This window comes from Typha angustifolia, chromosome 3, assembly GCF_048772165.1.
Source record: "Typha angustifolia cultivar Huaian chromosome 3, ASM4877216v1, whole genome shotgun sequence".
Taxonomy (NCBI): Eukaryota; Viridiplantae; Streptophyta; class Magnoliopsida; order Poales; family Typhaceae; genus Typha; species Typha angustifolia.
Window position 1 is genome coordinate 2016470 of NC_133241.1, and position 72089 is coordinate 2088558.

Consider the following 72089-nt stretch of genomic DNA (forward strand, 5'->3'; position numbering starts at 1 on the left):
AAAGATTTGGACTCTCTAAATTGACAAGGAATCAAGAATTGACCAGGTGAAACAATAGTAGGTATTGAATAGTTGGGAATATCCAAGTTGAGTGTTGGCCTTTTAATACTTGTGACTTCATCCTGCTTCTTTTAAAGAGAGTGGAGAAGAGAAGAAGCAATTGGAAGGAGAGTCAAAGGGGGTAAAAGTTTCTTGTGGTTAGCCAAGTGGATGCCTCAAATGGATCTTGATCTTAAGATGTGAAAGGAGGGCACTAATTTCCCTTCTGTTGAAATTATGAAGTTATCTACATCTATTTTCATAATAATAATAAATGCAAAGAAACATAAAGGGTGTTTTCAATCAATTTTCTAAAATATAATTGTGTGCTTTATCAAAAGAGAAAATTATAAATAATACCCTATATTTTGACGTTGTGATATTGAACTCATACCTTGTTGAAAGATATTAAGTCGGACCGCAGAATTATGGATTAAAGCATTAATTTCACACATATTTTCTACGAGGTTAACAAAGCAGCAGACTTCATAGCAAATTTCGCCTGAAATTTAAATATATAATACTGAGTTCATTTCTAATATGCCTTAGGAATTCAAAACTTAGGATTAAATTTAATATAAGAGATCTTTGACAAGATATAATACAAAGTAAAATATCTTTGTTCATTTCAAATGATACTTTTATATTTCATAATATAACATTTCAGATTAAATAATTATAGTTTTAGATTCATTGATCTGTGAGATTTGGTATTTAAATACAATTTAAGTGTTCTAATGCTTGATTTGGTTACATTTTAAACAAATATTCCAGTTTATTTTCAAGCTATTATATTAGTGAGAGATGTGGATCAACTGTTTGATAGAAACCAAACACAAAAACAATCAAACCCTCATCAACTCCCTGCTTTTTGAGCCTAATTAATGGTGAATAGTTGATATACAAAAGAATGATGTCTCCTTCCTCATAAAGTTGGTCCATAACACATTTCACCTTAATATATATCTATATATACTCCACTAGGTAAAAAAAAAAAAAAGAAATTTTCAAATAACATATTATATTGTTATTATTTTTTTTATTAACATGTGTTTTTGAGAATTTTGTAATCCAACATTTTTTTAATAATTTTTGCAACATTATGAGTTAATTAAACTCATAATGTTAGAATACTAAAGATAATGTATTTTTAATAAGACTTTATAATTTTAAAATACATAAATTACCCTTTGATGGGGTAATTAGGGTGTTTAGATTAAAAAAGAAGGTTTTTTATTTAGTGGAATAAGCTAGATAAGATACCGCTAGTTGTTCAAAATAATATTAGAATGTTATATGAAAATTGTAAGAGAAAAATGAGGGCCTCCTTATAAAATCTTCAAGGAATACAGATATTAATAAATATAATTGATAAAAAAAATATAGAGTATTATTTTTTTTTAAATTCTGGAAAAGATCTCCTTGAATTTTGCATGACTTAATATTCCATTAGGTTTTATGAAAAAGCTCTCTTCTATAGTAGCCTTTGAATTTTCTTTTTTGTTGTATTTTTTTAAATAAAATTTAAAATACGAGGTTCGTCAAATCCATCAAAGAGCTCGGCTTTATAGACCATAACAGATTCAAATTATACGCATATAATAGTTTATAGAAAAATCTACTAAATATTAACTCCAATGTCTTTTTGTAACATAGTTAATAGGACTCAACCACTGAGTTATAATGGTGACATATAAACCGATATGATAATAGAGATTTATCCAAGTACTTTTAGGTTTAGATTTCAGCACCACGACGTCATTGAATTTTCTTTTTTTTTTAAAAAAAAATTACCCCTCAATAACTATTATATTTGGAAGAAATATTATATTTTTTTATTAAATCTCCCTTTAATGTACAATGTTTTAATAGTCATGGGCTCCAATTAATGGGAGAGACTTATGTGTGAGGTGCGCCTACATCATGGTTACATGGATGTGGCATCAGCATCCATCGTCCAATGGAAGTTATAGGGCCAAAATCTAAATAGATCTTCTTATGCCCTATTTGTTCCACTATATATATATATTGCCCATAGAGAGGAAGGAAAGGTAATGGAATGAGATAAGTGGGAAAAATTTAAGTGGAAATTTTATCCAAAAAATAAACTTAAAATATTTAAATATATCACAGTTAAAATTACTTATAGATACAAAATAATGTTAATACTCTTGAGTAATTTTATTAAATTAAAATAAAAATAAAAGAAGACTTAGATCCTAACGTCTAATGAGTAGTAGTTTAGATATTTTAATTTTTGTTTTATTCTACCGATTTAGGAAAACTTTAATCGTTTGAATAATAAATATTTATATGGTAGAGTATGAGCGGTAATAAAGATAACGTATATGGTGTTTTTGGTAATTTCTCAAACCCATACGTCTATACTAGATCATGATGATGGGATTGAGGAGGAGTTGCTCCTCCTGCTCTATATATATATATTCTGACCTGCAATTTAGATCCTTATCAATCAAGCGAGTCATCATAGCTTGGTCTTCTTCTCTCTTTTAACCACCCAGGAACAAATACTATAACCAATCTCTTCCTCATGTCTAGCACAGTCGATGGTCATGAGATCCAAAGCTTTGAGAAGCCTAGATATGTGATCAAGAGAGTTCTTGCCAAGCCCCAGCACGAGGGTGATGGAGCCATTGTCAGGAGAAGCATTGGAGGGTACCATTGTTGTGGTTTCATTCATTTTCATGGTTTTGACTGGTTGATCTGAAATGGGTTTGTTTTGGATTTGATCTTTTCAGGTCAGAATTGAGAAATTTGGATCCTTTCCTCATGCTGGATGAGTTCTCAGGTGTGTTTGAATGTGGGTAATTTGGATCCTCTCCTCCTTTTGCCTTCTAATTCTTTGCTCATTGCAGTCTCTGCTCCTGCTGGGTTCCCTGATCATCCTCACAGAGGTTTGTTTTCACGAACATTGCCATCTCCTTTTGCTCTCCAATCCTTATTCTCATGATCTTGCTCCATTTGCAGGCTTTGAGACTGTTACGTATATGCTAGAGGTAACAAATTTGCCCCTGGAACTAAATCAGAGTTCATCTTAGAAGGAATTTAAAAAGACTGAGACTTAATTGCTTTTGATTGAATCCAGGGATCATTTACTCATCAAGATTTCGCAGGGCACAAAGGAACAATTCACGCAGGCGATTTGCAGGTGTCTTTCAGATTAATATTAATCTTTCTCCCAATTTTAAGTTTATTATACGTCACCTTAATCTATTTCTTGATCAGTGGATGACTGCTGGTAGAGGAATTATTCACTCAGAAATGCCTGCAGCTGAGGGAGTTCAGAAAGGTCTGCAGCTCTGGATAAACCTCTCCTCCAAAGACAAGATGTAGCAACCAAACCTTGGACTTAACGTTACTTCATATATACAAGTTTGCTAATTATTCTTGGCGTTGCATAGGATCGAGCCGCGGTATCAGGAGCTACAAAGCAAGGACGTAAGCAGGGTGGAGAAGGATGGAGTCGACGTCCATGTCATCGCAGGAGAAGCCTTCGGCGTCCGCTCTCCGGTCTACACCCGAACTCCGACAATGTATCTGGATTTCACATTGAGACCGGGAGCTCAACTGCACCAGAAGATGCCTGAGTCTTGGAACGCCTTCGTCTATGTCATCGAAGGGGAAGGCATCTTTGGTGACTCAATTGCATCTCCGGTATCGAGCCACTATGCGATCGTGCTCAGCTCCGGCGACGGCCTCAGCGTGTGGAACCGGTCGTCGGAGATACTAAGGTTTGTTCTTGTTGGTGGGCAGCCATTGAATGAGCCCATTGTGCAGTATGGACCATTTGTTATGAATACACAAGCTGAGATTGAGCAGACTATTGAAGATTACCACTACTGCAGGAATGGCTTTGAGAATGCCAGGCACTGGCAGTCTCAGGCATAGTAGCAGTGAAGTGGGCCAGAGTTAAAAGAGGCTTTGTCCCATAGAGAGTGAAAGCTGTCATCATCTATCAAATAACTGAAATGATATCTTCTTTCTTCATGATTGTGACCCATTACTACTGTTACTATTACCTTAAACATTATTATCTGTTCCTATTTTGTGAGATGTTGTTGGAGTCAATTTATAAAGACTTAAACTCTCTGGGAAGCAATAGATTCCTGGAGCCTGAAGAAGTTAATGAAATGGTAAATAGTCTGTTGCATCGCATCACGTCGTAGTTCGCTTCTCCTGCCATCAAAACCTTCCATTATGACACTTGAGATGATCCAAGTTAAATTTTTCTAATCAAAGATGAAAGAGATATGAATCATGACATACTAGCTAGCAGCATCTGGGTGATGTTTACCTTAGAAAGAGACAAGGTGTCTAAAATCTGTCCAATTACTAAATCAATCAATCACTGCAAGTTATGCTGTTCTTTTGATGAGGACATTCAGAATTTCATTTTACAAATGCCATAAGAAAAATGCAGTTTAGCTTGCAATTAAGCACTATGTAAGAGGGTTACACCTGTTTGTTTAATCCTTAATCAACTCCAGGTGACAGTAATTCTTTGAAAGAAAAGATGCCATGATTCTTTGACAAATTAATCTTTGGGAGCAAATTTAATAACTTGAAATTCTGCTATCCTCCACTCAAGAGATAGCCATTCTTTTCATTCAATTTCATGTTCATGCACACAAATTCTCAATTACCATCTCATGGTAGCCATGACAAGAATCAAAGAAAATGCTTCTCTAATTTGTTGGAACTCTTTAAGTTCACAATATTTCATCAATGATGCATAGTAGTAGCTTTCTTATGATATATATAATTATAACATTGAGCGAGAAAAATTAGAAGCACAAAAACTGTTATCAGAAAAACAGTAAAATAGTTGTACATCTTTCAGTACAAATTTGGTATATGCAATTATTTATTAGCCAAGAGACATAACAGTGGAAAATACTAAAGGAGAAAAACGAAACAGAGATTACCAAACCAATATAATGACACAATAGTAAAACTATTCATAATTGCGAGAAGAAATGGCTCCTTAAAGTTTCAACACTAAAGAGTACATTTAGTTGAGTAGTAGTATACAGATAACTATAGTTTCATATCAGTATTTGACTGGAAGGTACAGAGGAATAAGGCAGAATAATATTTGGGCAGATGAGTGATATCTGACAGCAGAAAATTTGGGAATTACTTTCAATACTCTTGCAAGTTTTCAGAACAACTGTATATGCCTGTAGATTGGATGAGTTGAAAATTAGTGTTTCACTTGCTCATAGTTTGTCAATGCTATTTCTTTTATATAATAGGTGTATTACTATCAAAATATTTTTGATAGCTCTCATACTTATCAAGGCACTTTGGGAATAGCTTATATTTACCTATTAACTTATTTAGTTATGAAACAAAGTTAGTGTGAGCACTGGTCATTTTCTCCTTCACACTGATAGCAATCTTAGAGAGCAAGAGCATGGAATTAAGGATGCTAATTTTTCTCCATAGTATTAGAGTTATAAGGGTTATTACAGTGACTCTGAAAATCCTATGTCCTTAAGAAGCAAGAAAGAGATATTTCAAGTTTTGTACACCAGTTCTTTATCGAATTGTTTCTATAATGGATTCGATGGGAAGCTTCAATCATCTTGGAGTAGAAAGGCTCACAATTTAAATTATCTGATAAAGACATCTTCAAAGTTAAAAGTTAGGAAAGACAATTTAAAGGAGTGAGTGACACATAAATATTGAATGGTGCAACAAGAAATGAAAAAGAAAGAAAATGATGGCTTGCTAGAAATGGCGATGCTATATATATATATATATATATTAAAAACAATTATATGTAAAGATATGTTTATTATATCTAGTGAGGCCAAAACACCCAAATATGTTAGGGACCTATTTGAGAAACTATTGGCAAAGAAAAATGAAGCCTGATTATAATTCATAGAGAATGAGTTGTCAAATATAATTTAAAGGAGAATACCTTTTGATAGTGAATAATCTATGTGCGGAGATCTTTAATTTGGATTCAGATGAACCAATTAGTGAAGCAAAGATAAAACGGATACCTTATTTAAGAGACTTAGAAAAGAGACTTAAACAAGGTTGAGCTAGATTACCAAATATAGTGAAGTTTGAAAATTTGCTTAATAATTAAAAAAAGAATTGGTGAAACAAATGATGGAGTGTTAATCTCCGACATATGATAACGAAGGGTTTTATTCACTAATCATAAGAAAGGCAATCCAAGTAGAGGCAATACAAATTAAGAGCGTGCACATGAAAATAAAAACTCCAAGCCATTTGAATAGAGATTCAAACAGAAATAATGTGAAATGCTACCGATACGATAAGATGTGACATATCAAAAAAATATTGTAGGGTTAAGTTCAAATATATAATTGTTAGCTCTAGAAAACCTCAAAGAGAGCAATGTCGGCTCTAATGCAATGGACATGGGTAATGATCTTATTTGATATTAGGTGATGCTTTGGAGGTGGATTTAAATATATTAAAGCATTGTCAATTGTTAACTATCATAATGATTGGATAGTTTACTCAACGTACTTTTATTTTAGATCGATGACAAATTCAAGTTCAATGAGTTTGTGCACTATAAAGCGAACAATGCTATTGTTACGACGGATATGCGATTCATCTAATGGTGAATAAAGGTGTTGTGAAGATAGATGAAGTCATTTTGAAGAGCGTTTTCCATGTTATTGATACAATTAAAATCTTATTTTTATTTCTCAAATAGTAGATTCTGATAATTATATTTTATTTAAGCCTCATGACGTGAAAATTATGCAGGACATTTGAAATTTTGATGCAGATATCATTCATTGTGGAAAATGGTGAAATCAATTTATATTTTTTTAGCCAAGACTTTATATGTGAGGGGACCTAATAAGAATGATAGTGATTATATATTACATGCAAGATTTGTACATATGAGGTTTGATAAAATAAAACACATGATTCTTAAAGAAGTTGGTGTATGCATGACATACCTTACATCAATGATGTTAAAGTTATTAATGCATTACAATGATATCAACTTGGAAAGTTATATCAACAACTATTTAAAGACTCAAGCTTAAGATGCAAAAAGTTATTTTATCTTATTCACATATACATCTTGGCATCAAATTGTGCACTAAGTTACTCTGAATTTAAATATATATTTTTATGTGTCGATGACTATTTCATAATTTTCTTGATTGTTATTCTTAAAGAGAAGTCAAAAGTCTTTCCCAAATTAATCTTTTTCAAATTAATGTTGGAAGACAAGTATAGAAGAATAATAAAATACTATCAAGCACTTATGGTATGGAATATCTATTTGAGTTGTATTATATAATGAAGTCTTCTCTTGCATATTTTGAAATTTTTGGTTATATTTGTTATGTGCATATAATAGCCATAAATACATCGTACTATGATTGGCTAGTTGTTTTACCAAATGAAGATCTATCAAGCCAGATTGAAGTGGATGTAGAGGAGTCATCCTATATGCTATTATTTTTTGATGTACTTAACTCATTAACTTATTTTATAATAAGAGAGATAGATAGTAAAAAACGGAACTTAGGTTTCTCGGCGAAGAGTTCAAGTCAAACACAAGTTATCGAAGAACAACTTCCAACAAAATTTATTGAGGAGCATAAGGAGAATCCAGATACAAATTTGGTGAATATTGTTTCATTCTTATTTATGGGTTATATTAATGCATACAAAACTTTATGGAGTTATATATGAGAGAATGTTATGAAAAGTAAAGGATATGGAGTTAGCTTCATACAAGTGGGTGTAGATTAATAAAAGATTGATGAATCCATGAATATATATATATATATCTATATAATTCAAATAGGCTTTTAGTATAGTAGCAAAAATGACATCTATTCAGATTATCATCTTATTGAACGGTAGCTTGGGATGTATAATATGACAACTTGTATGAATAAATCTTTAAGCTTTATTCAATGACTTCTCTAAATTATATATATAAATTGAATATGACTATCTATAGGCTCAATCGTAATCTAGAACTTGCTATGGTAAAATTGTTTAACATTTTTAATTATAACAGTATATATGTCATCATTTTATTTTACGTTGGATGACATGATTAATACCGGTAATAATGAATAAGGAGATTATTACTAAGCTTCTAATAAGCTTAAGTGTCAAAAATATTTTCATTTCTCATATATACTATGCATCAAAGCTTGGGCCGTCCCTTTTCCAAATCATACATTCTTACCTTTTCTAATATAATTAGATAATTACCTTTTACTGATAAGAAAAAACGGCACGACCGACGTTTTCTGAGCCAAAAGCTAGGTCGAACATGATTTGGCCTCATCCTGATCTCAATATGTTTGGATTTAGTCGAGATATGGTTTATATTTTCCCAGTCTAAGATCTGAAATCTGAGCATAAGCCACAGTCCGACCCCTCTCCTCCTGTCTCACCCTCTTACTATCGGGTGAGAATAATGGGCGATGTGGATTTAGCGGTGGCCGGTGGGTCGACGGAGTGGAGGTAACGACGTCGAGCAACAGAAAAAGTGAGGTGAGGTGACCTGAAAACTGTATTAAAAATCTAAAATCCTAACACTTCGATTGGTGGTATCGACTCGACCTGGTAGGTTTCCAAACCAAAGGCTCCGCCCCGAACCCAGCCCTGATTCGAGGGCTTCCAGTTTCGGCATGGCCCTGCCCACGGGCAATCTTCTTCCCAAACGTGAAACGAACGCCTCATTGTTCACAATTACCTCCATTCGGCTAAGCCGTTGACTACTCACCTCACCATTCCATACAGTACTGGCCCCCCTCCCCTTCCTATCCCCCCCTCCCTTCCCGTGCACTAGTTAAACCCTTGCCCTAGCGCCACCGCCACCGCCACCGCCACCGCGAATGTCGACAGCGGCGGCGGCGGCGGTCGAGGGCCTTTGGGCTCTCGCCGAAGAATCGGAGCTCCGGCACGACTTCGGCGGCGCAGCCCGCTGCCTCGAGGCCGTCCTGCAATCGGGTCTCTCCCTCCTCCCCCTCGCTGAGATCCGAACTCGCCTCCGCCTCTCCCGTATCCTCCTCTCCTCCTCCCACAACCTCCACCACGCCAAGGCCCACCTCGAGCGCGCCCTCCTCCTACTCTCCCCTCTCCCGTCCTCTCTCGACCTCAAGCTCCTCGCTCACTCCCTGCTCTCCCACTGCTACCACCTCGTCGGCGCCATCCCTCCCCAAAAGCACATCCTCCTCCGAGCCCTCCATCTCCTTAACAACTCCAATTCCTCTCTCCCCTCCTCCTCCGTCCTCCTCTGGTCATGCAACTTCCATTCCCAGCTCGCCTCGGCGCTCGCGATCGAGGCCGACTACCCCGGGGCCCTCTCCTCCCTCTCCTCTGGCTCCGCCGCCGCCGCCGAGCTCTACCGCCCTGAGCTCCAGCTGTTTTTTGCAGCGTCTGCCCTCCATGTCCACCTCCTACATTGGGAGGACTCCGTCGCTGTCGAATCCGCCGTTCAGAGTTGCGTTGAGCTCTGGGAGGCCGTTCCGTTTGACCAGGTTTGACATTTTTGCCGCTTTGGCCAATACCCATTTCGTACTTTTTTGTCTTGTTGATTCAATTGGTCGGATTGGTAATGCCGCAGAGACAGCATTGCGTCGGATTGTTTTTTTACACCGAATTGCTTCAGACATTCTATTTGTTGAGGATTTGTGACTATAAAAGCGCGTCTCAGCATGCTGAGAGGCTGGATGCCGCAATGAAAGGCGAGATACAGAAGGCTCGCCAGTTGAAAGACCTGAGCTCTGAGCTGGATGCAGTGGAGCAGAGCCTAAGAAAGCCTAGTCTTCAGCAAAGGGAGTGGTTTGCTTTGGTCGAGAAGCAGCAGCAGCTGCGGGGACAATTGAATGCTGCTACTGGGTTGGATGCAAATGGCGATAGGTGGGATTTTGGAGATAAATTGCTATTGGCGCCTCCGCCAGTTGATGGTGAATGGCTTCCAAGGAATGCTGTATATGCTCTGGTGGATCTCATGGTCGTCATGGTGGGGCGCCCAAAAGGGATATTTAAGGAGTGTGGAAAACGGATACAATCTGGGTTGGAATTGATCCATGGTATGCACATATTTGGTCTGTCAAACTGTAGCCCTACTATAACTTTGCCATGCTTGACAGGAAAGACTTAGTTTGGTTAAAAGATCCGTCTTAGATTTTCGTAATGTGTCTTGTACTAATTTGTGCATATGGAATGTAATGGACCTTCAGTCTTTCTTGCCTCCATTTTGCATACATGGTTATAAACTCACTATGCATGTTGGAAGCTTCCTAGGGTTCATAAATTGGAAAGGCACACTTTTTTAAGTGAAAAAAGTTGGAATTCGGTCGTGACTATTTAAGCTGAACTCTTACAAGTTGATTCTTACATTGTGTGCAGAGGAACTAGTGAAATTGGGTATCGTTGATGGCGTAACCGGTAAGGATTCTTGATTGTTTATATCATCTAATATATATTTTTTTTGACTTGTAATAGCTGGAAACTCAGTTAATTGATTGTCTTCATCCTGCTGAATTGACTTTTATGTATGATGGGCTTCTTTAGTTTTAACTGCAAAGGCTTGCACTAGACATTTCTAAACAAGCTCACATTGTTCTTGTAATTTTTTTTTTACCATTCTCTACAGCTAGATTGAGTAGACGAGAGCATATTTATAACCATTCTCTATAGCTAGATTGAATAGATGAGAGCATGTCTATAACCAAAATTTTGTAATTTTGTTTTTATCATTCTAATTTTATGTTAGAATATAAAAATATAAAAATTGCTATTTCTAACTGCCTAAGGTTTTAGAATAATTAGTAAGTTAACATAGTTTCATAATAAAGATCTTGGGTTTAAATCCTGCCAGATCTATATGTTATTTAAAAAATATAAACTATCCATTTAAGTCTACTTCTTAGGGAGTATGTGAATATAAAAAGATAAAAATTATCATTCTCTAACAACTTAAGCTTGTAGAGTAACTGTTGTGCTAACAGTCTTATTGGATGGTTGTTAGATTTGTAGAGAGCGCATAAGACAATGATACATATTTAATTTTGATAATTATTTTTCTCCTAGTAGTACAAAGAGAGCTAACATTTGAGACTATCGCCTAAGTTGATTTAGAATACATAATGTGCTTGTTGTGTCTAGCAGCATCCCACATAGGCACATACTCTGCTGATTATGTCTGAGACTCTGAGGGGTTGTCACTTGTTATATGATAGGTTATATGGTCTCATAGGATTGTTATCCACTGTGTTAACATTAGCAGTTTGGTGTCTTTTATGTTTTCTGCAAAAACACTTACCTTTTGTTGTCAAGTTGAAAGATGGATTATTGGAGCCTTATATTTTACATGAAATAGAAGTGAGAAATATAACTTCCAAGAAAATCAGAATGCTAATTGTTAGAATAAAAAGAGAACCTCTATGTTTTCAAAATATTATGTCTAAGAGAAAAGGTTTAATATAGATTCTAATATACTTACCATTGACCAGTATGATGTTGTTATTGAAAAGCAAACTTGCAGTTGAGATAATGAATGCATTGCTGAATGCTGATTATTGCAAAAAATATTGTGCTTGTGCATAGAATACCACCATGGAGATCCTTCATCTCTCAGGATCTATTACCCTGTGATTTGATTTATATGGTTGAAAAATTATGTTTCAAACTGGACCATTTGTTATTGACTTAATTCTTTTCTATGGATTCACAAAGTTGCATTGATGGCCAATAGGAGCCTTTTCCTGTGATATGAGGCTAGCAAATTTAAACCTCTATATGGTTCCTTTGTCCATTTATGGTGAAGTTGGCCATGTTTGAACATGCTCCTCGGAAGCATGAGAGGGATGCATTTGTGCTTTATTCAAAATCATTGCTTCTTGTCAGGCAGATCATAATTATTTTCCTTGATAAGTTGACACATACTGTGCAGAGGTGGATTTGCAACATTCAACCATCTGGATTGCTGGGCTGTATTTGATGCTTCTAATGCAATTTCTGGAAAACAAAGTTGCCGTAGAACTTACACGATCTGAATTTGTTGAAGCTCAAGAGGTAATTAAGATTAAAGCCTGAAATATTGGTGACTCAACAACTAGGAAACATGGATACTTTGATAGTCTTTCCGTACCGTATCAGATACCGCATTGGATACGATATTCATCCGATACTTCTGGATATGTATCAGATACTTTTTTGAAGTATCCGAATTTTTAAAAATAAAAAGTTAAGATTGGATACTTCTTAGATACTTCTTGGATACTTCTAAGATTCCTTTCAATAGAAACTAAATTGAAGGAGATTATCATCTTTCATTTCTTATCGGGACTTTGTGAGAAGATTGAGTTTGTTTATTTATTTGATCTATATTAAGAAATCATGTTACAATGGCCAACTTCTTTTATTTTGTAGATTGAATTACTTATTTTTTTTCTTTCTTAAATCTTAGTTAATAATATACTACATAATACTAGTTCTTTGTTACGAACGGTAGTTCGTTTAATAAATTAATTGAAGGTCTATATATAAACTATCATACACAAAAATAGTATATAATTCCTCTCTTGGGAAAATGAATGTACAAAACCTTACTAATTCATATAACTCATATATATATATATGAGCTACGTATCTTAGGTGTATCGTATCCTTATTTTTTAAGATTTGCTGTATCGGCATTTCCATATCCCATATCCATTCATCATAGCTCAACGGTGTTCATTTTTTTACTGTTACATGGAACAAAATATTTTGATCTCAGGGCCTGAAAGTGTTGTATTTATGGCTGAAACTTGCTGTGTTATTGTAGTACACATGGCAAAGTCTGAATTATCAGAATCTAGAGTAGGATTATCTTATTAGCATAAGGAGATAACATTTTTTTGGGCCTAGCTATTCTGTAATTATTGTATGTGTTTCTAAATAATGTTTTTAATTTTTCAAGTTTGCAGTCTGTTTATAGACTTAATTTTCCCCCCATGGAATAGGAGTCTATTTTCAGATAACTGCATTTGGCACTTGGGTCTCTCTGATCGGTTCTAATATTCCAATGGTGTTGATATTTGGATGAATAATAAAATTCAAGCAACATAGATCATAACTAACTATGTTGGAAGTCCATGAACACTTTGATATTCATTCTCATCCCCTTCTATATGGAAACATAATCTATTATAATCCTAGATAACTCAAGAGTTGTGTTTTTTGCTTCATTGTTTTCAGGCTGTGGCACAGATGAAAAATTGGTTTGTTCGTTTTCCAACAATCTTGCAAGGGTGTGAAAGCACAATTGAGATGCTTAGAGGGCAGTATGCTCATTCAGTTGGCGGCTTCCATGAAGCTGCTTTCCATTTCATTGAAGCTTCAAAGGTTTGTCTTTTCTTTTTTGGTTTCTTGATTCGTATGGAAGTTTTGTTAGCTAGATCATTGAACCAAGTAATATACTCACTTTTCTTACTATATTGTGTTTGTAATTTCAGCTGACTGAAAGTAAATCTATGCAATCCATGTGCCATGTTTATGCAGCTGTCTCCTATATATGCATGGGGGATGCAGAATCATCTTCCCAGGTGAAATGCAGTTCTTAAAAGCTTTAGTTTCTCACTTCTCATTCCAGTACCCCTGTACTTCTTTCATTTTATTTTATGTCCAGCTAATTAGTTTTTAATCCTGAAATTTCTCCTTATTCTCTGTTAACAGGCTCTAGATTTGGTTGGACCAGTTTTCAGGATCATGGATTCTTTTGTTGGCGTGCGAGAGAAGACATGCATCGTTTTTGTATATGGACTTTTGCTAATGAGGCAACATAATCTACAAGAAGCACGGTAGGCATTAGTATATCTAGGTGTAGTTTCATTGAAGTTCATCTTTTCCATACAGAAGGTCAATTATTTTATATTTCTATGCTCCACCGCCTTCTAAATTAGTCTTCAAAAGTTGGCCCTAGATTCAACAACTTAATGATTTTTCGTAGATGACTTTATTTATTGTTCTATCTTGGCAGTATTTCACCCTTATTCTTAGTGATAGATTTGACACATTTGATACTTATTACTCAAGGAAACTTGATTTCTTTGTTACGAACTAGATCTAAATAAATCCGGATGTAAGAAAATTATGAAAATTTAGGTGGTGGTAACCTCGTGAGTTAGGATTTTAATAGTTCTAGTTGCATCTAAGTTGGAGGTATATATGAAAAAATTCAGACGTAAAAAAATTACGAAAATTTAGATGGTGGTAGCCTCGTGACTTAGGGTTCTAATGATTTTGGTTTTACCTAAATCGGAGGTTTGTATGAAAAGATATAAGTAAAATAGTGGATGGAGATTAAAATAGGGCAGAACGGTGAATATCCAATGTTACGGTGACTGTCGGAGGCTGGCGGATGGCCAAGAGTGATGGTGGACATCCGTATAGTAGGGTGGTTATTAGAGGAAAGTGGTGGCTAGAGTTTAGATGCTTGGAAAGATTCTATTGATACGATCTATTTCTATGAAGATAAAGATGATCTAAAGGCTACAATAAAAACGGTATATACGATATTAAAAAAATAACTAAACTTAATTAATTCTTAATACTTGAATACTTAAATTAATAAATAAAGAAGCCCAGCCCCTCTATATATAGAGGTCGGGTATAATTAGTCCTACTTAGACTTAGCCTTAAAAACTTATACGATTCGAATTAAGACTTGCCTTAGAGGTTCACATGACTTAATTGGACTTGCCTTAAGAGCTTATATAAGTATAAATCAATTAAAAGATAAATAAACTCGACCCGACTCAACTTAACCCACATGGGGATCATAACACTCTTTCTTTTAGATATATCCTTTACTTTTTAGTTTGGTAACTGCATTTGTTTTGAGCATGTCTAAACGGCTGGAAAAAGGATGAACTAGAAGTGACTTCCAAGAATCAAATAAAAGAAACATAGGCAAGGGGCTCTCAACGTGTGGATTTTTTATTTACACCATTGATATTAAAAACCTTCCGTTGTAACGCCTAGGCTCTCGCCTTAAATATGATATAACTAGGCACTTGCCTAATGCCTAGGCGCTACATGATTCTTTGTTCGCCCGTCTATCACGTACAGTCTTTTAACACTTGCACCCGTCTAGGCGCCCGTTTAGGCACCCGCCTAGGTATTTGCCTAATGCCTTGGCGCTACATGATTCTTTGTTCGCCGGTCTATCACGTACAGTCTTTTAACACTTTGATTTACACTCATTGTAAATCTTTCTTGACTTTAGAATGTAAAGAGGCATTACCTTAAAGGTTGGCTATAAACTCTTGTCTCCCTGTGAGTTTGGAAGATAATACCAGATGACATGGTGTTTAGAAAGGCTACCAGAAATTCCTTCTTCTTCTATTGTAGTGTGGTAGATGAAACCAAGGTATGTCGGATCGGTCGATCCTGATTCGGATCAGGATTGACTAGACCCGATCTCGATCCATGGCCGATCCCAATCAAATGACTAGAATCGGCCAAGATCGGCCGGTTTTGATCAAATCGGGCCAGATCCATTATGGATTTGACCTAGAGATATCAATTATTGATGTTTCTAAGCTCTTTCCCTTTCTTTCTACTTTTTTTTTTCCACTTTCTCTTTCATTTAGCTCCAACAAACTCTGACGAACTCCAGCGATGCAAATCTCTTTCAAATGAACTCCAACGAACTATGGTTCATTAAGTATTTATTGTTTGGAACAATCACATGATCCATTTGCTGGTTATTATCTTTTTTAAGATCCTCCTCAGTATCTAACAAACACAAGATCCATATATTGATTATTATTCTCCTCAAATTCAACAAGATACATTTGATATAAATAATATAATGCAATCACTATTTGGGACAGTAGACCCTAGATATCATTATTTTTTAACTTATGGTAATTATGATGACGACTACAGAGATTTACGAGAGCCAACTCGGTATTTATCAGATTTTGACTTTTGAGTAAGTTAGTACTTTTGTTTAATTTTTAATGCTCATATGTGAATAATTATTATTTTCTTATTTTTTATCATTTTTTCTAAATTTTTAGAAATTTTTCTGTATTTGTAAATAATATTTATAATTTTATGTAATTAAAAAAATCTGATTCGATCCAGGCGATCGATACGGTCGATACGGGCGATTCAGCCGATACGTATTGTTTTTCCAGAAGGCCGATCCTGATTTTTCAAACCTTGGATGAAACCTTCTGAAGAAGAGCACACCTATTGATTTTCATATTATTTTGGGATAATTATACGCAAGTTCTATGAACTATTGCCCATTTTCATAGACCCTTTGTTTATTTTTCATGACACAATGGCTATCTTATAGAAAAGGAAATTTTATAAAAAATACTCTGCCTTTTGCTTTTATTATCATTCATACCCTACCATATTGACCCCTGTATTTTATTTTTAATATCTCAAAAACACCCTATGTTAATTTTACCCTACCACCAATTAACAGAATAGAGAATATTTTGTTACTTTTGAAAATTAAAAAATAAACAAAAGGCCCCTCATTTGAGGGTATTAAGATTTTTTGCATCTATAATTACTATAACTCATCTATATGGTAATTAACCGTTGAGAAAACTAATAACACAATGTTTTTGAGGCATGTTAAGTAGAATGCAGGAGCCGAATTATAAAATCCATATTATAGAGTGAATGATAATAAAGACAAAATGTAGGGTGTTTTTTGATCAATTTTCCTAAAAGAATAAAGAAGACCATGTGACGGATTTAATGGAACTAAGGCTGGTAATTTATGGAAGCAGTAGCAGAGGTAATAGATTCTACTACAACAAGGTGTGCAAGATCAGAGGTGGTGAGTTCTTGAGTTGGATGGCGCATGCACAGGAAGATCAGGACAGCTCTTAGAGAAGAAGAATAAGGGTAATTTTAGTAATCAAGTCAAATAAATTTTAATAAATAGAATATACTAATATTGATGGCTTTCTTTTTTTGGTTCAGTCTTTTTTAGAGAAAAGACTATTAAAAATTAAACTTGGTGAATACAAAAGTCTCCTTTAGAGTCAAAGACCAAAATTTGCTGTAGTGCAGAAGGATAACCCGTATCCCAAGTACGCCCGAAATCTAAGCTCCTATCCTTACAAGCAAAAAGCCAATCTATAGCACGGTTAGCTTGCTTAAAAATATGTGTAACTTACAATTGTTAAAATTATTAGTTAGGATTTTAATGTCATCAATGATAGTGGTAATGGACCAAGGTGGCAGCTGACCTTTGGCCAAGATATTGACCAGCACAACAAAATCTGACTCGATCCAGGCATTTGCAAAAATTCTTTGTGCAGTGCTCCTTAATGTTTCCCTAATGGCTGTAGCTTCGGCAATCAACGCCAGATTTATATGGCCCATGTCGAGAACTTGCAATAATTAGGCTATTGTTAGTCTGTCGGACTATGAAGCCTGCCTTTCTCTTTTCATTCCTATTGACAAAGGAGCCATCACGATTGACCTTAACCCACCTAGGTGCCTAGGTGGGTTGCCGGTAACTAGGAGTGGGGGTTGGGGTGGGCTTCAGAGATCCGACAAACCTTATAATCATTAATATAATTATTTGTTAAGGAGATAATACGAAGCCAAACCTTATCAAGATCTTCTCGTACATTTGTAAAGTGAACTCAATTACGATACTTCCAAATCTGCCAAAGCATGGCAGCAATGCACGCCTGATAGCCTTGTCTGTTTTGGTTCAAAATTCAAACATAGGGTTTGTTAATTTGTTTTATAAATAAGGAAAACATAGGGTCTGAACCATGATCCAACCTGTCTTTTCTTGAATATCTGTCTAGTCTCTAGTCTATGGATCTAACCATCCTTTTGCTAGATGATTGTTAAGGTTTTGGTATTTTGCTACAGCCTTCCATCTATACCTTTTATTTCTCATTCTTTTGTTTCGATCCTATGTGACGTACTGTTACTAGGTGATAACAATAGCTGTGTCGTGTCATTCAAAGCCTATATACTTCCCATATGCTAACTTATAGAAACATTCCTTGTATTGTTTTTCCTAGTCCAACATTTTCTTATTATGCAGGATTCGCCTTGCGAGTGGCTTAAAAATTGCACATCAACAACTGGGTAACATCCAACTTGTTTCTCAGTACCTGACAATATTAGGTACATTAGCTCTTCAACTGCATGATACTGGACAAGCTAGAGAGATATTGAAGTCATCCTTGACATTAGCAAAGACACTTTATGACATTCCAACACAAATCTGGGTGCTATCTATTTTAACGGGTGAGTATCATATAACTGTGAAATTTCACTGCTAAGCAATGCTTATATTTGTACAGTTTTCTTCTTTTGTGCTGCGTCCTAGTTCTGATTTAAATACCGATCAAGTTGTTCATCTTATTTCTTTCAACTTTTTTACATCTCCAACTTTAGATGCTAGGATGAAGAATTACATCAAATATTGGAGTTAAAACTTTGGGAAAATCTGCAAAAAACCCCCTATTTTATAGGTTTATTTTGGTTTAGACCCTAATTTTATTTCTGAAAAACCCCTGTCTTCTATAAGAAATATTCATTTAACACCTTGGGTTAATTTTAACTCATGTTACTTAACATATAATAACCTATAAATACATATCCAATCTTATTTAAGATGATATTTTAAAAATTTCTAAGTTAGCCTCATCAATCTCTATAATGAGCTTATATGCAATGGTTTTACTCTCATACTTATATAGTTTTTGTTTCAATTCTTCCTCTCTAATTTTTATATTTTCAATTTCAAATTATTTCTATGTTAATGGGTATTCAAGCCTTTCTCTTAGCAATGATCTTTTGATAATTCCAGATGTATGGTTGCATAATTTTTTTGGAAAATTACAGTTTACCCCTTGTGGTTAGGCCTAAATTTACTTTACCCTTCTATAGTTTCATTTGTGTTATTTTATCCATCTTATGGTTATATCTAAATTGAAACTATTATTTTTTTGATTATATTTAACCAACTGACAAACTAAATTTGAATATCCTCATTAGATATAATGTTGTAAAAAATTGGATAAGCTTTCCAATGCATCTAAAATATCCGGTTGGATTTCAAATGACAAAGATATAATAAAAACATATATTTGTTCAATATATTTATTGTATCTTTATTATTTGAAATCCATTTGGTATTATTTTAGATGTATTGAAAAGTTGATCAAATCCTTTATAATTTTGTATGTAACGAGAATATTCAAATTTGACCTCTAATTTGATCAAATATGTTGGAAAAATAAGAGTTGCACTTTAGTGTAAATTACGAAGGGATAAAGTGACATTAATAAAACTTTGGGAGGAAGGGGTTGAAGTAAATTTAGGCCTAACTATAAGTGACTAAAATGTAATTTTCCCTAATTTTATATATGATAACAACAGGTGCTATGCCGGTAACAATGGGGTTTTAATTGGATATTTTTTTTTTTACAGAAGACAGTTTTTTTTAGAAAAAACTGTGGGGTAGGGTTCGAACCATAAAAAGTTAAAAATGTACACTGGTTTTTTGAAAAATTCCTTAAACTTTTGGTTTCTGAGTAAATGTAGATCCCCAGTAGTAGGAATAAAGCGTGAACTAATTTATTTCTTCCAGCTCTGTATCGAGAAATGGGGGAGAGGGGGAATGAAATGGAGAACTCTGAGTATGAAAGAAAGAAAGAAGATGATTTGCAGAGGAGACTCTCAGAAGCTCATTCTCGTACCCATCATTTTGAGCTGGTATGTGAAAGAATAAGTATATCTGAACTAGAAAGTATTTACTGTGACTTCAATTTATAATACCTTCCATCAGAAAGCCATAACCTGTACATTTCTTTGACTTCTACAAGTTAATTGGTATGGAAACATGAAGTCCCAAAATCTGCAAATTCTTGTTACAGTCTCTTTTGTTGCCATCCTTACTTCTTTGTCTAGACACTATCCATGTCCGGAGGAAGGTTTTGAGGTTTGTTTCTAGGTTGCATGAACTTAAAACTATTTCCAGAATTATGTAGGTAGCTTTATCAGCCAACTGGCTCTTTTCGTTTCACTGCAAGCTTGTATGTTGCTGGCATTTGCTTTGCTAGAAGTTTGGGACCAGATTCTGGAGTGTTGATGTCAGTTCCACAGCCAGATACAGCTTATCAATTTTTCTTTTGAGCCTATCAGTTGTGACCTGTGTGCGCGCGTGTGCTCTAGGGCCATATTTCCATGAAACGGCTCTAAGGATTTTTTTTTTTTGTTTTTGTTTTTTCTGTTGAAAAAGCATCTCCTGCACAGTTTCATTAGAAAGTTAAAACTTAAACAGTAACCACCCTACATCCCAAAAACAAAATCAAAGTGCAGCCTTCCGAAACATAATATCCTACATTACAATCACATCCACCTATTACATCCTATATCAAAACAGCATTCTAAACAACAAAACCAACACACCACAACTATTATATCACAGTACCTTTTGACCCAGAACCCATATTAACCCACCTCTATTACTATACTATCCCCAGGTCCAAAGTAATTTCTTTACATACAACCATTACAGGGTACAAAATCTGAAAAACCACAACCACGAGCAAAAGATTACAAAATAAAAAAAAAATGCCCTCATACACTCATATGTCTACAAATAGATAGCAGAGAAGTATAAAGCCAAACAAGTAGACATGTGTGTGTATCTAATTCTGTATTATAAAGTCATAATATCTTGTGAAGGAAACTATTCGCAGTTAGTCACATATAATTTGATTATGATACCTCTGTATAGCTATTTATGTGTGGATGCTTACATGGAAGCCTTTGTTTAAATCTCAATTTGGGGAGCCAAGACACCAGGGCCCAACTTTGGGTATCCTAAACCCTAAAATTTACATATCCTTGGAATCTTTCACTATGTCTCCAAAATCCGAATCTTTTTCAAAACTCCCATAAATTATTATTGAATTTTGATGAACTACTGCTTATGACATTGAACACAAAAAGATACCAACTTAACCCATGAAATTTAAATGGCAAGGCATCAAAGTTCCTTTCTGCAAATCATTTATGATTACTACAGTTCAGCAGGGCTACACAGACAATCATAACAATCCCTGAGATTGAGTTTTCTTGAATCATATTGACCATTAGATTATGTATCAGGTCTTTAGATAATCATCAGATTTTAAAATTTTAAGTATGAAAATGCTTTCAAGTGGAGTTATGTTGTTTGCTAAGCTTGGTTAAGGACAGAGTTTAGAAGAACTCTGAAATCACTTCCTTCGTACATCAGTGGGCTAAATTTAAGCTGGTACCCTTTTAATAATTTATCAGTCAGACATGCAATAAAAACCGCTTAGGTTTTTCTTGATGCATTTTTGAAGAAATAAGCACTTAATCTTGTCAATGTTTTCCTCTTTCTTGTTGCTAGCTCCTTGTGACAGTTATCCTCTTTCATGATTATGCTTATGCTTGCCACTTTTATTGTTTATGAGAACAATACAAAATTTAAAGGTCAGACTAGTCACAAATGTGATATGAAGAATTATAACATTAGTTGATCAACCACTTCAGAAGTTAGTCAAAGTTAGGGTTTTGCCAATTCTATAAATATATGACAGACTTTAGTAATTTCTCTTTTAATTTATTGGCTTGGATAAAGAAAGCAGATGTCCTATTCAGCAATACCACCAGGATAAATTCATTTTAAATTAGTTGGAGGCTCGAAGCAGATTGATCTGTCACATGAGATCAGTTCCACTTGGTACAATATGCTTGCAGCAGAAAACTACTGTCTATTTCTTGTGAAGGTTTGACAGATGCAAACAACTCTACCTCAAGTAAATAAAGTTCTCAGGCATTTTGTTGAATCGAAGACTCTCTCTGTCTCTCCTCTTTTTTTTATTTATTGCAATTTGATGACTCATTATAGGAAATTGGTCATCTAGGAAGCATGGATACTCCAAGTAACATGGCTTGTCCGTGTCCGACACTGGCACTCATCAGTCACTCGTTAGACACATGTCAAAACTTCACAGAAGTATCCAAAATTTAGAAAAGTAAAAAAGAACTTGCAGACTTGTTGGACACGAGATTTAGTATAAATGGGTCACTGGGCTGGGTTTGGAGGACATATTGGACACATTTTGATACAAGATTTTGCATATGCTGCAGAAATGTATAGCAGAAATCATTTTTTGCAGGATTTGTTTTCACATATGCTGTAGATATGTACTGCAGAAATTATATATTAGTGCACTCAAGGATAATAATGTTAGTGCAGATATCACTGGTTTACCTCTTTCATGCACTGTGGTAGTAAACTGCAATCTTATAACCTGGTAACATAATCTGCATAGAGACAAATAATTTTATTTATTTATTCTCATAAATTTAATTGTACTTTTACATTTTATATATATGTGCACGCTTTGATTGTCACCCATGAATAGAATATGCATGCGACATGCTTGTGTATTTATGTTATAAATCAGCAAAACTCTTTTTTTATCAATAAAATAATATATAAAATGCTTTTCTATGTATTTTATTTTGTTGTTTCCTATTTTTTTCAAGATGTATCACCATGCCCGCAACATTTGTACCTGAGTCCCCATGTCTAGGGTTGTCAAAGTAATCGAGTAATCTTGAGCTCGGCTAGCTAAAGGCTTAATTAAACTCTGCTCACTAAGAGCTCTATTAAGTTCAGCTTGTTATAGAAACTAGTATTACTCTTCATTCAAATTTTAATCTCGAGATTAATTTTGAGACGAGCTTGATCATAGCCTGTCTAGATCAAGCTTGGTTCAGTAAGGCTTGACATAATAAATTATATGTATATGATACATTAGATATAGATCCAATGACTAGTCTCATTCTCTAAGAAGACTAGACTTCAGAGAATGAGTTCTCTTTCCATCAATTTAATTGGATGTGATCAAACTTAAATGAGCAAGTTTATTTGATTTGATTAAGGTTGAAACCATTAAATAATTCAAACTTTATTCAAGCTTATTCGATCAAGCTTTATTCAAACTTGAATCTGGTTTTAACTAGACTTGGTTTGAAATAGGCTTGTTTAGTACTAACTAGCGGCCTGTTTAAGCTTGAGCTCAGCTTGACTTGAAGTAGGTCTGAAATCAGGCTCCACTCAAAATTGAATGAGCTGAGCTTGATGAGCTTAGGCTCAAAAATAATTTTGAACCGAACTTGATCAGTCAAACTTAGCTTCTTGGTAACCCTGTAGTCTGCGTCAGTGATCGGTGCTTCTTGGTTGGTCGCATGAAAATGAATATGCTGTAGTTCTCTTATTTGAGGCATATAGAATTAACACTGTAATATTACTGGGTATGACAATTGGATGTTTTCTTCTATCTGCTTACAGTTTTTTGATCTGTCAAGGACCTTTTACTATGGACCTGTATATCTAATCTATTCTAGAGTGCAAACTGTTTGAGCAATTAAGTATTGGAAACTGACAAATTGCAGATAGAGAAGGATAGGATCAAAGTTCGGCCACTTCATGAAATTGCCATTAAGAGAGCAAGTGCTGGGCCATCTACAAAGGTTGATCTTGATATCCCTGAATCCATTGGCCTGCCCACTCCTCAACCCGTGGGTTTATCTTCTAGATTACGTGAAATTGATTCAGCAAGGCGTGGTAAAAAGAAAATCTAGCAAAAATCATGGATGCAAATGGCTCGAAGGATCCCTTCTTCAATGAGAAGTATTGACCCTCAAAATATATTATGGCTTGACATTCTGTAGCAACCAAAAGTTTATTGTCTGGTTAGATAGGAGGCAGAAATCTGTTTTGTACTGAACAACTGATGTCCCGAAGTATGGATTGGCAGGGAGAGTGGCTTCCTCATTCAGTTGTACAGTGTATAGGCATGAAAGAGTGGAGCTATTCAAGGTGGCAGTTTTGGTGGTATTGTTTGTAACAAAGTTTTAGCACTAGTATCAGAGATTAGCTTCTTTTATGAATGTACAAGCAGAAGTAGAAGTTTACAATGATTAGTGTCTTCTGTATTGGATATCTACTTTATAGAAATTTAACTTAGTGTTGGGTTGCTTCGCAAGTGGATTTTTTATGTTCATTATCTGTAGTTAGTTATCTATTTGTTTCCATCAAAGTTTTTTCTTGGAGGTTTTTTCCCATTAGGTTGTGTGTTTATTTGCGATTTACACCTCTCTTTTCACCATATATCATTGGACCATGCTGTTTAGTCACTATATCGTAGAAAGCATCCCATATGGGGTGATCTGCGAAATAAAAAATAAAATAAAAACCATGAGAAAGACAATGTAGGGTGATGACTGATGAGGAAATCTCTTTGTTTCTTTGTTTATTCTTTTGTTTGTGTTTGAGATTTGAGAAACAATCATTGAAAGGTGTTGAAGACTTAAATTTCCTTCCTCCATACTTCAATTTCTTGAGAGCTACAAAGCCGAAGTTCTTCAATCATCTGCAAGTGAAGTTCTTGAGTTCTCTCTCCTAAAAAAGAGTGAAGTTCGTAGGACATCGCCAACATCACCATGACATATTCCAGATTTTGTTTGAAGCAAAAGAACTTGTGCTTGATCAATGTTCTGTAATATTGTTAACAAGGTGAAGTATAGATCATAAGCCAAACTGGACGCAACCGAGTGATCAATCAACAGCTACTCCATTCTAACAGGGTTTTGTTTGGATGTGGAAGGTGGTTCAGAAGAATGATAATTGACAACATGTGGTTAATCTGCTATATTGCCTTCTGTAATAATTGATATATCAACTCAAAGGTGTAACAATGTATCCAGCAACTTCAAATATATAAAAATGAGGAAACTAATTATTTACTTGAACAAATATAAGGAGTGGTAGTATCACCACTGCATTAAAGAAAAATCAGAAAAATATAATGATAATCAATAAGCATTTAGAATCAAAAGTGAAATCCTAGTACATTATTATTTATAAAGTACACATTTTGGTTGATACAGCTGAAATTTCAGCTGTGACAACTTCTGAAGCAAGTAAACTCATTCTCTATATAGAATCAACTAATCAACATACAGAAAGCTCTTCACCACACTTACCTTGTTGTTTTTACACATGATTTCAACAGCAAGAGAACTTGCTTGAAGTTTTCTTTGATTCATCATCTGTGTTGCTAGTCAGACTTACCCTGTTGACAGACAATTGTGCTTTATAGGAATCAGAATTCAAGACTTTCCTGCTGACGTTGTCGTATATCTCCCTGATGACAATCTCAAAGGCCTTCTTCACATTTGTAGAATCTAGTGCAGAAGTCTCGATGAAAAATAACCCTTCAGCTTCTGCGAGGTTTTTGCCTTCCTCCACGGACACATCTCTGATATTTTCCAAGTCACATTTGTTACCGACCAACATCCTTGCAATGGTTGTCTCAGAATGAGCTGCCAACATGTTTCCAATCATGAATACTATAATAAAAATACCAGATTTGCAATAGATATAACGTAGTAAGGTAATAAGGTCTCAATAGATATAAAGTCCCAATAGGTATAATACAATGAAACCATCTTAGGATCTAGCAGGCTAAAATGTAGAGTCAGTTTTATAGACCAGGCACTAAAATTACTGTCTCCTCTATCACACTGATAACAGAAGTGATTCTTTCATTTTGGAGACTAAGAAAACTTTCATGAGATAGATTAGTTCATTGCAAGAGTAGTGCTAGTTCCAGAAGCAGTATCCAGTCCTCAATGCTAAAATCAACATATGTGCTTGTCGCTTGCCCAACTTCCCTAGAAGTTATTTGACTCTCCACCACTGTTATACACCATTGCTAGTTGATGTGATGATAAAAATGAGGCTCAATTTGTCTAAACTAGCTAGTACTAGACAGCATATAAGGGACTATCTGTAAATGAAATATCACATCCAAGCATACCAGAGATGATTTATCAAACTTGACATGCATGTGAGCACGTCGATTACAAAGGATCAAACAATTTCTGAGAATAATGTGATGAGACTAGTTGAAAATGCCTCCTGCAACATGGGCAAGTTGTATTTAATATTTATTATCTAAAAAATAATTTAAAAAAACCTATGAAAAATTGTAGCCTTAATAACTTATATTGATGGAGAGGAGGAAACTAATATTGCCAATGCTACACTTGGATTCTTCAAATGAAGATAGACCTCAGTTCTTCTATATCCTCCAACTAATAATATAAGGAAGTGTTGTGGTAGAAAGTAGGGAGTGCCCCTTCTCTTTTATCCAAAAACTCCTTTAGATAAATTTTCAATTTTGTGGTAAAAAGCTATGGCTTTGATTCTTTAGTTTCTTTCTGTATAAAAATTAAAGAGTTATGATAGATAAGTAGGGTTTTCAAAATATTTAACATAAAGTTTTGCAGTCTAACCCATGTATAAACAATTGATGTCCAATTATATGCAGGGATGAATGTCACTAAGAAGAACTATCGAAGGTTGGGTTCAGTTTGGTCAGGTCGGTTGAATTTCAATAGGGATAATATTGGGCTGGGGCTAGGTTTGGCTTCAATCCTTTGCAACCAGCTGTAGGCCGAACTGAGAAAGCTAAACTCTGAGCCAACTGAAATTTTAATTGTTCTAACCTAGCCCAGTTCCACATTCTGTTCAACTTAGGCATAACACCAAGTTTAATCCCTAAGAAGGAGGCTTGCATTACAACTTGGTGCTCTTTAGCCTTTACTAATGTACATTCATCTAAGAAGCCTCTGAAGATGTTCATCTAGATTATCAAAATTCTTAGGGAGATGATCTATCCCACATTGAAACAACAATAATGATACATAATTTCCTAGGTTCTTATAATGATATAAATTGAAAACACTTATAATATTCGGTTCTAAATAGAGAAAGCACAAATGTTAGAGAGATGAACTAGTTTTCCACCTTAATACACGATTCTTCATGGCCTACCTTGTTGGAAACCATAATTTCATTAAATCATTAGACCTACATTTGCATCAAACAATAGTATTCCATGTCCTTCATCATGGGTTTGTCCAACCCACTGCTCTGACAACAGAGATTACCTTGTTAACCAGTCCATCTAGTAGTGACAGTGTTGTTCCTAATACTGTTCCTTTTTCCAATTTTTAGTTCCAATAACATTATCCTTTTCATATTAGGAAGCAGTTAATTTACCCTGAGGTATCATCAATTCCACTTCCATATTCCAACCTCCCCTCCCTCCTCCCCCCCAAAACAAAGAATCATCTTTTTTTACCTTATCGAGCAATGACCATGAAACGTATGACAAAATTCACCAACCAAAAAACACAAGCAGAAGATGTAACAAACAGATCAAACCCATCAAATCACATCCAATCTCCTATTTCCTAGTTCCCATCCTCCTCCATCATCTAGATCTAGCACGATACAAACAGAATAAGGAAGAACAGGTAGCAAAAGTAGAGTAAAGATGGGATCTTTATCTTACTACTGAGCTCCTGGAGCCACCGCGAGACGCTATCGAAGGTGGTCCGTCGAGATATATCGTAGACGACGAGAGCCCCAACGGCGCCGCGGTAGTACGCGGAGGTGACAGCCCGGAAGCGCTCTTGGCCGGCGGTGTCCCAGATCTGGGCCTTCACCTCCTTGCCGTCGATCTCCATGCTCTGGGTCTGGAACTCCACCCCAATGGTGGCCTTTGAGTGTAGGTTGAACTCGTTCCGCGCGTAGCGGGAGAGGAGATTAGATTTCCCCACCGCCGAGTCGCCGATGATGACCACCTTGAAGAGGTACTCTTCTCCGTCGTCGCCTTCCTCCATTGGCTTTTGCGATCTACTCCTACTTCGCTTCCTTGTTCTCCTCGGCTCTTGACGAGGGAGAGGAGAGTGAGATGGCAGGGTTGACTTGGGGGAGTGGTGTTTGTCTAAGTGTAGGGCTAATAGTGACAGCGGTCAAACTTCCGTGGAAAATTTCTTTCCTCTTCACTAGATTAGCGGAAGGGAAAATTATATTTCACACCCTCTTCTTTTCTATATATATATATTGTGATATAAGGCTATTTTTACTTTAAAATGTGTGCAAAAATATTGTATAGATATCTTATAACATCCTTATACATTAAATTGGCTACCCATCTACAACTTGAACAGGTTAAACATATGAGTTCTTTTCCTTTTTCTTTTTAAAAAAATAAAATAAAAATTCCTCTAGTTAAACCATATGACTTTTGTTATCGCATTGGCTGAATATAAATATGACTTAGAGTTAAACACACGCATAACCAAATTACCTATTCTTTTTTAAAGTTATTGATAAATATTTGTCACTTAATTATTTCAATTTAAAAATAAAATAAAATGGGGGTGTAGATAAAAAAGAATGAGTGCCACTTGGGAGAACATGCGCATGTTGCGCCTGTGATCTAGCAAATCATATCCGCATGTTAAACAAGTTCATTATTGCAAAGGTGACATAGATAGGGAATCTTTCTATTATGTTTATTATGTTTTATTATTTTATTTATTTTAGAGTTCAGAGGGACTTCAACTAGAATTCTCAAGTGAGCTCAATTGAGTTGTAGTCCCCCACACCTTTTTGCAAACAGGGGCCTCCAATGCATAGGTTTTTTATTTTTTTTAAATAAATAATTTATGGGGTTATTTGCATCAAAAATTACTTGGTTTTCGATTTGGCAGCTCAGAGATATTTTTAGTTTTCCTTGCACTTAAGGTTGATAAGAAACTATAAGAGAGAAAAAAAGGAATGACTTGTACTCATTTTCTTCTTCATCTTCTTCATCTTCTACTTCATATGCTATTGGTAATTACTATTTTTCTTTTTTCTCTTTTTCTTCTTCTTCTTCTTCATCTTCGTTATCTTTTTTTACTATTTATTTTTTTAATCTCTTAATCTTTTTTTTATACAAGTCTCTAGTCGCTCTCTAATATCTAATCTTCTTCTTATACAAGTTTCTAATCATTTTTTCTACTTTACCACTGAAGTTGTTAAAAAACAACAAAATGTGTATGGAAAAAAAAGTTAAAGTTGTTAAAAGACAACGAAATATGTATGAAAAAAAAAATTAAAGTTATTAAAAGACAATGAAATAAAAATTTCACCACGATCTCTAATTAATCTTTTACTTTATTAATTAAAGAGCGATTATAGAGACTTGTTTATAAAAAAAAGAAAATGATTAATAGATGCTTATATAGAAAGTGTATAAAAAAAACAACGAAAGTTGTTATTATATTTGTAAAAGTTGTTATTACATTTACAAAAGTTGTTAATATGTTTTTTCTTCTTATTTTCTGTTGTTTTTATTTCTTCTTAATCTAATTCACCATTGAAGTTGTTAAAAGACAACGGAATATGTATAGAAAAAAAAAATTAAAGTTGTTAAAAGATAATAAAATATAAATTCTTACCACTATCTCTAATTAATCTTACTTTATTAGTTAAAGAGCGATTATAGAACTTGTATAAAAAAAAGGAATGATTAATATAGACTTGTATAGAAAAAAATAACAAAAGTTGTTATTATATTTGCGAAAGTTGTTATTATATTTACGAAAGTTGTTATTATATTTATAAAAGTTGTTAATATGTTTTTTCTTCTTCTTATTTTTAATTGCTGTATTTTCTTCTTAATCTACTTCACCACTGAAGTTGTTAAAAGATGATGAAATGTGTATGGAAGAAAAAAAATGAAAGTTATTAAAAGACAACGAAATATAAATTTTCACCATTATCTCTGATTAATCTCTTACTTTATTAATTAAAGAATGATTAGAAAGACTTGTATATAAAAGATAAGAATATTAAGGCATAGAAGAGAAGAAACAGAAGAAGAAGAAATAGAAGAAGCAATAGCAGAAAAAAAATAGTAGAAGAAGAAAATTATATATTAACAATTTTCATATATATAATAACAACTTTCATTAATTTTTAACAACTTTCATTATTTTTTTCTATACATTGCAGAATTTACATATTTCACCGTTATAATTTACATAGAAACAAATAATAATAATCATATAGAGTTATGCAAACCCTAATCTCAACTATAAAACCTTTAATTAGTAAACTTGACAATGAATAAAGAAAAAGTAAGCAACGCTAACACACACAATTTACATGGAAAACCCTAAACTAGGGTAAAAACTATGGATCCTTCATGCTAAGACCAAATCAACTACTAATCAAGAGCAAGTACAAGAACTGCTTATAGATTACTTGCTAAAACCCATAGCTATATCTGAAGATCCCTTGTTCACTAGATCTCACGATGAGTTGCTTCTAATTGTTGATGGCTCTAATCTCTTTTACCTCTGAGATCAAACTGAATCTTGTCTTAGTAACTCTCAAGACAAGTTGCACAACGGTGCAATGATCAAGAACAATCTTTCAACGCTCAAAACCTGTAGCTTCTTGATTAATAAAGAACTATCACTCTAATCTTTTGCTTCAATTCACGTTCTCCAAAAAAACTTTTTTATCTTCTAAGCTCTTAAGACTTATATAAGTTTTCAAGGATAGATGAGAGATCTAGTTTAAGTCAGCCCATAATAGATCAACTTCGTAAGTGCCTTGAAACGCAAGAAGAGCTGTTCGAATGCACATAACATGAATAGTCCAAATAGCCAAGACCATTTGAAGCCTGATAGGCGCATTCAAATGCCAATTAAATTCCACTTCCCTTGGGAACACACGTTCGAATGCTTCTCACGCTGTTCGAATGCCTGTTAAATGCCATTGCTCTTAGGAAAATCCATTTGAATGCTAATTGAATGCCACTACTCTTAGGAAAACCCGTTCAAACGCTTCTAGGGCCATTCGAACCCCAGTTGGATGCCACTGCTCTCGAGAAAACCCATTCGAATGCTTCTGGGGCCGTTCGAACACTTGCTGAACTACTACTCTCGAGATATTGCATTCGAACACCTCCAAAGGCCGTTCGAATGCTAGATGCTGGAACACTGTCATGTGACTGGAACGCTATGACTATGACTTTTAAACCATTATATTTATTATGCTCTTTACAAAAATCTATCGATACAAATAAAATGGGATTTTGTTCACTTAATTGCCAATAAAATAAAGTTACACTTAGATTATCTTTAAGTGGTGAAAAAGATAGTCTTCGACATGAGCAATCTGAAGAGCAAAAAAATAAATAACGAATGGTACTACATTTCTTTTGTAAAGTGACACTTTATTTGTGGAACGATAATAAAGATAAAATAAATATAGATTGTTAATTTTTAGTACTGTTTTATTTCAACGTAGTAATTATACTTGTTCATCAGAGTTTATCCCTTATATTAAAAATCTTCAATATATTTACAAATATAATTATGGATTGAGTGTTTATGAGTTCATCTTTCATTCTCTCTAATTAACAATTGAGAAGGTTAACTCCATGAAGGCGACGGAGAGTAACAAATGAAGTGTATATGAGTGGATGTCCTATTGTATTACGATAATCATACTTATGTCGATGATTATAAGTTTTTTATTTTAGATTTTTATAACTATTTTTACTCTTCTCATAATAGATTTGGTTCCTAGAGCATTGCTAAATTTTGAAACCCAAGTTTCTTTACATGACTCCTAGAATATTTCAATGAGTTGGTATTATGAAATTTCGAAAAGACACTCTAGCGATTCTTATATATTGATTTAGTGCTAAGAAGATAGGTCTAATTATAAAATTATTTATTATAGAGTTATTTGATTATGTGCATAACATGCTTATGTAGACTTTATCTTTTATAGATCTTCCCTTTCATTCAGTTTACTCAAGGAAAAAAACAAATGATTAAAGAATTAGATTATGACTCAGGTGAAATTCAACTAAGAATAAAATCTATACGCATTGAGAAAAAAAAGAGTTATTCAGATATAAATTGAGTTGTACACTAAATTATTTGTATTAGATTATCAATAAGTTTATTTATATACAAAATTTATTTTCTTTATAGTGAATCCAAGTTAGGACTTCCTAGTGAGCAAAAATTATTCATCTACGTGAGCAAAATAAAACAAGAATCATCAATCTATAATTTATTTGAAGTTAAGGATGATTTAAAATGATGGATGAGCCAAATGGAATAAGAAAATTTTGAATCAAAGATTGAAAACGTCTAATTCAAGAGACGTTTGAAAGATAGAAAATGAGAAGATAGATGGGACTATTGAGTGGACTGGTTCAACTAGTGGGGCGTTTATGGTAGACCTAAAGAAGATGTTCAAACTTGAAAAGTCCTTACATGCTTCGTAGTAGATGCACCATTATTAAGCTGCTTGATAATCATTTTATGTTGGCGGAAGAAGGAAGAGAAGAAAGAGAATGAAGATGAAGAGAAAGAAGATCACGAGAAGGAAGAGAAGAAGGAAGATAAGGAAGGGGAAGGGGAAGGGGAAGAGGAGAAGAAGGAAGATCATGACGACTCACATAGAATAAAACAGAAAAAGCAAGAGGACGTATATGGAATAACTATAATAAACCCACGAACTCACTCATAAGGAAACTCGTCAGTCTCTCAAGCCTTTCCTTTTGTCACAAATCTGATAAGGTGGGCTATTTTCCTTATGTCTTCTTTCTGGCTATCGTAATCAACATACTCGACTGAATTAGCTACTGTAGCAATAGCGTAAGAAACTCGTGCTGGAGGATCTAAAAGAGGATCTACAGTTAGCTAGCTGTCTTTCTTGCTTCTAGTCCTTGCTTTAAGCCTGGTTGCCAGTCTAAAAGCGGCGTTGAAGGCTACTAGTTTGAAGGAAGCATTGAACGGTTTTTTCCTGCCTTCTTCTGGAAATTGTCTTTTCCTCACCTAGCTAATGGCGAAGCAAGAAGAGCTGCGGAGGTGGGGGAATCAGATTGATGATTATCGGAAAGTGTTGAATGAATATTGAGTTAAGTTACGTTAAATTTATTTACCTTGCATTTACTATTTTATCGTAACCATTAAATCGTCTTTATCTTCATAGAAGTAGATCATAACCATAGAACTCTTTCACGCATCCAAACCTTAGCCACCACCTTCCTCCAGTAGCGATCATACTTTATGGCCGTCCACCATCACCCTTAGCCATCCACCACCCTACGATGACTACGACAACATCGATTAATTACTATCTGCCCTATTTCGATCTTACTCAACTATTTTTACCATAACATTACATCCGGATCTCTGATTGACTTTATTCTAAATCCATTAGATTCAAAACTTCCGAGATAACTACCCTTCAAAATTTTAGGATCACCTTACGGACAGATCGTTCCAGATCTGGTTCGTAACAATCTTTTTCTTTAAGTTTACGGAGGTAGGCTTGTAACCACTTTAAGATTTCTTATAGTTGCCATAGATCTCTTCTATTGACTTCTATTTAGTGTGATTAACTTTAGGGTAATCTACTAAAACACTAAATTTTTTTTGCATATAAACTTAAATAATCTTCGATGTGTATACTTTAATACTTTTTAGCAGTTGCTCACACATTTCATCACATATAAATAAACTTGTACATTACTTATGATCTCTTCTAGATATACCCTTGTTGTATACGTATTGTTCAATAAGATACTTTATTGTAAATGTATTAACACCTGATATCTTTATAGCCTTTATCTTCCATGGACATTTCTCTGAACTACATTGGGCAATAATCTTTTTAGGGTTAGTTTTAAAAAGCTTTAATTTAAATCTACGCTTGACAACAAATAATTCAATACTTTTGCAAACCCTAGTTTGTTAATAAGATTTTACATAATCAATAGTATTATTACTTTGCAAAGCAACTTCGTGTACCCTATTATTTGACATAGGCATATTTATATGTGGATTACTTAAAATCTATTCATTATCACCATAAGATTGGATGCACAAGTTTGCTAGCACATTACCTTCATCTGTTAGAGATGGATTAATAGAATCAGATGTAGAAAATTTTTCTTGAAGATTTGGATATGTTTTGTCACTTAAAGACGGATCAATACAATCAAAGATAAAAATTTTTATACCAAGATTGTCATTACTGTCATGAGAATTAATAACATTTGTTGTGATAATGTTACGAGGATTCCTAGAGAAGAATCAATCTCACTATTAGGTAAATAATGTCCATTTATGTCAAAGGGCTGATCAGTAAGATGATTGAGATGAGATAACTCTCCTACTGCTAAATTATCAAGTTAATATTATAAAGATTTGGAACATTTGAAATAATAGGTTGCTCATTAATCGAATTTTGCATTTAGATTGTCTTAAAATAAAAATAATAACTTATCAAATATTAAGGATTTTTGCCTTTATGATAATAGTAGTTAAATTATGACTATCATCATTAAAGAAGACATACGTTAATCAGTAATGTCTTTTATGTTCAATGTTATCACTCAAGTAAGTTAGCAAATTAATTTTGCTGTATATGTTCAATATAATTATAGATATAAAATGTTAACTCACCCTAATAAATCTCTCTTTTTTGTTCCAAACATTTGTATAACTCAACAGAATAATGAAGATAGATAATACATTTCTACAATATCACAATCTTTGAAGATATTGGCAAATATATCATGGTTGCCCGAAAGGAATATGATACGAACTGGGTTAGATTGGATCACATCAAGGAGAGATTGGACTCAATAGATTGAGTTTATTATCTTTTTTGCTTATTTGGTTTAGTTAGAAGGTTAAGATTTTATTTAATTACCTAAATCTAGCTCTGTGTAGTTTCAGAAAAATATTCACAGAATATCTATAGACGTTCAAAAAAAAATCACAGAATATTGTACAGACGTCCAAATAATATTAAACGAGTTGGATAAAATCGTCAACCTCTAGATCTGCAACTTTGGTATTCATAATCTCTCCAGATTTAGAGTCTATCTGTAGCGAAATGAAAGATTAATTTGAGAAAGATAAGGAAGACTGATTTAGTTAGTTAGCTAGCTAGCTTTATCTCATTGTTTGAATTTTAAATAAATCGAATAATCCGCATATGGATCCAATCCGCTAAGAATTTTTACTCCTATAAATAGGAGTGGTCATGTATTAATAATAATCATTGAATTGAATGGAATGAATCTAAGTTTAGTTAAGTTATTATTTTCGTCCTTATCTTTTGTCCAGCTTTTAGATTGCTTTATCTTTCTAGGAGTAGATCATAGCTGTATAAACATCCCAACCTTCAAAACCCTAGCCACCTCTTACCTCCAGCAACCACCCTACAATGCGGCCATCCACCACCGGCCAAGCAAATATTTATCATTTTGTCCTCTTTGATCTATTTCCATTATTTTATTTTTAACTTTTCATAATGACCTCCGATTTAGGTGAAACTAGAGTTATTAGAATCCTATCTCATGAGGCTATTACCATCTAAATTTTCATAATTTTTTTTATAAATGAATCATTCCAGATCTGATTTGTAACAGAATAGATATTTCAAATCGACTTCAAACTCATTTGAAGAGATTCACATTACTTTATAGAACTTTGACTTTAAATATAACAAACTACGTTGTCTACTTATACTTCTGTGAATTCTACTACTGCCCTTGTAGTGCAAAAATCTCATTTTGTGATCCAAAATAATATCACCATTATAGTGAAACGGGATCCTCACGTTACGATTGGATAGATGTTTCATACTTACAAAATATAATAATGAACAAGGGCGAGTCACATCTCTGTATTCTTATATTGTCCCATTGAATTTAATGAGCACCGGTGGTAGAAGAATAAACTTGGAAGAAAAAGAGGGAAAATATATTATTTGCAAAGAAAACTGAAAATGCGTCTGACTCACAAAAACGAAAACTAAGTTTTTGATGCAAATAGCCCTATGAGTTTGCCTCATTTGCTTTGAGATTTAGGGGGAAAAAAAATCTAGAATTTTACTTCTAATTTAGAGTAGGGTAATGATATTTACTTGTAATTTAGAATAGTTGGAATAATTATAATTTTTAGGATTAAATATATTTTACTCCTTATACTTATGCATAAAATTACTTTACCCCTTATACTTTAGAAAGTCTTAAACCAGTCCCTATACTTATAACAAAAGTAACACCGATAGATTTTCTATTAAATTTAATCGAGTACCATAACTATTTTAATAATTTTGCTGCATTATATCAAAATTTGCTTGTCTTTTCTAACAAACATAATAGGGGCATTTTAGTTATTTTGATATCATTTAGTTAAGTTTAACTAAAAAATTAATGGTTTCACTTTAGTCAGTTTGAGCCTTTTTAAAATACAGGGAGTAAAATAATTTTTGGCATAAAGACAAGGGGGGTAAAATACATATAACCTGATTTTTAATATGATATAAAGTTGAGATAGAGTACAATGAGAAATAAAAATTGGCTCAAATGCCTTTGACTTCATATGTAAATATTCTTATTTATTGGAGGTAGTATGCAATATATACTGTTAAATGTAACGAGATAGATGGGAAAATTTGGCAGAAAAATTGAGTGCAAATTTTTAAAATAATTTTAATTGTGAAATGAGATAGGTTGATAATAGGAAAGAGGATTGAAGATTTTTAAAATAATTTTAAACAAATTAAAAGTAAAATTATAATTGGGCTTACATGTGTAATAATTTGAATAATTTTTTTAATTTATAATAAAAATAATTTGATGTTCATTTTCTAATCTAGAATACTGTTCCTTAATTAGAATAGGAAAGAAATAATCCTGATGCGAACGGATGGGATCTAGCTTTTTCTCAAGCTTTGTTTCCTTATTTTCAAATTTGTCTTGATTTCGAGCATATTTTATCCAAGAACACTAGCTATGCTTACAATATTTTTTAATAAACATTCTACAAGAAGTAATGATATACTATCTTATCATGATTTCTTTTATAATCATAAGCAATGGATATGATGATGGTGCATCATAAAGTGTTTGTGGTAAGATTTTATTTTTTTTAATCAATTTACCATCCTCTTGGAATTCCTCTTGTGCTCTTATTTTATTTATTTTTTATTTCATTTGGATTAGATTATAGCACTTCAGATGTAGAAAATAAGATTCTGAGTGTAATATACTTACAAGGAGAGATGAATAATCCAGCACAGTGGAAGATTTCTAATCTGTATACTATAAATATATCTCTATATTCTGATATGTAGAATCATCTGTTCTTATCATTTCTTTACATTCCACAAAGCTAGAACAAATCCAACACTTATCTATATCTATAACTTGGCTTGGGCATTGATCACATTAAGCCCTTGTTAACACTGCTAGCATCATTGTAATTAATAAGAAGTCATGAAAAGATTGCCAGTGGTAGTTTCTTTGCCATGAAAGGACTATTTTGAACTCAATGTATAGGCTTTTGACACCCTTTTCATTTCCCATAAATGATATGCATAATATAGTATACATACAAGCATGGCGGCCACGCTGAACTTTTATATTTACATTAACATTCTTGAGAATGGAGTCACATCCACTGGCAATTTATCCTGAGATTATAACTGTAGGTAATTTTTGGAGCTTCAATCTTTACGTTAATCGGATTTCTCTAGCATCGGGCATCACCTCTGGTTCTAGGAAATGGAATCACATCCCTGATATCATCAATGCCAGTGACAAACATAATCAACTTCTCGAACTTGACATTGAAACCTGCGTGTTCAACGGTGCCATGTCTGTGAATGTCCAGGTACCAGTCAAGCTGCTCCCGTGGCAAGCCTAGCTCTTGAATCCTGGAATAGGATTAAGAGAGTGTTGTTAGAAAAATCATAACATCGTAACTCTTTGGCAAATATGTCAGACGACAAAAATCGTTCATTTAGGGCAATCCATGTACAGCAAGCATCATGGGTTACTAACAACACTGAAGAGCGAAAATTGAGAAAAGAACTGGAGTTGCATTTGGTCAATTTGTACAAATATTCTATATTTTTTTAATCATGATGACATATAAAGTTGTGGTTGCTAAACTTGAAATAAAATTCATCAGGAAATCATGTCATTTATGAGATAGCATGGAACTATTCGCTAATGCAATGAACAAATTTATTAGAAAAAGATAATGTGCAGAAACATTACCTCAAATCTAACATATCAATCCTCTCCTCCTTTTGGCTTCCACTAGCTATAACTCCAGCCTGTGAATGAAATTTATCACTTCATATCAGTAAAAGAATGGGTTATCATTCAACCTATCAAGAGCTTGACTTTAAAATATGACTTGTATTCTTTGTTGAATTGGGAACAGAGCAAGCCCTCCAAAGCATTATATTACCTTTGGAACAATGATGTCAAATGCAGAAACCGTTCTACTATCATCTCTTATGCGTGCATAAAATGGCTTGAGTTCCTTTGGGTATTCATATATGATGAGTGGTCGTTTGAAATATTCATCAGCCAAATAACTGTCACCATTGTAGTTCATACAAAAGAGTTAGAAATGTTGCAAGCTTAATTTAGTTGCCAGATTATTAAAAAGCTCAATGACCGAGCATCAACAAATAACTGACTCATGCAACTAAGGCTCCTGATTAACATTTCAGGTGGATACCTTTGATGTTCAGTTGACAGATCCATGCCCCACTCAACTTTGTCAGTGACCTGATGATGATTATTAATTGCATTATCTTTCTAATGGCGATTGAACAACACTGGAATAACTTAGTTTGCAAATTACCTTTTTAAGAACCTCCAATGCTTCTGTGTAGCTGATCCTTGCAAAAGGGTGTGACTCCACGGACTTGATGCGATCAATACATCTCTTGTGTTTTCGACTTGATAAGAACTTAACATCAGCAGAACAATCTTCCTGGATTGAGCGACAAAGGGATTTTAAACAATCTTCTGCACAGTTCATTACATCCTGGAACCACAATTCAAATAGTTATTATCAAGAGATAGAAATATAGAAAATCAACATATGAGGAAGTTGGGAAAAGAAAAGATGGTAAAAATTTCTTTTACAACGATTGAACATTGTTAAGTGGCTAATCCGTCTTCACTTATTTTTAACAGGCATCATTTAAACAGGCATAGCACTACTAGGATTACTGATGATGTTTCACCAATTCACAAATCACAATGAAGGCAAATTAATTGCTTGCTATATGTAAGAATTCAAAGGAGGCTCAATTTCTATCCTGCCTAGGTTGAGACCGAAATTTCTTCATGATATGTCTTCAAGTTTATATGTCAAATAACTTGAAGTGGATTACTGAAGTGAAGATCACTTGCTTGTATCGAGAAAGAAATGATATCATAGCATATTCTAGTTTATCTTCAAAGTATGCATATTCTATTCATGAGAGACAATCAAAGTGCGCGCAAAACCACAAAAATATCATAGCATCACAGATGATAATGCTAACACTTGATGATATGATTCAACATCATGAAATGAATAAGTAACAGTATTTTTATTTTTGCATATCACATTTTTCAGGTTGTGAGATTGTGAAAGCCCCATGGTTGCTCGTGATGTTGTTATTAAACAGGAGCACATATAGCTAATTGAAGGGTAGTTGCAGTGTAAGTAATTCTAAGAATGGAAACAAAGTACAAATTTAAGGGGACGGTTGAGTATTACCACACATTCAAAAATTAAAATTAAAAACTTTTGATAAAAGTATACAAGACTTATACGAGGGCTCTGTTTGAAAAAGTAGAATAAGAAAACAGACCCTCAGTTTGATATTTAAGTTGGTTAGTAGGAGAACTACTGGAGCCAAAGTGGAACTTGACCAATTAGCACTTTAAGGATATCATTAAGAAATGGGACTTGGCATGTCGTATGGCTGAACCAAAATAGGAATTCTTTTCCATTAAACGAGAAACCTTTGAACCTTGTTTTAATCTACTTAACCACATATATGGCTGCCTAAATGAAGTAAACTCTACAAGTTCAAAGAAATCTCAAGAAAGAATAAATAGAGAAAGAGCAGAACAAAAATACAGAAATGAGATAAATAAACATTACCTCTAGCATGGCAAAAGCTAGTTCAACTTCAAGCATCCACATTTCTGCCAAATGTGTCATTGGCTTAGAATCTTCCGCTTGAAATATTGGACTGAATGTGTAAACACAGCTAAGAGCACAAGCATGGCTTTCAAGGTGAAGCCCAGCATAAGATGTTAGATAAGCTGGACGGCAAAAGAAATCCTCAGAAAAATCCACCTTTCTGGCATTCATTGATTCTGATTTCTCTTGGTTTTCTAACTGTGATGTTAGCTCATATGCCATTTTAAGATCATTTAGTGAAGCAATCAGTGCTTCCTTATTGCTATCAGTTCTCTTCAAATCGTCAATTCGCCTACTTTTATCTTTGATAGCAGCCCTCAATACTTCCAAATTAATTTCCTCTGGACTCTTCATCGCACTTTTCATTGCATTGTCATCTGATTTACTAAAAAGATTTGTAACGTAAAAGTTCTTTTTATGATCTTCCGTAGTGGTTGTTGTGATAATGGGCGTATGCACAAAGTGGAATCCATTTTGTTGGAAAAACATATGGATAGCACAAGTTAAGGTACTGCGGATACGGACAACCGATGCTACCTGCAAGATGAACAACCAAAAGGTCCAACAGAAGAGCAAACTTTAATACCAACAATTACCACAGATCACCATAACCATATAATAGATAATTTCCATTTTTGCAGGTTCTTGTGGAAAACAGATCCTGAAGCTGATATAGTAAACATGACAGAACTAATTTATAAAATGAAGGATGAATAACACCATAAGTTACCAAAGGATTTGCAGATAAGCCAGGAAAGCCGATAGAACTATTGACACTATCATTATTATTCATTGGCTATTGTTATTATTATTCAAACCAACAACTAAGCACTTCTAGAACTTTAATTACAAGATGTGGATAAACCTCCTTATTGATACTTTCAGTGATGTTAAGTAACATAATAGGATTGAAATTGTAAACTAGTACTGGAAATTTGAATTTACCATAGTTGTACGTTGACGGAGGTGTGGATAAGCCCTGATCATGTCCAAAGATAACCTTGTCTTAGACAGAGGATAATTCTCATGATCAACAAGTCCGACATGTAAAATTTTCTCCACTTTAAGCTCCACAATATAATTGCCTCGTGCCTCAACCTTCTCTATCACACCTTCCACTACAACTGAGCTCCCAATGGTTGTAACTTGCTCAAGTGGACATATGGAGGAGTCCACCACTACCTGAAAGATGCTAAGCATTATAAATTCAGATAGATATGAACAAACTAACTCCCTAAGTAAGACCGATTTATGCCTATAACATGTTTGTAGAAAGGTCTGATTCAAATAAACCAGAACCTGGAGCTTGGCAACACAGGACCCATCATTAATTCTCAGCTGCACAATGGAGGACGCGGTGTTAGCCACCACTACGTCGGGCTTCTCGTCCGCCACAGTTTCAGTCGCACCGGCAAATGCCTTGGCGATACGTCGGAGGAGGGGAATTTTCGACATGAGAAGTTCCGAGCACGTCACATCCTTCACCACCGGCATGGCGGCTGGCTTCTTAGATGCAACTGGCTTCGTCTTCACATTACCCCATTTCACCCAACCACCTACCACAACCCTCTCGCCCACCAACCCGAGGCCGCAGTCTGCCCGACCGACAATCGATTTCAGCACCACCCTATTGGAGTACTTGAAACTCTTAACTGGCTTATCATCTTTCTGGGCAATGTTTTGGGCTTCCATTTGCGTTTGATGAAGAGATTTGAGATGGTGGGTCGTTCAAGAAGGTAATGTTTGTTAAGGTAAGAGGATGGGGAGAGACGTGGGTGGGCTTAAGAAGGGTGGCAGAGGAGATGGGAGACATGCTTGGGGAGGTGGAGAAGGAGAATGATGTTCTTTACTTTGGAAGCTTTGCGGGGTAAGAGAAGGGAAGGGAAGAAAGGGAAGAAGAGTTTCTTGTACGATGGGTTTTACGCGGGAACAAGGGGATTGATCACCGCAAGGTAGTTTGCAGTTATAAGTTTCCTTTTTTTAAAGTAAATTACAGTTTACCCCTAATATACCACACAATTTCAACTTTAACACTTTTATATTTCAAATTTGAGCACTTAACCCGTCTCCAAACGAAGTTGCAACCGATACATTTTCCAACCAAAAGTAATTATAAATTATTATTATTGGCTAAGAAGGAAAATTAGTATTACTTAAAGGTTATTATAGTAGGCGTTAGTGACATCCATGACCCAAAAACATAACAGTGGTTCAAAGCAAGCCCCTTCCCAAGTACAGAGATATCCCCTGTTCTTATCTGAGTCTATTAGCCAATCAGTTAATTTGTTAGCTTCACAATAGAAAAGTACGGTCTTCGATAAGATAAGTCATAGTTAAGGGAGCTGGGGATAATTAAGTCTTTTATGTCCTAGTTAGCATTTAACAGTTTCAACGTGGTTTGAACCCCAAAGGATACTTAAGTATTTAAGTTTGAAGTACAAGGATACCTAAATCCCACCAATGTAGCGACATTCGTAAAATAGGTATAGTTGTTTCAGCATGCAAGCCACAGAGTGCACAATCCATAATAGGTCCCAGATGTAACCTACAGAAGAAATCGTGTGTAGACAAACTATTCTAGAAGAGATTTCAGCATAACATTAGCATTCTTGGAGCTACCAGAAGCTTCCAAGGCTTGTGCCACCCTTCCCATTGCCCACATAACGGTGGCAGTATGAAAGTGTACATAATCTTTATTGCAGGCTCACCTGATGGGTGTGGCTTCCATATCCACGAGTCCTCCATGGCTGGATTATCTATCTGGCTGAGATAGTGTTGAAGACTAAGTCCCACCCACCATGGCTAATGATCCTATCCATACTCTAAGTTTGGACATCCTTGATATCCGTCATTTTAGGCACTTATCCAGCATTTAAGCATGAATGATTCTCAGTTGCCTACTCCACGAAATGGACGGCGGCCAAGGTTTAGACGCCACTTTAATGGTCCAATTGGTCCCTACAAACTTGTGACAACCTGCCTTCAACTTGGTTGCTACATTCTTGATAGCACACCATATCCAAGAGGCTAAGGGTGGAGTATACCTATCCCACGGGTCAAGGCACCTATATTTGGCAAGTAGAGTTATTACTTAAGGTACCTTAGTATTATTAAGTACTTTGAACAACAGCTTGTCGTGGGGAGTGCTCCTAACTTCTCTAAGCCTTCTAACTGCCAAGCCACCCTCCTCATGCCTGCTAGTTACCATGTCCCAGCTAATCAAGTGGATAACTCGACTACTAGTTTTGTCTCAGAGGAACAATCTAGCATAGAGTCCAAAAGCCAGGTACTACCGAGTCAATACGAGAGAATAGCCATCAATGTAGAATTCACCAACGATTTTTAGCCTGTCATGGAAAGAGGGCTCCTCTTCCACCTAGCTAGTTTGTAGTTGACCTAATCTACCAGCTGTTGATGTTGTCTCACCTTGACTCACTGGCTAGAGATTAGGACAGCAAGATAGGTGAATGACATAGTAGTAATCCTCATCCCAATCACATTACTTAGCTGTCTAACCTTGATCTGCTAGTTAGAGATTATGTCACCAAGATACGTGAATGGCATAATAGCAATTCTCAGTCTAATCACATTACTTAGCTGTCTCACCTTAATCCGCTGGTCAAAGATTAGAACACCAATATAGGTGCATGGCATAGTAGCAATCCTCAGTCCAATCGCATTACTTAGCTGCTTTAGCTGGTCAGCCCTGATATGCCGAGGAAGGTCTAGTAAAAGTTGACTTTTTGATTAATGATGGCTGAGTACTAGCTAAGATAAATCTTAATTTATTCAATATTGGCTTGGGTTGCCTGCACCGTGAGGAGCAAGTCATCCACATATAATAGGTGGGTTAGATAGTTTCATCGGCTTGAAACCCTTGGAGTTTGCCGAAGAGCATCTTTGAATTTAGGAGACTTGAGAGAACATGTGAGACTAAAATAAAGAGGTAGGGGGATATTGGGTTCTTTTGTAGATGGATCCAGTCCGTTGGTGTACCATTTAACAATATAGCAAAGTGTGGAGAAGAAATGTCGGCGATGATCCATCTCCTCCATTACTAGGGAACTCCATGCGGAGAAAATTACCCTTAACCGCTTCCCAGCTAACATGGCCGTACGCCTTTTCTATGTCCAGTTTCACCATCATCACTGATGCGGCATACTTGGCAGACATCATTAAGTGAGCCACTTCTTGCATTGCCAAGATATTGTCTGAGATGTGTTGTCCATGGACGAATGCCGCCTACTCTAAACCAACAAGTTTTGGAAGTAGGCAATGACCTTGTATGCCACATTGCATAGGACAATTGGTTAATAGTCCTTCACTTGTGTAGGGTGGTCTTTTTTCGGCACAAGAGTGAGATACGTCTGCCCAAATCTACAGGTAAGCAAGGCTGAGATGATGAAGTGTTTCACATTCTGGCAAAGGCTTTCCACCATGTAGGACTAGAAGTGTATGCAAACTTCAACGTGGATCCTATCTAGGCCCAGCACGTTGCTTCTTAGCAGGCTCTACAATGCCTCCTTGATCTCCGCTTCAATCACAACACATTGGCTTCTTGCTAGAGATGGAGAGGACGGCTAGCCACTCGAGTTGGCTTGAGCTATCCAACTCCAAGGGGCCCTAGAGTTTATTATAGAAATCAGAAAGCACTTTCTTAATCTAAGAGGGTTTTGCACACATTAACCATCATCTATGAAAACACCCAGAATATAATTTCGTTGGCGGTGAATGATGGCAGTGAAGTGAAAAACTTTGGAGTTGGGATCTCCTCCTTGACCCACTTCAAACGTGAACGTTGTAATCATTTGAGATTAAGCTGGCAGTTACGAGCAATCTTATGATTATAGAGTGCTCTTACTATTAAGAGATCTTCATCCTGAAGAAGCTTAGAGCATCGTTCTTTTCCAAATCAAGAATCGCCTCATCAACTTTGCAGAGGTTGGCATCAAGGTTGTCGAGTTCCTCTATACTCCACTTGTGCAAGGCATATTACATGGTACATATATGATAATAGAATCCATGCAGTGGCTACCATATTGATACGATCTCTCCTTAGGCTAAGGTTCGATCTCTTCCAATTCTCTGATCTGGACTAGATCTGGCAATAGAACTTTGTAATAAGATCTCAAAAGATGTTACTATCAGATCGATGTGAAATTTGGATATGATGTTGTAGCCCCAGAAAAGATCTTTCCAACAAATTAAGTTTCAGACGAATTGGATGTAAGAATCTCGAGATATCGTCCGATTAGTGGATAAACGTCAGAGGGTTAGATCAGGATCCGTGGATGGAGGCACGAGATCCTAGATGATGGTGGTTGGAGGCAGACCGACGTTAATGGGGGTGGTATCGTGAAAAGTGGTGGTGGAAGGGTTATGGTTGATGGAAGGATTAAGGCAAATGTAGGATAGATTGGAAGAAGGGGGAGGAGAGGGCCACTCCTAAGGGTCTAGGGTGATTGGCCAGTCGAGGGAGGTTAGAAGCGGCGTTGTCGAGGATTGAGAGAACGAGAGCGAAGAAGACGAAGGAGGCAAGGCAAAACTCAATTCTTCAACAATGACTCTCTGGTTGCCATCCACATCCTTTAGAGGCTAACCAAACAATTCAAAATTAACCCTAAACAGTATATTTTCGTCGATCGCGTTCGAACGCACCGAGTTTGCTCTTCTTTGGATTTGCAAACGCGATGCAGGCATTCGAACGCACTCTACCTTCGTTCGAATGCGACTTACAGAAAACTTATTTTCTTGGAAATTAAACATTAAAACAAGAAACAAAGACACTCCTAAAGTGTATCCATGTTCGAGACAATATCGGTGAAGTCCGAATCGTATCAATCCACCACGCTTCTGCAACCTTGTCCTCAGGTTTGAAATTTGGGAAGTGCTCCATGATATTTGAGTCTAGCTCCCATGTAGACTCGTCAATAGGTTTGCCCAGCCACTCGATCAGCACTTCAGTTTCCAATCTGGATCCATGGCATCTTCTCCTACGGCCTAAGACTCGGACCGGTTCAGTGGGGCCATCTTCCTCTGTTGGTTAGGGTAAGGCCGAACCAACCACATGGTTAGGCCTGATCTAGGCCTTCAATGCCGATACATGACCGGATGTATCTTGGTTCCTTCAAGTAGGTCCAACAGGTAAGCTATTTGACTGATTTGTTGTAGCACTCGGTACGGAGCATAGTACTTATAACGCAACTTTTGATTCAAAATTGGCCTCAATGTGGATTGTCGGTACGGTTGAGCTCGAACGAACACCCATTGAACCACATCAAATTCTCGCTCACGCCAGCCTTTGTCACGAGTTTGCTTCATACGGTTTTGGGCTGTTGCTAGGTGAATCTTGAGCCGTCTCAATATTTCATCTCGATCGGTAAGTTTCAAGTCGAGCTCGGGTCTATCTCCCGCCGCGAGTCTATCGTAAGTAAGCAAGACCGAGGGAGTGCGCCCATAAACTACCTCAAAGGGGGTCATGCCGATGCTAGAGTGATGAGCGGTATTGTATGACCACTCGGCCTATGGAAGGAGTTTGACCCAATCCTTTGGTCGATCCACCACAAAGCATTGCAAGTATTGTTCCAGTTTGCGATTTACCACCTCGGTTTGTCCATTCGTCTCGGGGTGTTAAGCTGAACTAAGGTTGATTCGAGTCCCTTGCAATCTGAAGAACTCGGACCAAAACTTGCTGATGAAGATGCGATCCCAGTCTGACACGATCGTCCTAGGCATCCCATGCAAGCGCACCACTTCCCGAACAAAAATTTCAGCAACCTTTTTCACTGAAAACAGGTGAGACAATGCTATGAAATGAGCATATTTGCTCAGCCTATCCACCACAACAAACACCACCGATTGTCCTCAGACCTCCGGCAGTCCTTCGATGAAGTCCATGGCGATGTCCTCCCAAATATGCTCCGGTATAGGCAGTGAATGCAACAGTCCGTTGGGTTTGAGCGTCTCCGATTAGATTCGTTGGCAGGTTTGGCATTCACACACATATTTCTTCACGTCCGACTTCATCGTTGTCCATATACAATTTTGGGCCAGCCGCTTGTAGGTACGTAAGACCCCTTCATGGCCTGCTATAGGGGTATCATGGAAGTGGGCCATCAATAATCTCCGTAGCTCCTTGTCCGCGGGTACCTTGATCCGCCCGCGCTCGAGTACCAACCCACCGCGCTCCTCGTGCTCAGGGTGGCTTGATGGGTTCTCTCTCAACTCCTCCATGAGTCGGACCAGTTCACTACCCCCTGCGCTGGCTCTCTGCAACTGAGAAAAAAAAGGAAAGGTGGGTGCTGAGAAAGAGACTAGCTCACTTGCATCCCCTACGCTTGGAAGTTCATTCAGCTGTTGATTTCCATCCAGCAGCACTCTCTGGTCATTTCTCCAAAATATCATGGAGAGGTTTGTAAAGATAAATGTCATGGGCCCCAAACTTCGAAGCCATTGGGTCCCCAAAATAATATCGGCACCTCGCAAGGCCAACGGATAAAGATCCAATGTGAAAGTTTGGTCTTGCACCTTCAATTTCACACCTCCACAAATAAAATCTACTCGCAATGTGGTGCCATCTCCAATCGTCACATCGAGCCCTTCCGTGAGTTCCGACTCGAGCCCAATCTTTCTAAGGAGCCTCTTGTCAATAAAGTTGTGGGTGGACCCGGTGTCAATTAAGATTCTCACTGTGGTTCTTTTGACAACTCCGTTCACCAGCAAAGTCTTTGGCGTGGTTGTCCATGAATAGGCGTGGAGAGAGATTTCGATTATCATGTTCTCCATGGGTTGCTCCTTAGCTACTTCTCCTTAATGTCTAGCCACACCTTCATCTTCATCTACCATCTCGTCCTCACTCTCCTCAATCCGTCGATTAGCATCACCGATCCCATCGGTTTAGCGCAGCGATGCCTGGGCACAAACTTCTCATCACAACGAAAGCATATGTCTTTGGTTCTTCATTCATCCACTTGAGTAGGTGTGAGTGCTCGTCCCGGACCTCTAGGTGCGTACTTCACATCTTGGGATGGCTTCAAGAGTGCTCAAAGAGGAACCATCATAGCAGCGGTTCTTGGTACTCTAGTAATATTTTTCGCCGCTATGGTTGGTTGAGCTTGATTGCGGCTTTCTTGGCTCGTCCAACTCTGTTTCAGGTGTAACTTCATGGACTTATGTTTGTCTTCCATAAACACCGCATCTTCGAAGGCCTCCTTTAAAATTCTAGGCCTTAAAGCCCTCACATCGGCTTGTATGTCTCCCCGCAGCTTAGAGATGAAGGTGCTGCAAAGTTGCCGGTCCATCCATGGGGATGACATCTGCTACTTATTCTCTTAAATTCTTCTTAGTATGCCCTAACCGTGGTTTTTTACACCGTCTTTGAGAGGAGAGCATCGAAGTCTTCATACCCCGACGCTCCAAATCGCCGCGTGATATCAGCACAAAATTCAGCCCAAATTTTGATAGCCTCATTGGCATTGGCTGCTCGGAACCAATGAAGCGTTGCATCCTCAAGGTGGAAGCTCGCAAGCGTCACCTTGTATTCTTCTGCGTTACCTTGGTATGCGAAGAATTGCTCCGCCCTATACAACCAATCGATCGAATCACCACCTTTAAACTTGGGGAATTCGAGACGCACAATTTGTTCACGGATGCTGTTATCTCGTTCCGGATCATGTCCAAGTCCTTGTCTAATCGGAGGATAATGCACCATGAATGGTTGATGATCCCTCCTTCGGTTTTGATTAACTCGTCGTGGTTTCGGATTGTATTGACTCGCCCACGGATCTTAATCTCTAAGGTGATCTTCATAGTGGCTCGTCGGATGGGTTCACCTGCAACTGGGCCTGGTATAACCACCATTGCTTGCCTCTGCCCATAGGGTGGTGACAGTAGCGGCTCTTGTGGTTGCAAATTCTGAACCGGCGGCGGTGGGTTCATAGAAGTGGACTCGTGTCGTGGGGTCGATGGTACGTTCCCGTTCGCCATGGCTTCCCTTGTTGCCCGTAATTCTCGCATCATCTCCATCATCATCTGGTTGTTGATGGCCATTTGTTTGGAAAGAGACCCCAACACGGCTTGAACACTAGGTTCTTCCGTATTCCGATTAGACCGGGCGGTACCACGGGTGAAAGTCCCCACAACCGTTTCCCCCTCCTCTATTGGGAAAATCTCTTCTTCCTCATCTCATCGTGCAGCCATAGCTTTGGTTGTCGTCATAGGAAGCGCGTGTCCGAGGAACGGTGGCTCTGATACCAGATTGATACGATCTCCCCTTAGGCCATAGTTTGATCTCTTCCAATTATCTGATCTGGACTAGATCTGACACAAAATTTTGTAATAAGATTCTGAAAGATGCCACCATCTGATGAATGTGAAATTTGGATATTTTGTAGCCCCAGAAAAGAGCTTTCCAATAAATAAGTTTCAGACGAATCGGATGTGGAGATCTCGATATATCATCCGATTAGTGGATGAACATCAGGGGGTTTGATCAGAATCCGTGGACGGAGGCACGAGATCCTAGATGATGGTGGTTGGAGGTGGATCGACGTTAATAGGGTGACATCGGTGAAAAGTGGTGGTGGAAGGGTTATGGTTGATGGAAAGGTTAGGGCAAGTGTTGGATAGATTAGAAGAAGGGGGAGGAGAGGGCCGCCTCTAAGAATCTAGGGTGATGGGCCGGTCAAGGGAGGTTAGATGTGGCGTCGTCAGGGATTGAGAGAACGAGAGCGAAGAAGACAAAGGAGGCAAGGCAAAACTCAATTCTTCAATAATGACTCTCTGGTTGCCATCCACATCCTTTAGAGGCTAACCAAACAATTCAAAATTAACCCTAAACAATACATTTTTACCGACCGCGTTTGAACGCGCCTGACCGCGTTCGCTCTTCTCTGGATTTGTGAACGTGATGCAGGCGTTCGAACGCGCCTGTTTCCCACTTCTCTGGATTTGCGAACATGATGCAGGCGTTCACAGTGCATTCGAACGCACAATGCACACTCTCACAACCACGTTCACAACCGTGTTCGAACGCACTCCATCTGCGTTCGAACGTGACTTACAGAAAACTTACTTTCTTGAAAATTAAATATTAAAACAACAAAGATACTCCTAAAGTGTATCCATACTCGAGACGACATCGGTGAAGTCCGAATCATATCACATATATATGGTTCTGTCATGCTTCACTAACTAACCATTTACAGTTCTCATAATCGAGCCAATAAAGCGAAATAATTTGGCAAGTTGTTAGTCGGGGAAGGAATGGTGAAGAGAAAGGGGAGGTGATTTGACATAGCCCGATCAAAGTGCCACACCTCACTGAGAGGGTGCATCCCTAGCCATGCTGCATTGCCCAAAACTCTATCCAATCCAACCTAGATGCGGTTATCTTCATGCTGCTTGCTCCACACTTCAAGATTCTATCGTACCACTACTACGGTTCTCATGGATGGATAAGAAGGCATTAAAGTCTCCAACAATTATCCAAAACTCACATTGGGTATTGAGATGATTGGCTAGGTTCACCACATAGCTCAGACTTCAAGCCTACTTCTGGTGTATTTAGTTCCCTTATTACTAGTATTACGTGGTTGGCTGGACGTAGGCTAGGTCTCCACCGTCTTCCCTTTCTTATTGTCTGTTTTGAATTGTTGGGGGGCCCCTTTGTTGGTACCCTTCTTAGGAAGAAGTGAAGAAAGGGCATTAGGAAGGGGAGAGAGAAGGAAAAAAAAAGAAAAAAAGATGGTAAAGAAAATAAAAGCCATATAAGAAAGAGGAAAATGTCGAAAAGAGAAAGAGGGAAGACGGTCCAAAATTATAAATTTTCTGAAAGTTTTATTAAATTACTAAGAGATACAATATTAAAAAATTAAAATATTTTGACTTACATTCTAGTACATTACAACTAGGTTAACATCTACACATACCCATAGAAAGATTTAACAATTCTCATCACAAGGAAATGGGCACATCCAAACTGAGCCTAGACCTATTCATATATTTACTATTTACAAAATTCCTTCTTAATATAAAAAAAAAATCAAAAATTTACTTTAAAATAGTACATCATTTAAATTGTTTGCACACTTTAAATATGGGACAGTGGTGGAATAAGTTGTAGAGTTTCATCCCTAACTTTAGTGGGATTCAGTCTTGTTAATAATAAGTTCACATGTGCTAAATGTTAACCGAGAAGCTATAGTAGATATATCAACAATTAAAATAACATAAGTGAGATAGAAAGAATATGAAATATGCTAGTATGGTTTTCCAACCATTCCAATATAATTAATTAATTTCTCTTTGTATCAATTAAATGAAATACTTATAGAATAATTGTAGCTCACATATTAAAGGAGTAGAATAAGATGATGACAAAGGACTCTACCAATTTCCATAAGCCTCTAAGACTTGGTGATAAAAAGTTAAACAATATTAAAAATATAAATTAGAGCTATTATGAGAGTGTGGCGAGTAAGTACAGAATATTCAATTGTTGTATTAGCATTTTTTTTTCAAAAGTCTTTTAAATTTTTAGTATTTTCCATTATATTTGAGACATAATCTAGCAAAATCAAAAGAGACATCAATTTTGTGCAACTTTATAATAGATAGTTAAAAATAACATATAGTAGGTCGTGTTCAATCTATATATATCAAAATACATTTTTTTTATCTCTTAGGTTACATTTTGATTATACATGTAGGAAAGCTCTATATCCCTTTTCAGAGGCAACAATATGACCAATAATACTCTTATTTTCTTAATTACTACTTTTCTATCTTCAAGCCTACCTTAGATGATACTATATGAAACATGACAAGTATATCTATTCATAAAAATAATAACCTTTAATTCTTGGATAACAATATATTATTTGTTGTGCTGTGTTAACTCTCAAAATATGCTTTTGCATCACTCATTTTTTTATTAAAAAATATTTATTTTTATTTCTCTTTTTTTGTTTACAAAATTACATTGCCTATTTGATAGAAAATAGCTTAAAAGTCAGATTAATACTCTCTTCTAGCATATCTTCAAAATGGATGTCATGGACTAAAACAAAATGGCATTGATCAACAAGCCATTGAACAATATCAATATGCTTCTTTACAAATAGAAATTACCAAGGATTGACTAAGAATAGACTCTTGATCTTTTCAAATATGTGTTCTATAATATCTGTAAATGTGATTACTACAATGTCTAGGTGGTGCAGAAAAAAATTTGATTAACAAATGCTACAAGTATTTTAACATGTACTAATATACCTTATTTATCATAAGACTTTCGTTTAGCGAAATGCTCTGATATCGCAGAGGTCTTTCTTTTGCTAGACAAGAATTTTTCGTGTGCAATTGTCTTTCAAGAAATTTCGGAGAGAAGGAGAATTCAAGATATTTCACTACTGTCATGTATGAACTCTATCTCTATCGGATTATAAAAACCTTTAATGAAAAATAAAGAATTTTTTTATATATTTTATAGAAAAATATGAATCCTAGAGTTATTGATATATCATCCGAAACTATCCTACCCGTCTTTTAAATGGTAATTCAATAAGATATTTTAATCATAAATTATAATTTTACCCATCAAGCTAGTCATTTTTATTGTTCGGAATGGGAAAAATTACAAGATAGACTTAAAGTCACATTAGAAATAAAATAAGAAGTTCGTAGAACCCAATTTGCAAATTTTGCACCTCTGTGTTGTTAAAAAAAAAAATCATGATCTAATGGTCAATAGCTTATCCTTAATTGAATCATTTAACTTGCTCAATTGAGCTTCAGATGCCCTTGATTTTAGCTAATTTAATTGATGTCTAGGTTGACTTTTAGTCCAATTTTATTAGGTTGGATATAATGGGCATTCTAAGTCTTTGGGTTTTTGGAGCAACCTTATTATAAGGTTCATGTAAGGATTCGAAACATTAGGCTATAGTGGTTCACCTGCTTATCTTTATTTTTTATTTTATAATAAACTATTGTTTAACATTGGATTAAGCTAGAACTAGTGCCTATAATGCTATAGGTTGGTCATTTATAGTTTCTCATTATTTGGCAAAGAAAAGTTGTGATTTGTAACATCTTGATGATAGAGGAGGTTTGCTGAGATTGCATCTTTTGGGCTTCTCTCCTTCCATATTGTTTTCATTGTCTTAATTCATAGATTCACATATATGGTTGAAAGAGAGAGGAAGATGAATGGAATGAGACAGACATCTTATAACCTCTTTGATCTCCTAATGGGAAGTGAATGATATGGAGGAATAAAGAAAGGGAAGCTTAGATGCCCAATTCTTAAGATATATATGGTTTTATTTGGATATATAGGCTAGGTTGGAAATTAGGAATGGAATAAACAATGCAATTAAAAATGACTTTCATGTGCAGCCCTTGTTGTAAGAGGGTATGTGGGGGGTGTGTGGCAGGTTAGTCTTACAATTAGGATTCCTATTTCCTCTAAAATTTTAATTGTTACCAAAGTATACTAAAGGACTCATGAATTCTTAAAACTAATTGATATAGGTGATTGGACGCTCACATAATAATTTAAGATTTTGGATAGATATATGTTTTAAATTCTATAAAAATTCTAATGGTGACCTTACCTAAGAGCTTGTCATTTGGTAGGTCGAGATGTGTGACGGCAGAATATTTCAAGCCCAATTAAGTTGTCTCAATATGAGTTATACCGCCCATTACGGTAGGAAATGGACAGGAGTAATAAAAAGAAGATAAAGAAGACGCTCCTCTTTTCCTTTTCATATCTCCTCTCTTCTCCTTCATCTCTCTTCTCTGCATTTTATTTAGGTACCTTACGTGAGTATATATGTAGAGGATAATTATTCTTTTTTTTTCTTTTTTTGCTAAGGATGACTCAATCCTTTTGAAGATACATGTAGGTCCCAACTCCTAATAGAATTTTGTTTGGCTGAGGGTTTTAATCATTTGGTGACATTTATAGAGTGAATATCATTGTATAAAGAGCATAAAAATAGATCAAGTATCTCGTAAGATATTCGGTGTATCCCTATATAGAGCATGGGCAAACAATGCCAATGTTATAATCACCCTCAAGGAAGATGATTCTGATTTGAGATGCAGCTTTGGATAGAACTAAACATGAAATTTTTGAAGATCATATTGATCAAGTTAACCATTGATACGATCTAATATTCGGATATGTTGTTCCTTTGAGAGTCAAGAATCCAATAAAAATAAAATCTCACTAATTGGATAGGTACCGAAAGTTATGATAGGTACAATAACCAAGGGTCAACGATGGCAGGATGGACTTGGATGGTGGATAATGGTGATATGGCTAAGGTTAAGGTTATGGAAGTGGAAAATGGCTTTGGTGGATGTATATAGTGCCTTGAGCAAGTTGAGAGAGGAGAAGGCGAATTCTAGATGGAGCTAGTTGTAGGGCTTGAGGAGGGAGAGGTGTTGAAGCGAGGCTCGGCCGAGTTGAGCTCGACATGGGGCAACCGAGAGGGAGAGAGGAGAGGATTGGTGCTAGACCAACTTCAATTCCAATTACTCCAAAAGATAACTCACTAGGGAATGCCATAATAAATTTATAGGTGGCTCCTAATGTGGTGCGGCTAAACCAATATCGACCAACGCCAATTAAGCCGATTAACTCGACATAAGGACTTCAAAGCAAATAACAGAACTATAGGGACTAAAATGACATACATAAACAAATAAATGAAATAAGCCACACCTGATCTGACCCAAGTACGTTGGCCTCTTTTGATTTGATTCAGCAATAGGTTAAACCAAAAAAATCTACTACGCTTTCCTCACCTTATCCTCAAGGTGCAAAGTGAGGAAACAGTCCATCAAGTTGTCACCCAACTCCTACGTGTCTCATCCGTGGGCTACCCTAGCCACTTCACAAGAATCTCTATCTCCAAGCTCCCATCATGTTGACATCCTCACTTGGCTAGGACTTGTATAGGCTCATTTGTCTCACACTCCTCAGTAGGCTCCTGTAAATAAGTTCCTATAGCTAGATTGGGTCTAATCGTAGCTTTCAAAATTGAGATATGAAAGATCTAATGCATTTGGGTCCCCTCACCCTCTTCAGTAGGTTCTAGTAAGTCAGTTCCTATGAATAGATTGGGTCCAAGCTTTCAAAACTAAGACATGGAAGATCTGATGCACTTGCATTCCCTCTGGCAGCTCCAAATGTTAGGCCATTGATCCAACCCCCTCCAACACGCTATAGGGCCCAAAGAATCAATAGGACAACTTTTAATTTTGTATGAGTCGTAAGGTCATCTGATGATATGGCTACACCTCCACAAAGACTAAATCACCTACTACAAACTCGTGTTCATAATGTCCCTGATCATAGACATGTCTCATCTAACTTTGAGCTGCAGCGATATGCTCACGAAGTTGTCTTAATGTCTCATTTCGGTCCATCAGCTTCAAGTCCACCTCCAACCTCTCTGCGGTTGCCAACCAATCATAGTTATGAAGAATAGGGGTTCTTCGTCCATATGCCACTTCAATGGAGTCATCTGAATGCTATGGTGCTAGGTATTATAGGATCACTCCGCCCAAGGCAAATACCGCAACCACTCTCTTAGTCGATCCATCACAAAGTATCTCAAATACTATTCAATGCCTCCGTTGACTACCTCAATTTGGCCGTCTATTTGTGGATAGTAGATCGAACTAAGTGTCAACCATGTCCCCTACAATGTGAAGAACTTCGCGTAGAAGTCACTAATTAAGATGCAGTCCCTGTCAGAGATGATCATCCTCAGCATCCCATGAAGATTCACTACATCTCTCATAAAAACTTTAGGAATTGCCTTTGTCGAAAATGGATATACTAGAGCCGAAAAGTAAACATATTTGCATCCTATTATTAACAATCACTAAAACCACTAAGTGCCCAAAGACCTCAGGTAACCCCTCCATGAAATCCATAGATATGCTCTTGATACGATCTCCCTTAGGCTAAGGTTCGATCTCTTCCAATTCTCTGATTTGGACTAGATCTGGCATGAAACTTTGAAATAACATCCTAAAAGATGCCGCCGTCAGATCAACTGAAATTCTGATATGTTGTAGCCCCGGAAAAGAGCTTTCTAACAAATCTAGTTTCAAGCGAATCAAATGTGGGGATCTCGAGATATTGTCCAATTAGTGGATGAAGGTCAGGGTGGTCTATTTAGGATCCGTGGATGGAGGTACGAGATCCTAGGTAATGGTGGTTGGTGGAGGACCGGCATTAATGGGGTGGCACCGGTGAAAAGTGATGGTGGAGGGGTTATGGTCAATGGAAGGGTTAGGGCAAGTGTTGGATAGATTGGAAGAAAGGGGAAGAGAGGGCCACCCTTAAGGGTCTAAGGTGATTGGCCGGTCGAGGGGGGTTAGAAGCGGCGTCGCCGGGGATTGAGAGAATGGGAGCGAAGAAGACGAAGAAGGCAAGGTAAACCTCAATTCTCAATAATCAATTATGACCTTTGGTTGCCATCCACATCCTTTTAGAGGCTAATCAACTTCTCAAAATTAACCCTAAATAATACAATTTCGTCGACTGCGTTCGAATAAGCCCGATTGCGTTTGAACGCACCGAGTTCGCTCTTCTCTGGATTTGCGAACGCGATGCAGGTGTTCGAACGCGCCTGTTTCCCAGTCTCTGGATTTGCGAACGCGATGCAAGCGTTCACAGTGCGTTCGAATGGGGCATTCGAACACATAATGCACACTCTTCACCCACGTTCGCAACCTCATTCATGACCGTGTTTGAATTCACTCCACCTACGTTCGAACGTGATTCACATAAAACTTATTTTTCTTGAAAATTAAACACTAAAGCAAGTAACAAAGACACTCCTAAAGTGAATCCATGCTCGAGACGACGTCGGTTAAGTCCGAATCGTATCAACTCTCTCATATCTACTCTGAAATAGGTAACGGTTGGAGCAGTCTAACTGGCTTAGGAGACTTCGTCTTCTTTTGTTGGTAGATTTGATACCACTTAACGTAGCACTTTACATCGACCCTTATTCCTATCCAAGTATAGCTTTGAGCCAGCCGCTTATAAGTCCTCAACACCCCTTCGTAGCCTACTATTAGAGTGTCATAGAAGTGCTCTAACAACTAGCAATGCATCTCCAAGTTCATGGGCACGTGGATGCACCCATGGTCCAAGATCAGTCCATCATGTGTTTGAAGCTTCGAATGTTGCGTTGGGTCAGCTATGAACTCATGTAAAGCTCAAAATAACTCGAGTCGATTGTACCTACATGCCATAGTTCCTTAAAGAAGGGAAAAGTGGGAGTGGAGAAGGCCACACGATCGGTGATGGGTTGCACAATTAAGCATTGGTAGCTTGATTTTCAATCCCCTTCTTATACGCCAAATCATAGTCTTATTCCATCAACTTGGCTACCCATATAAAAATTTGCTATATGGTAATATGTATTTGTTGCCCTAAGAAATAAGAAAGGCTCCACTGGTCCGTACGAATCACAGAGCATCATCTAATAAGGTAAGGACACTACTTGGTGATCATGTGAAGTATCACCAATATCTCCCACTCATAGGTGGACAACTGTATTGATTTCTCTAACAATGTTTTCCTAAAATATGCCACTGGTCTTCCTTTTTGAATTAGCACCACTCCTGTACTAGCTCTCGACGCATCACACTCGATGATGAATTGCTTGGAGAAGTTCTTAAGGCAGGAGGATGCAAGGAGAACCTTTTGGTCCTTAACCATTCCTTGAAAGATAAAGAATGGTTCGGCATGGGACAACCAATCAACCGAATCTCTACCTCAGAAAATCTAAAACTCCAACCAAACGGTACACCTGAGGACAAGGTCAAATCTTGGCCCAACTTTGACCGAAGGTGGATGTTCCTCTGGCGATGCATGGTTCCTTCAATGTCCTATATTAACTCCTTGATCATCTTGCAAAATCATATAACCTATAGGTTGGCATCAACGTCGTCTTCAAACCTATCGACGAAGCTTGCTTAACCTCAACTCAGGTGTGGCTTCTCTTTCCAAACCTTGGCTGACTAGTGGGATCATCAAGGGCCTTTTTCAGGTGGTCTTTTAGCCTCTATATGTGGTGGTTCAAGCATAGGAGTATGGCATTGCTCTGGCCCTAGGTTTGGACCTTCTCAGATCGCCCGCAATAACCCGACATTTTATTGCATGATCATTTGGCTCAAGGATTTGATAATTTAGGCTAGGATGGTGGAGAAGGTCTAACCCAAAGTCTCACTGAACCTCAACAACATCTCAATATTTGGATCCACACCAAGGTTAGAAGGTGATAGCGCGGAAAAAAAGCCAACCACCTTACTTGGGAGCGCTCGCAGATAGAGGGGAAGATGATCTTTCTTCCGCGCATGTGGAAGGTGCTCCTTCTTCTTCTCTCTTTCTTGCTACCATGGATCTAGTTGGAGTTGTCATGGTGGGAGCACGCCAAGGAAAGCTAGCTCTAATACCAACCCAACTTGTTGTAATCACCCTCGAGGAAGATGATTCCAATCTAAGATGCAGCTTTGGATAAATTTGAACATGAAACTTTTGAAGGTAATGATGATCAATCTAAGCCATTGAAATGATCTGAGATTTAAGAATGTTGTTTCCTAGAAGTCAGGAATCCAATGCAATTAGAATTTCAATCGATTGGATGTGTAAATCGAAAGTTATGATAGTTACAATGACCAAGAGTCAGTAATGGTGGGATTGACGTGGACGACGAAAATGATGATATGGCTAGGGTTAGGGTTATGGAAGTGAAAAAAAGGTTGTGGTGGATGGGATAGTGCATTGAGCAAGTCGAGAGGGGAGAAGGGGGCTTCTAGGTGGAGTTGGTCGCCAGACTGTGGAGGGAGAGGCAGTAGAGCAAGGCTCGGCCGGGTTGAGTTCGGCTTAGGGAACCAAGGGAGAGAGAGGAGGGAGAGGATTAGTGCTAAACTAGGTTCAATTCCAAGTTCTCTAAAAGATGATTCACTAGGGTACACCACAACTAATTTATAGGTGGCTCCTAATGTGGCGGCTAAACCAACATCGACCAACACCAATTAAGTTGACTAACTCGACTTAAGGACTCCAAAGCAAATAAAATACATAAGTAATTAAAATAAGCTATCACACCCCTCAATTGATGTGCCCAAATCGGCTCAAGTACGTTGACCGACTTGGCTAGGTCAAAATGTAACAGTTGAGATAGAAGAGAAATCCCCTTCCTAGGTTGGCTAACTAACTAATCTATCCGTCACCTCTTTGAATTTTATCCTATCTGATGGAAAGAGTTGATGGTGATGAGGAAAAATAGGGAGAGGGGGCAGTTTAGAAATGACTTAGTTTGTGTATAGGCAAGAGTGGACCCCACTAGAAATGTGTGAGAGAGGTCCTTCTTTTCACATATGATGGAGTAATAGTCTCCTATTAGAATGAAAGCTAAAGTTGAAAATGATTGATAGAGGCTACCTCACCTAATGGAGATCACACATTCACAAACCTTAACCAACAATTTCTATTTCCCATGTCCAATCCTGTATCATTTCATTAAGATCTCTCATCTCCCTAATATATAATTTCAGAGTTGTTGATAATTTGAAGATAGATCTTGCACAAAAACATTGTTAACAAGATCATACTGGAGATGAAGTAATTAATATGGAACTCATATAATGATTCGGCCTAAGTGAGGATCGAGAGCAAATCAGTCCAAGACAGCAAATAAGACCCTTACTATATGACTAAAAGCAATTTGTACTAAATCTAGGGTTTATATGTGATAAATGATAGATGAATTAGGACTAGAGTTGATGTATATGTTGATAAAACATAGGTAATGACTCTAGTAGGATTGCTCCCACCGAGTAAGGGTATCATCGCGGTATTCGCGGTGAAAGAGAAAGCCACTAAGAGGAGAAGGCAGTAAGGGAAGAGAATGATTTTCTAAATGATACAAAGAAAGCTAGAGAGAGGAGAGGAGATTGAGAAAGATAAATTCATCCAATAAGCATGCTAAAGATACAAGCCATAAGACCTTATTTATAGAAAATGAAATAAAAAAATTTAAATCAAATAAATAATAAATAATACCTATTTAAACTATCATCAACTATTCCTTGGATTGTAACTCTATTCGGTCTCAAATAGAGGTGGTGGCGGCAATAAGACAAAACGAAAAAGATATAGTAGATTCTTAGATTTGGGTGGCAAAACAATGTGCGGACGATCCACAAAGAAACTCGATTGCTTAGCAATGCTAGCCAAAAAGATGGCTTTCTGAATTTGATGAAAGTTTGAAAGCCGTCAAGCATGACATCATCGATCTAATTCATCTTTCATATTAATTGTGCATAGCATAAATTTTTTTATAAATGTTTTCTTTTCTGTAACTCACATATTTAATCTAATTTCATTCTCGGAAGAGAAAAGTATTTAACTATCATCTAATAGTATAATATTAGCAGAATGGTTAAGATGAAAATGATTGACATAGGCAATTATCCTCACATAATGGCTTAATATATTGGAGGACATCATTAAATATTCAGGTAGGAGTTAGGGATAGAGTGATAAATGCAGTTATCAAGAGTGTTATTATCAACAAAAAAAGAAGATAGAAAGAGTGGACCACTAGAATAGTCTTTATCTTTCACATGTGATGCAATGGTCTCCTCTTGAACAAAAGCTAAAGTTGAAAATGACTGATAGAGGGGACCTCACTCAATAATTCTTTTCTTTTTGTTGGATAGAAACTATTGTATTTCTTCCCAACCATCTTTTATCAATGCCAATAATTTAACAATATTGGACTACTCTTTAAAACAATTTTGCTGTACCAATTCTATATTCTAAATTATAAATAATATTCATCAGAATTATACCTTATACCATACACTAATTCGATTACTAATTTAACTTTGATATATATCAGATTAATCTAGTTTATACCGAATCAAAAGTATCTATCACAATTTTATAAAAAATAAGATATATTTTTTTTTTCATTTTTTCTTTTACTTTATACCTTATTTTAAAAATTATTATTATGCTTTTATTTTTAAAATACATTAAAATAATTATTTCTATAATCAAATCCTAATTTTAAGATAATAAATATTATTATTATTATTCTAAAATTATATTCCTTATTTACCACTTAGAATGGCTTATTATTATAAGTATGAACAAATTCTTAAGGGATAATTTTATTTTGACCCTCTAAACGTTCACCGTTATTCTGTCACAATTCTTTTATCATTATTTAGAATTATTTCATAGATAACATCAGATATAAGCTTGGTAATTTAGCAAAGCTTAGCGATGACACAGAACCAAAAATAATTTTGTCTTTCATACAAATTCGCCCAAAATTATCGGTATAACAGAAATTTGTATTTAACATCCAATCTTTTCACGTATTTATAATTTATGGTTTATATTTTAATATTTATAAACTGCCCCCTATGTTATATAAAATATTTGCATAACACTTAGATCCATTAACTAAATTAAATCAAACTCCTGTACTATAAAAATGACTAAATATACACTTATCTAACCTATACCCATCTTCATACCAAGAAACCTATCTCATCTAAGGCCTAAACCATAATACCTATTAATTATTGTCAAATAAATAAAACCTAAGAGGAATTTAATAAATTCAAATTAAGAAATAAATATATAGTTTTTATGAATTTCGAACGAGATGTAGTTCTCTAATAAAAATGAAAGAGAAGAAATGATCGTAAGAGGAACATTCAAACCTATCCTGCTACCTTTCATCCTCTTCTAGATATAACTTTTATGGCCATAAAACTATAAATACGTGAAAATATAAGGTATAAAATGCAAGTTTGTAGTGCATGTTCTAAGTCGTTCGGTTGCTATTCTTTCAAATTAATTAAATTAAATTATTGAATTAGTAAATAATTTTTTTATAATATTATTTAGGATCGAAGTTAAATGGTCGGGGAGAAATACCTGCCAACTCGCTGAGTGATATCATTAACCTGAATTCAATTGTGCAACACGCGTGGCGACCAAATTCGCCGCAAGATTCTAAGAGTCGTGCAATCCCAACTCCCGAAGCAATTTGTTCTCCTAATCGCAAGCAATCTTGATTAAAATACAAAACCATAGATGGGTATTATTAATTTATTATTACTTTTCTACCAAGTCGAGAGGAATTAAGAAGTAGAACCAGAACCCCACACCGGGTGACCGGCGATACCCGATTCTTTTCCCCCCATTATTCCATTACCAAATAAAGAAAGCAAGAACCTACCCAACTTGCTACGGCAAAAAGCTCCACTCTCTCTCCTTCTCTCTCTCTCTCTCTCTCTGCCGGTCTGCGCGCACCTCTTCCATTACTCTGCGTTCCTCTCAGATCTTTATTCCCTTTCGGGAAAGAGCAAAAAGGAGCGAGCTTAAACACTCTATTCGTCTATTTTATTCCCTTCTTCGCTGTCTCTTTGGTTTCATACCTCCATCCCATAGGACGAATACAAAAGAAAGCTAGAGGAGTGGGGGGGCAGACGTGTATGCAAAACGACACAGTAGACTTGGAGAGAGAGAGAGAGAGAGATAAGGGAATAACCATGGCCGAACGAGAGAGCGTTACCCTTGATGATCTCAAGAAGAAGATGGCGGACTTCGCAAAGGAGAGAGACTGGGAGCAGTTCCATAGCCCCAGGAACCTCCTCCTTGCCCTGGTACCCTCAGAACCGTATCGGACTTGCGTTTCCCCAAGTGGGTCTTTGTTTTCAATCGATTTGAAGCGATACCCATTAATGGGTTTTGGGTTTGTTCTTGTGTTCTTAGATAAAGTTGTCTTCTTGGCGTGCTTCTTTGTTGTCTTTCTCTTCGTGTAGCATTTTCGTTGGTGGGTTTTTGTTTTTGATCGATTTTGAGCTATACCCACTAATGGCTTTAGGGTTTTTGCTTTCCTTCATGAATAAAGTTGCATCCTTGCTGTAGTTTTTGCATGTTGTGGTGAGAGGAGAGAGATGGGTCCCTTTAACATGCCCCGACAAAGCAAACGGGGGTAGCCTAAATTTTCAATGCTTAGCTCATTCCCTTTTATTGCTGGTTTATTTGTTTCATCCTTTTCCTCATCTTTTTCTGAGTTACTTTCTCCTTTTCCTTTTTGTGTATGCGAACTCCCGTTGGTTGTAGGTGGGAGAAGTAGGGGAGTTGTCAGAGATCTTTCAATGGAAGGGAGAGGTGCCCAAGGGGCTTCCTGGATGGGAGGAGGAGGAGAAGGAGCACTTGGGGGAGGAGCTCTCTGATGTGCTGCTATACCTGGTGAGGCTTTCAGACATTTGTGGTGTGGATCTAGGGAAGGCTGCTCTCAGGAAGATAGAGCTCAATGCTCAAAAGTATCCAGTTCACCAATGCATGGGCTCTTCAAGGAAGCATACCAACTACTCCAATGCTAACACTAATACCAATACCAACACCGATACCAATTCCAACAACACTAATAACCATAACACTTGTGAGGAATCCAGTAATGGATCTCCTGATGGGATCTGACCTTTTAGGCTTTTGGGTTGCTTTATGTGCTTAGAATGTGGCTTTTTGTATAGGTGAGCTAAATGGTCATCTTTTTTTATTGCACAAGCACCATCTTGGGTGGTAAGACTGCTAAAGATGCAAGCAAAACATAGATAATAGAATTGCTGAACTGTTTCTCCTTCTTTCCTATGTGTTGGATGCCTTTACTTTTCTGATCTCTTCCTGTAGAGAGATGTGCAGTGCATAGACTCACTACTACATTTGGTATATTTATTGTACATCCTATCATGAATGTGGGAATGGAAGTGCCACAGGGCTCTTTCTTCCACTTGGAAGTCAGGTTGGGGACCTTGATATTTTTAATCTTGTCATCTTATTGGGAAGCCTGTTTGTCAAGGGTTCTATTCTAGTGTGTGATCTGATCTGAGGGTCCATGCCTTTGCTTCCTTGTGCAATCTGCTAGCAAAGGACACTCTAGGCAACTTTACTTTGACCTGGGTCTCTTCCTGCATGGCTGTACAAGCCCCCATCTGGATGCCAGTTGTAATAGATAAGTGTGGTCCACATTCCTTAGCTTGGTTTACAATTTAGGATGAATCTTCCTAGTCATATATCTTTCGTAACTTCAGATTGTATTTGAGTTTACATGCATTGAATTTAGTTTCTTGTTTGGACTGGACACTAGATTAGAATCAGATCTAGTAAAGCCTTATATATTCTTTTCAATCTGCAATATGTCATTGCCCATTTAATCTTTTTATTATTTGACAGACAATATCCTGGTCGTCTCTTTCTTGTTATAATCTTGCATTTGATCTGAACACTGCATGAAAGAGAAGTTGACCAAATCATTGCTCTTAAATAACAGTACCAACTCATTGCCCATTTAATAGTGCCTTCATGTAGAAAAGAAGGCCTATCCTACTGATGATATACTCACTGCATGAAATAGAGAAGTTGTCTCAATCATTGCTCTTAAATAACAGTGCCAATTTGCACATGCTTAGTACTGGCTTCATGTAGAAAAGAAGACTTACTGATGATATATCACTGAGCATAAGACTGATAAACATTGTTGATAATGTCATTTATCTTCATCAGGTCATTCACAAAGGTTTGCCTTTGGTAGGCCATCATATTCATTATTTACAATTAGCATTTGCCAACAGTAGCAAGGTTTCATCATTTTTCCTGCATGAACATTGAGAAGATTGTCATGGCACCTGATCTGTTGCAGTAGTTAAAGCATCTGCATTGTATTAAATTGGTTGTTAGCTACTGTTCTTCCAGGTCAAGTGAGAGCTCATTTCTAATGAGTTCTTAGGAACTGTTGTAATTGCATATAGGTGGTGTACATGAAATAGTGTACGAAGATATGTAAACCTTTATGAAGCACAGGCTTTCATATGATTGGTACAACATTGGAAATGGTTGGTGAAGGCACTGAAGATAAGCCTGTGGAATAAAGGTGGGAAACCAAATGGGCTGTTACCATTTGCAATCAAAGTCCCTTAGGAAGAAGATGGTTGGTTGTTGGAAATTATTAGAGCTTTGTATGCTTGTAGAGAAGTTATTTCATTCTCTATTTTCAGAGCAGTAGATGGTAATGGTATTAGGTAGAGAATTGGTTAAAATTGTTGATGCTTCTTAGAATCTCAGGTAGGGGTGAAAATGGATTTGATGGTGGTTGGATAGCTGAATGCATCAAACTTGAGATGAGTTTTTAAGCAATCAGCTATTCTTACCCTAACTTGTTACCATTCTATTATAGTTTTTAAATTGTTTATCAAACTACTAAGATTTTTAATTAGTATACATACAGTCACGTAGATTATTTTTTTAAGGAAAATAAAATGATTATCTTTTAAGATAATATTATACCAATCATTTCAGAAATTGATCTACTAAATTGTTTCCAGGGACAGCAATTGACGTAGCAATTTTTTTTATATATAAATTGGAATCAAGAAGCCCAAAAGATTATATTTTTACACAAAATAGAAATGAACTCAAAGAGGATTTGTGCCATCCCACAAAGATTTAGTTGAAAAATTATAGTGTTTGATGTCATCAAGAAGGTTTTTCAAGTTCCTACGTACCTCCATTTTTGTAAGAATGTGGACTAAGAATTGAGAATGGATTTTAATATGTATACTAGGACTCCTCAAGTCAGTCGACCAACCCAAAAGGAGTTTTTGACCAAAATAACCCTACTTATTTGTATCCAAATAGACTACTTTTCAAGCTTACTAAGAAATATGATCTTATTTACTGTAGTTATAATAAAAATACTAATCAGCCCTTTATTTCTAAGTAAAAATATTATTCAGTTTAGTATTTTTATTTGGTTTTAAAATGTTAAACTGATTAGCATTTTATGTATATAAATTTTATGACTTTAACTTTTTTATAGTTAAGAAAAAATTGTTTGGTGAAAAAATGTTGAACTGATTAGCATTTTTAGAAATGCTAATTAGTTTAGTATTTTTGTTAGGATCATAGTAAATTAAACCCCATAAGTTTGATAGATAGTCTATTTCAATAAAAAAAAATTAAAAAAAAATTAATTTAATCAAAAACTCAACAAAAAGTTCATTTCTACAGTTGACAAGTGAGACTTTACTAATAAAATATTTGAGTCAGCATGACTGCATCATTGGTATCTAAGTACAATTGATTTTAACCCCATTAGAGGTTGGTTTTCCATGGATTTATGATTAAGATTAGGTTGAATGTAATCCACTGCCATTAAACTCATGTTTCTCCACCAAACATAGGTAGATAACTTGGTAGTATTAAACTTGCACTTGTTTTTGGGCTTTGCAATTATGTTAAGGATCAAGTTTTTCTTTTCACTGAGATAACTATCTCCCTCTTTTGAGTCGTCCTATCGCAGCTAGTTGTCATTAAACGGATGAAAACCAAACACACATGTTTAAATCCCATAATTGTTTAGTAATCTCACAGTCTAGTAATAAATGCTCAAGAGTCTTAATGTTTGTTTTACATATGTCACAATTAGGTCAAATAAGTAGTCTATGGTTGAAAAGCCTATCTTTAGTAGACAACTAATTCCAAGTCAGTTTCCATAAAAAAAAAAAGGGTGATAATGCTAATAACTATAGGCAACCTCAACTAATGATTCCATTTTAGGTCACTAGTAGTGCCTAACGGAAAAGAATCAAATAGGAATTTATAAGCACATAGCCTAGCATCTTGTGCTTACGAAGGTGGTACTCGACAAAAGAGTTACTAAGATATCTTACTTGAAAGAGCTACGATCTAGAGGCGACAAGGAGGTCAACGAGCCCAAGACTATGGCATGCGAATGTGTTCTTGTGAAGGATGTAATCAACGAGCAAGTTACGATGGAGACGTCTTGGTTTCTACAAACCAAAGTTGATGAGCTCAAAATGAGGGCTACTCTTTTTGAGTTGGTTGCGGTGCATGGGGTTGTGCTCATGAAGAGGCATTTGATAAAGGAGCTGTTAAGCCAATTAGCTTAGTAAAACAAGGTCTAAAGTTTACAAAATCGACAATCTCAAACTAACAACTACTCTTCTTTAGGAGCTTTCATTGCATAGGGATGTTCTTGCAAAGAAGGTACTCGACAAGTGAGTTATGGCCGAGGCAACTTGCTTGGAGGTGATGAACCATGTCGTTAGATGGAGTACGGTGTGCAACCTAGAGAGATGATGTTCCACCAAACAACAATTCTAGAGTTCGAGGAGCTACTAAAGACATGTCAGGCGTTGCTGGATGAAGGCATCACACAGCCATCAAAGGAGTCACATTAGGCAACGATGCGACGCAAAAAAATTATCCAAACTTATCACGAAGAGCAAAACTAAATATATTTGGATTAGCAATGGGATGATCTATACAAATGGCCCTTGACCATTCATTCCTAAGAGAGATGACTTATGAAGAATCCTCTTGAATGGCTACCATGATGCTAAGAGGCTGGGACATCGATGACAAACAGACAAACGTGTTGTTGGAAATGACAAACTAACGATGTAGTGGATCAATGCACTACAATTTATCTAAATGAGGATTGGGGTGACAACTGCTTATGCCCCATATCCTTGAGGCTAGAGGGTCATGTAGTATTGCATGGTTTGTCTTACTAGAAGCGACATTGCAAAGGTGCTCTTTGAGGGCATCTTAACCACAAGGGCATGGTTGAGACGTCTAGACATTAGGAAGATCATACCTTATCAAAATGCCAAGAGTGTTTAAGGGCCTAAGCGATGTCGTCGCAAAGGTAAACTTGAGGAACACTATAGTAAATAGATAAGACTAATATTTATTGGTTATTGTATTATTAAAGGGATAAATGACAGCTATTTTTGTGGACTTTAAGGAAAACTAAAACTACACTTAAAGAAAATATTAAGGAGCATTGGTCATATCTCTATTCTCTTAAATATTTAGAGAAAATATTTAGGAAACTTGGTAGCTAAGTTTTTATTTGTCTCTATATAAAGACTTAAGCACTCTATTTGTATAAAATCTAAAAATATTGTATTAAAATAGAAGTGAGAATTCTACAAAGTCAAATTGTCTTCTCTAAATTGTTGCAATATCTTTCTCTTTTCTTGCATTTATGTTACTTTTACTTTGAGATTTACTTTACGTTGTGAAGAAGATGGAGTGCCGCATAGACTAGCAAACCAATCGAAAATGTTAAGTCTGCGACAATGCACTATGGTGATAATTAAAGAAGTCAAATGGGTTGTTAAACTTAAGCCTTGAAGAAGTCATCGATAGGAGGCTCGATGGATTTTTCTCAATAATAATGGGATTTGGCTCTATTATGTGGCCTTTCAAGTTAGCATTAGCTTTGGGGTTAACCTAAACTGATTGTGCCCCAATCCTTTAGATTGTGTGCAAACCATATCATTAGATTTGGATTGAATTAAATATCTAAAAATTGGCTCAATCAGCTTGGTTGTAGATCTAGCCATCTTTACCCCAAGGGCCACCAGTAGCCTGCTCGCAAATACCATGCCTATCTCAGTCGCCCTTAGCTAAGCTCAGATTGACCATTATCCAAGGCTCATGAGCTTGGCTCCCATCAATAGCACTAATAGCCTTGGGGTTGAGTTAAGTTATATCGTTGATCAAAAGTGAAACCTTCAATAGTAGTGGTGTCTTCCTCCACGAAGGGCAAAGAGTTTGAAACCTCCATATGAGCACTACTCTCTTAATGACTAGAGGGCTCAAAAGGCGTGAGAGTTACTATAACAGTCACCTTGTGCACAAGATATTCCATTAGTCTATGGCCAATAATACCACAAATGAATCAAGCAAAGTAAAGATTTTCATATGCAACAACTTGGTAGACTTATTAGGAGGACTGAGGAGAAATACATGTTTAATAGCGTTAGTAAGATATAATTTTACATAAATTCTAACATAACTATCCTTACAAACTATCGTGGTATCAATGCACAAAGGTCTACCACTATTGTAGCAATATTAACTATAATGTGTAATTTTCAATATTCATCAATAAGATTTATAAAACTAAGCCAACACATGATCATTAAAGATCCTTGTATCCCTAGGATAGTAATTAGGTTTGTGTTTAATAAGGTTGAGGATCAGTCCTCTAACCAGCCAAGGTTCTTCAGTGAGGATAGTAATCATGTCTTTGTCACTACTAAAGTAGAATAGAAAATAACACCCCCCGTAGGTTCTCCAAGCCCCCATTATTTAGCGAGCTCCGTCTAATAATATGCAAGAGAGGAGTCTTTCTAAGGAACTTACTGAATAAGACATTCTTCTATTCTACTTGGAGTTTGGCTAGTAACTCATCAAAGTATGATGCTTGCCCAAGAAACTCTCGCCGAGGTGCCCTTTGCCACCCTCACCCATAAACAAATTAGATTTGGGTAGCTTGTTGAGAAGGAAGAGAATCAGTTGGAGGAGATTTAGAACATGAAGGATGATCTACATGAGAGAGATCAAGGTTGAGAGAGGACCTCAATGGGCCAGCCTTGTCCTCAGCCATCATTAGAGAAATCGCCTTAGAATTTCTAGTCTAAGAAGCTCTATCTAATTATCGGCTTCACTGCATTTATTATAAAATCAACTACACATTACACTCTCATCACCTTCCTATCTAGTAATGCAGTATTTACATGCCAACAACTATAGTACCTTAGTAAATAGTTCAAAAAATATACCAAAAGATTTTTCTCTTCTTTTTATATAGATAATATATAGGTAAAAAAACTCACACATGAAATTACTCAATCGGTGCCTCACTTATACCCCCCTTGGAAAAGAAAAGGACCACATTAAGACCTAAGATATGATCATAATCGCTAATCTCTACTAGGGTTAAGTAGTTAGGGGTGTAAATGAGCCGAGCTTGATCGAGCCTGGCTCTAATCAAGCTTGGATTGAAATTAATTTTGAGCCTGTCTTTGTGATCAAGCTTGAATTGAAATACTTTCAATCCGAGCCAATTTCGAGCTTAAACGAGCTGCTCAATTAGCAATTTCAAGCCTTATCAATTTTAAACTATTTTCGAGCCTGAGCAAGCTTGAATTAATTTAGGCTTAAATAAGCTTGGAATAAATATTACCAAATATAAATTACAAGCAATAAAGATAAATAGGTTAGAAAACTACAAACAACTAAAATATAAATTATAAGTAACAAAAATAATTGTGTCAAAAAACTACAAGCAACCAAAATATATATTACAAACAATAAAAATAATTGTGTCAGAAAATAATGGTTAAAATTCTAATGGGTAAAAGGGTTTTGATCTGAGAGTTCATATTAATTTGATATTACTCATATTATATATATATTCAAGCCTTATCGAGCCGACTCGATCCAGCCGGCTCAGGATCAAGCTTGGCTCAAATTTAATTTCGAGCCTAGCTTTAATGATCAACCTCGGCTCAGCCTATTTTCGATCCGAGCTTGATCGAGCATTATCGAGCCGAGCTCGAGCCGGCTCGATTATTTTGACAGCCCTATAAGTAGTCATTAAAAAATAATTTTACAAAAACTGCCCTCTATTATAGATATTTGGACTATAGGGGTAGGACTGTAGGACCCAATCTATTATAGTTAACTTATATGGCCTGCAGGACTTGGGCCTGGCCAAATTCAACCTTTAACCCAAGCCTGTTACTATAGCTCAAGCCCAAGATAGAGTCTCAAGCTTGGATGCATCATTTTGGCCTGCACTCAACTCATTATATTAATAGTAGTCTGGCTGCCAAAAATTAGAAATAAAATGTTTAAAAGGACTTTTGCTAATGGTAGGCCCTATCCATTTTAGCATTTGTTTTCACTATTATCTTATGAAAAACAATAATAACCCTAATCCAATCCTCTTCTTTGCATTGTTAGAATACTGAGATTTGTAAGTGAGATATTTATAAATGTAAATTTGTGGATATCAAAAGCTAGTATTTATCTTCCATAATTTAGGTGCAAAACTATCTCTTCTTCTTCTTCTCTCTTCTTTCTCATTCTCCTTTCTTTCTCAGCTGGCAGTAGTGCTGAGCTTAGCTCAACATTATGGCACTATAGTAGTGGATTTCTCTATTTTATTTTTCTTTCTTTTACATTTTTACTTTTATTTTCTTTAGTTAATTTAAATTAGATTTTTTAGATAGTTAATTATTGCAATAATATATACCTATTAATACGGTCCTTAACTACGTGTGAATATTATGATTATTAATTAATTAGTTATAATTATAATCATTTGACTGCGGGATATTAACCTAAACATTGTTCGGTACTCATATATATGGATTCTGAACAACATATATGAGGAATTCAATATATATATATATAATCTAAAAATAAAATTATGAAATTTTTAGCCCATTTTCATGCTTGTAATATTACCTTGTGGCTCCTCGAGTTCGGATGTTTGTGTGACAACTTACTTGAAACAAATTGTCAACCAAACATAACCTTTCCATCTGCCCTAAATGCTACATATGCAAATTGGACATTGAAACTGCCGAACACCTATTTTTAGACTGTTAGCCGGCTAGGCAATTCTGGGACATTAATATGTTAATTTTTCATTTTTATTATGATTTTGGCGATAATTAGCTTAAGAGAGGTTGGCTTAGTGAAGGAGCAAACCTCCCTAAAGACAAAAATGACCTCATGTATATTTTTAGGGACTTTTAATCTAGGAAAATTTGCATATAACACTCTTCGTTTTAACGAAATTATAATTTACATCTTATATTTTTATTATTTACAAATCGAGCTCTACTATTTAGTGAATATGTACAGAAAATATCCTACTGTTAGATCTGTTAGTTAAACTTAACTAAACATCCGGCTTAAGTTAACTATACTATAAAAACTATAAAAATACTTTCAACCAAGACATACTAAATGTATTTTAGTAATTTTAAAAATAAGACATTTTAGTCATTTTATAAATAAAATATTTTTACTTAACGGAATATTCTTACGATGTTAATTCAAATCTAACTCAGCGTGTTTTCTACGTATATTC

General features: G+C 36.1%; 5 protein-coding genes across 5 annotated transcripts; 3 read left to right on the forward strand and 2 right to left on the reverse strand.

Annotated features, from left to right (window-relative positions):
- The first annotated feature begins 2526 nt into the window (after nucleotides 1-2526).
- Nucleotides 2527-4187, forward strand: LOC140758176 (pirin-like protein). The gene is made up of 7 exons (XM_073094262.1): nucleotides 2527-2715; nucleotides 2799-2848; nucleotides 2916-2954; nucleotides 3028-3056; nucleotides 3146-3208; nucleotides 3286-3389; nucleotides 3462-4187. The coding sequence occupies exons 1-7, from the start codon at nucleotides 2591-2593 to the stop codon at nucleotides 3946-3948; spliced, it is 897 nt and encodes a 298-aa protein (XP_072950363.1). The 5' UTR covers nucleotides 2527-2590; the 3' UTR covers nucleotides 3949-4187.
- A 4256-nt stretch (nucleotides 4188-8443) lies between these two features.
- LOC140778375 (sister chromatid cohesion protein SCC4) lies at nucleotides 8444-24125 on the forward strand. Its single transcript, XM_073123057.1, has 10 exons — nucleotides 8444-9575; nucleotides 9662-10130; nucleotides 10450-10488; nucleotides 11996-12117; nucleotides 13285-13431; nucleotides 13542-13631; nucleotides 13762-13886; nucleotides 18128-18333; nucleotides 19682-19806; nucleotides 23533-24125. The coding sequence occupies exons 1-10, from the start codon at nucleotides 8931-8933 to the stop codon at nucleotides 23719-23721; spliced, it is 2157 nt and encodes a 718-aa protein (XP_072979158.1). The 5' UTR covers nucleotides 8444-8930; the 3' UTR covers nucleotides 23722-24125.
- Nucleotides 24126-24937: 812 nt separating this feature from the next.
- On the reverse strand, nucleotides 24938-27954 carry LOC140778384 (ras-related protein RABA5e-like). The gene is made up of 2 exons (XM_073123070.1): nucleotides 27504-27954; nucleotides 24938-25464 (listed from the first exon to the last, which is right to left on the reverse strand). The coding sequence occupies exons 1-2, from the start codon at nucleotides 27832-27834 to the stop codon at nucleotides 25148-25150; spliced, it is 648 nt and encodes a 215-aa protein (XP_072979171.1). The 5' UTR covers nucleotides 27835-27954; the 3' UTR covers nucleotides 24938-25147.
- A 9384-nt stretch (nucleotides 27955-37338) lies between these two features.
- Nucleotides 37339-41877, reverse strand: LOC140758206 (asparagine--tRNA ligase, cytoplasmic 2). The gene is made up of 8 exons (XM_073094294.1): nucleotides 41338-41877; nucleotides 40984-41220; nucleotides 39997-40575; nucleotides 38698-38883; nucleotides 38572-38621; nucleotides 38296-38425; nucleotides 38100-38158; nucleotides 37339-37753 (listed from the first exon to the last, which is right to left on the reverse strand). Exons 1-8 carry the CDS (start codon nucleotides 41728-41730, stop codon nucleotides 37570-37572), a joined length of 1818 nt encoding a protein of 605 aa, XP_072950395.1. The 5' UTR covers nucleotides 41731-41877; the 3' UTR covers nucleotides 37339-37569.
- Nucleotides 41878-62314: 20437 nt separating this feature from the next.
- On the forward strand, nucleotides 62315-63753 carry LOC140758348 (uncharacterized). The gene is made up of 2 exons (XM_073094477.1): nucleotides 62315-62766; nucleotides 63230-63753. The coding sequence occupies exons 1-2, from the start codon at nucleotides 62596-62598 to the stop codon at nucleotides 63587-63589; spliced, it is 531 nt and encodes a 176-aa protein (XP_072950578.1). The 5' UTR covers nucleotides 62315-62595; the 3' UTR covers nucleotides 63590-63753.
- The last annotated feature ends 8336 nt before the right edge of the window (nucleotides 63754-72089 follow it).

Excerpts from the sequence above, each read along its gene's own strand:
- LOC140758176 (XM_073094262.1), top strand. The coding sequence starts at position 2,591 with ATGTCTAGCACAGTCGATGGTCATGAGATCCAAAGCTTTGAGAAGCCT. Across the intron at positions 2,849-2,915 it reads CATGCTGGATGAGTTCTCAG|TCTCTGCTCCTGCTGGGTTC; the intron begins GTGTGTTTGAAT and ends TGCTCATTGCAG. Across the intron at positions 3,057-3,145 it reads CTGTTACGTATATGCTAGAG|GGATCATTTACTCATCAAGA; the intron begins GTAACAAATTTG and ends GATTGAATCCAG.
- LOC140778375 (XM_073123057.1), top strand. The coding sequence starts at position 8,931 with ATGTCGACAGCGGCGGCGGCGGCGGTCGAGGGCCTTTGGGCTCTCGCC. Across the intron at positions 10,489-11,995 it reads TATCGTTGATGGCGTAACCG|AGGTGGATTTGCAACATTCA; the intron begins GTAAGGATTCTT and ends CATACTGTGCAG. Across the intron at positions 13,432-13,541 it reads ATTTCATTGAAGCTTCAAAG|CTGACTGAAAGTAAATCTAT; the intron begins GTTTGTCTTTTC and ends TTGTAATTTCAG.
- LOC140778384 (XM_073123070.1), bottom strand. The coding sequence starts at position 27,834 with ATGGAGGAAGGCGACGACGGAGAAGAGTACCTCTTCAAGGTGGTCATC. Across the intron at positions 25,465-27,503 it reads GTGGCTCCAGGAGCTCAGTA|CTCATTCTGAGACAACCATT; the intron begins GTAAGATAAAGA and ends ACATGTTGGCAG.
- LOC140758206 (XM_073094294.1), bottom strand. The coding sequence starts at position 41,730 with ATGGAAGCCCAAAACATTGCCCAGAAAGATGATAAGCCAGTTAAGAGT. Across the intron at positions 38,622-38,697 it reads CATTGGAGGTTCTTAAAAAG|GTCACTGACAAAGTTGAGTG; the intron begins GTAATTTGCAAA and ends AATCATCATCAG. Across the intron at positions 38,159-38,295 it reads TTGACATCATTGTTCCAAAG|GCTGGAGTTATAGCTAGTGG; the intron begins GTAATATAATGC and ends TTTCATTCACAG.
- LOC140758348 (XM_073094477.1), top strand. The coding sequence starts at position 62,596 with ATGCAAAACGACACAGTAGACTTGGAGAGAGAGAGAGAGAGAGATAAG. Across the intron at positions 62,767-63,229 it reads GGAACCTCCTCCTTGCCCTG|GTGGGAGAAGTAGGGGAGTT; the intron begins GTACCCTCAGAA and ends CGTTGGTTGTAG.